Below are 72,089 nucleotides of genomic sequence, written 5' to 3'. Positions count from 1 at the left end.
TAAGATCATAAGAAGTCAGGTTAAAGTAGCCATCTTTAGGACGAGGGATTTTTAGCTGTGGACAGGCGTTACTCTCGCTTTTTTTAGAATATCTGGGAAGGTTTGGAGTTCAAGTGACTTGTTGAAGAGCAAAGCAATAGCAGGGGCTAAAGATCTGGAGGCTTTTTTGTAAATTAAAGTTGGTATCTCCTCAAGGGCACCAGACTTGGTTTTAAGGGAAAGGATTATCTCATTGACGTCAGTGGAATTAATAGGCTTTAGGTACAGAGACTGTGGATAGTTACCTGAAAGATAGTCATTAATGTCTGTACTGGAAGATGGAATATCATTTGCAAGGGATGAACCAATGGAAGAGAAGAACCTATTGAACTCAATAGCAGAATCAGAGGCTGAAGGCTGACCATCGTTATTAGACAGGAGAGTCGGTTTGTTATTTAAAGACTTCTTTGATCCCAATATTTGAGAAATTGTTCTCCAAGTTTGTTTAATGTTGCTCTTTATTTGGGTAAATTTATCTTCGTAGTATTTAGTTTTGGCTCGTCTAATTATCTTAGACAGCAATAATGAGTAATTCTTTGAGAATTCTTTGGAGACAATTCCTAACCTATACTTCTTCTCAAGGTCATGTTTTTTATTAATAGATTTAAGTATTCCCTTTGTAAGCCAGGGATTGTTAAGCCTTTTGGTTGTGACTTGTTTTGTAAGCATAGGACAGTGGGTATTATAAAGGCTAAGAGTTTTTTGAAGAAAAGATTGCACTGCTAGGTTGATGTCCACTATGTTACCTAACTCGGACTCCCAGTTGACATTATCAGCAGCAGTTATAAAATTGTCTATAGCAGTTTCATTGTGTAGTCTAAAACGGATCACTCTTGACTCAAGAGGTGGTTTGCTAATATTAGTTAAGAGAAATGTGGGGTAATGATCTGTAGTGCTATCGGTGATTATACCTGAAGTAAGCGGAGAGGTTATGTTTGTCCAGATGTGATCGAGCATAATAACATAAATATTAATTTATTTGGTTTAAATATAACCAAATAAGTAACGTGAATAAACTGCAAGAGCCAAGCGTAAATACTGTAACCACTGAGGAAACTAGGCAAAAATGCAGGGCCAGGGAACGTAAAGCAAAATAAGGGCCCGCGAATACTGCAAATAGCACCTCCTGGCTGACTTTACTTAATAAATTACTTTTAACTCTGCAAATAGAACATCCTGGCTGACTTTACTTAATGACGTAAGACAAGGAAAAGTGAACAAACACACTGTAGCACAGCGAACGCAAAAATTGAACATGCGACATGCGCGAGGCAACGAATGAAGGAGTAAATTAAGTTAGGCTGTTGGCAAAAGGAATCCGTGGTGACCTGAAAGCAGAGGCATGTCAGGGCTGAAATGTCGCAGCCCTTTAGTCTTTAAATGCCTTTAATTTAGTCGCAGTCTCCGTGGTGTAGTGGTAAGACACTCGCCTGGCGTTCCGCGAGCGCTATGTCATGGGTTCGTATCCTGGCCGGGGAGGATTTACTGGGCGCAATTCCTTAACTGTAGCCTCTGTTTAACGCAACAGTAAAATGTGTACTTGGATGAAAAAACGATTCTTCGCGGCAGGGGATCATATTCCAGGGACCATAGGATTAAGGACTTGCCCGAAACGCTACGCGTACTAGTGGCTGTACAAGAATGTAACAACTCTTGTATATATCTCAAAAAAAAAAAAAAAAAAAAAAAAAATGTAGAACATGATTATGAATAAGGGCAAGGCATGTCGCGAGATGTCTGCAAGTACAAAATAAGAAACCTTCCATATAAAGTGTGAAAATCTTAGTTTACAAGTCTTAGAAAGGCAAAGAATGGGATATCATTAAATATACGACGTTCCCGACGACGCTTCGACGCCGCCATCTGCTGGAGGGTACCGTGCCCCAGGCAACATGGGGGCTACCCCCCTGTCCAGGGCACTGCCCCTGGAACTGTACGCCGAGGACTTAACGAACACCGAGGGAGACGAGTCATCCTGGATTGCCGGCGGCAACGCCAAACCCAGGGCCTGTGGTGCGTACCGTTAGACGTAAACCTGCAGACGTCGTCGTGCTGATCTCGGGTCCGTGCTTACAACGCCAGCGTCTCCCTCCGACGTTGAAGAACAACCGACGACACAAGGCGGACGGGCAGGCGGACGAACGCTGAACTTGCAACGTAGAAGGAATCCCTGCTACAACGGACGGGCAGGGCGCTTAAGACAAACACACCGGGCTACACCGGCCAGGCGGGAGCGCCTGGGAACCAACCTGCCGGTCGACACCGGCCAGACGGAGTACATGGAGTAACGGTCCTGGCTACCCCCCAGGCAAGCAGGACACGTGCCTGAGGGCCTGGGCGACGGAAAGCTTTAAATAACACACCGGGCTACACCGGCCAGACGAACGTCTGGGTACAACATGCCGGTCTTACACCAGGCAGACGGACGTCTGGGGACAACTTGTTCGGTGACAACTCCGGGGAAGACGTACCTGGGGACTCCGGGACTCCAAAGGGGCCTGGGACTAACTCCCCGGGCAACACGGCCGGGCGAGACGTGCCTAGCTGAGAACACACCACACACGCCAAGGACCCCGTGGCCTACCAGCCAAGCGCTGCCACAAGGCGCTGGGAACCAACCTGCCGGGCAACACCGGCCAGACAGAGGACAAGGAGTAACGGTCCTGGCAACCCCCCAGGCAAGCAGGACACGTGCCTGAGGGCCTGGACGACGGAAAGCTTGAAATAACACACCGGGCTACACCGGCCAGACGTACGTCTGGGGACTACATGCCGGTCTTACACCGGGCAGACGGACGACTGGGGACAACTTGTTCGGCGACAACTCCGGGGGAGACGTACCTGGGGACTCCGGGACTCCAAAGGGCTTGGGACTACCTCCCCGGGCAACACGGCCGGGCGAGACGTCCGAGGGCGACGTGCCTAGCTGAGAACACACCACACACGCCAAGGACCCCACGGCCTACCAACCACGCGCTGCCACATGGCATGCTCAGGGCCTAGACGAAAGGGAGGGGGGGGGGTGGGCCGCACACAGGCGCGCCTGTACGGGCGCAAGGCAGCCCGAGCCCCGACGTGGGGAAACCGTGGCGCAAAGCCACGTGGATTAGCACCCAAATAAGGGAAAAGGAAGGGCAGAACACAGCCCAGCCGTGCGCTCCATGGAGCGCCGTGCCAAGTGGCAGCACGACCAGGCGTGTGCCCCATAGCAGGCCCGGGCGAAGGGCCGGAACCTGGCCACGAGTCGTCGCCAGAGCGACGCTTGACCGCACAGGGAGACCCGACCCCTGGGGACAGCCCAGGGAAACCGGCAGACCGGCAACAGGGAACACCCGAGGGAAAACAGGAAAGTCGCAGAAGCACGCCCTGCCGGCCAGGCACGTGACGCCCCGGCAAGGCATGGGCCCCAAGGCGGGGCCCGCCAGAGGGCCACCCACGCCTGGCCACGTGTCGCCGCCGCCAAGAACATGCGCCCCGGGCGTAGGACCGAACCTGGCCACAAGCCGTCGCCGACGGCGACACATGTCCTCGGACAAGGAGAAAACCTAGCCCCCTGGGCCGGCCCAGGGAACCCGGCGGGCCGGCAGCGGGGAGCCCCAAAGGAAAGGCGGGAAGGACGCCGACGCACACCCAAACGACCAGACACGTGGTCGATGGCGGCAAGGCATGGGCCCCAAGGCAGAGCACGAAGGGCGAAGGGCCCTTCACGCCTGGCCACGTGGCGACGCCGGCAAGGGCACGCCTGGCCGCCGACGGGGCCCCGGGCAGGGCGCGCGCCTGGGCACGCCACGCTGCGGGGCCCCCTGGACACGACGGGCGCGGCTGGACGGTGCCCCACCTGAGAGGAGACCGAACGCAGGCCCCTAGGGATGCGGCCCGGCGCACGCCGACCCTAAGCCAGCCACGCGACCTGCACGGCACAGGGGCGCCAGACACGGGGCCAAGAAGGGCGCCCCAGCTCTCCCGGGAACTAGCAGCAGAGAGCCCAAAGGACTAACTAAGTCGGCACACACGTACCGCGAGGGGATGGCGCTTGGCACACGCCGCACTGGGGAGGTCCTGACTAGAATTGAACAGAAAACCTTACCTTGGGGTTAAAAGTGTAGGGCAGGAGGCCCCTGCCGGATCGGTCTGGGGTGTCGAGGGCCCCATGATGTCCGTGAGAGAGAGGCCAGGTACCGAGGCAGCTGGCGTGATGTCCATCTCGTGCGTAAGTCGGGCGGCCGGGGAGTGGTTGCGAGGGCAGCGGCGGGGGCAGGCGGAGTGAGGGCAGAGCCCCTCTGTGCCCCCGTATTTATACTGCCCCAGACTGCCCGCGCAACGCCGCGGGACGCGCTGCGCAAATGTTTCTTTCTCCCCCATCAGAAACATCCCCGCTTGCGAAGCAGTGGCCATTTTCTGACCAGGGGGAAAAAGACACAGGCCGAATGGGCTTAAATTTTTTATTAGTAAATCAAATTCTGCAGAACATGTAAATAATATAAGTAGGAATTAACAAATGTAACATGTCCATGTCTGAGGACTAATTAACTTAAAATAAACCCCCGTAGTAGTAAGCATAGCCTAGACATGGCAAACACGTTCTGCAGAAACCTAATGGCAGATGAAATATAATTAGAACTAGGTATAACAGTCAGAACACAAAGGGGGAATAAAGTGTATAGACACAACACTTAACGGAGCCCTACCAAGACATAATGGGGAATCCTAGAATTAACAGGCGGGCAGAAAATACCTAGTGACTGGGGAAAACTGATATGACAAATGGGAGAAGTTTTTCCCAGGGCGTGAGGCCGGCCGCCAAGGAATAAGAAGTGTTTCCTGACTCTTACTAGCACCTAGACTGGGCAAAGGATTAGCTGCGGACAGCGGGACACTTGGGGACCGGCGCTGCACCCCCACCGCAGGCCAGCTGGCCGGACCCCAACCCCCCCAAGGGCGAGGCCCGCTGGTCGCAAGGAGGCCTCAGAGTGGCAGAGCAACAACGTCCCGGACGTAGTCAGCTGGGGGTTCCAGCTGGTTGCTGGACCCGCCATTATCTCCGATGGCGAGCCCGTCAAGAGAGCCGAGTGGCCCTGCCAATTCTAAAGGTAAGAGGGCGTGGTCGGCTGAAGGCGAGCCTAGCTCTGCGAGGGCGGCGCGAATTAATCGCCCTGAAGAAGTGTTGCCTGTTCACTGGGGCACGGGCTGGGTGGAACTTGCCGGGGGGCGCTCGCTGGGCTAGTGTATGCGTGCGTTCTGCACTGTGCTTGTAGGATCCGAAGTGTGTTGATTCCTGACCATGTAAGCAATACCTGGTCCAGTCGGAGCGTGCGTCGATTTTTTGTCGCGTAGATCACCTCCCCCGGGCTGAAAGATATAAGGCAGTAAGGGTGGGCAGAAGCGGCATGCAGTGTTATCGTGACAAGCAAGAACACAGACGAGAGGTAAACCCTAGCTGAATCAATTCGGAGACGAAAAAACGGGGGGAGGGAGCCCGGCAGCAGGAATTAAGAGATTCCTTAATTAACAATCCTGGATGAATAAGAGTTTTCCGAATAACTATACTGTAGCAATGAAGGGGGGCTAACAATTCTAAGAATCTTCCAGCAAACGGAAGGGGGGAAGTACCTTTGCTATGAGCAAAGGTAGGAGAAAGCCAGTAGGAGAACAGCAAGGAAGCACAAAGCAACTATAAACAGGGATAATACGAAACACTGTAAATCTTGAATATAAACAATACATATACCAAAAACGGGTATATACAACAAAGCAATATATACATAAACAATAAAATGGAATAAGAACCAATTCTTAAAGCCAAATCTATAACATGCTTGTGTCCTAAGCGGATGTAGAATGTGAGTGGGGAACATTACCCTTGGTCTCCATCCCATCTCTGCCTCCAGACGGATGATAGGGCTGAATAGAAGCCAAGGAGTCTGCCTTAAGTGGCCGCTGAGTGTAGTCTTGTGTTGTCAATGAGCGTCTGCAAGCCGCAGCTAGTACGCCGTGAACTTCGGCTACATCTTTTAGAACAGAAGCAAAGTGAAATCGACGGCAGGGAACTGGCATCCAGTAACTGTAATAAGGATAATATTAAGAATACAATGTCGTAAATAATCGTACAATGTAAGAATACAATGTAATATCGTAAATAACCGATGACGGCAAGTGCCGCAGAATGGAAGAAATTAAGAAAGCAACGCCAAACCATAATAACAATTTATATTTTTAATAAAATAATACTGGAATGACAGTAACGATACGTAATAATATTAATACTACCATATAGCCCAGCAAATAAGGGAAGATAATAGTATTAACGTAGGCCCTGGACCTAGATTCAGGAAGCTCTGTGTATTTCTTCGTAAGTGGGTTTGCTACGAAGGTTCCTAAGTGCGCCCTAAGAAGATGCTTAGGTGCGATTCAATAAGGTATACTTAGGAAGAAAATTGTTGGTTCACCTGCGTGCCGATAGAGGTCACTACTGTGTTTCGTTTGGCCAATCAGAGAGCAGCAACATTCTTCATATTGAAGATTTAGCGCTGGCTTATGGGAGCTCTACTGCCTCCTATTTACATCGAATTTTCTTATAAAATTCGTATATTTCGAAGTAAAACAATGTTTTTTCAACTTCTACAGCCAGCACCGACATTGTAGTAAACAAATATGTTACATTTGTTGTTTACCTACGTAATTCTAAGAGATACTGTGTAGCTGTCCTTGTTGCTCGGAAGATGCGCTGACAATTATTGTATATATCTACTGAACTTACCCAAGGGCCACTAACTATCTAGTGACCTCGAAGAGGACAGAAAGCCGGCGGCTTGTTAAAGGGCCCGCCAATTGTCTTAATGATATTTTTTAGCTGGAATTTGGCATTTACGGCTTCAGCGGGTAGGCGGTTCCATGGGTTTATAGCCCTCTTGGTGGAAAAAAAAAACATCTGTTTTCAGTCCTACTTGAGAGGACATACTCTCCAACACTATATCTGTGATTGTCCTGTTATCAGTGACTTCATACCAAATGGTATGAGGTACTTTGAGCTCTGTAATTACTTCATACACTCAGGAATATTGGAAGATATTCTTGTGCTGCACCCAGATTTTGCCAGTGGAGGCTAATAGATCAGCATTAAGTATTTTGTTCTCTCCTAATTCCATGTATGACTGGCCATCCTGTGAGGTGAGGATGTTGGGTGAGCTTGTAGCTGGTTTTTGATCTACACTGTGTGGTCCTTTATACAGAATAGGGAAGCAGCACATTGCTGTGTATACCTAAACATGTTTAAAAATACATTGTTTGAGAGGAGTTTTGTAGAAACTGGTAAGAGTAATTATAATATAATGTTTCCATGATTCAGTGCTTACCTCTTGTGAAAATTGCTTAGAGTTGTTTAGTCAGAGTTGATTTGTGTTTTGTATTGAGGCTGGTATTTTCTAAATTGATTCCATGAACAGTATGTCTAACCATCCTGTGAGATGGGAGTATTAGATAAACTTATAGCTAGTTTTTTATCTACACTGTGTAATATTCCATATAGAATAGGGTAGCAGCACATTGCTGTGTATACCTAATCTTCTTAATAAAAAAAATCAGTAATAAAGATTTTAAATTATAGTTTGTATTATTACAAATACAGTACTGTATTATCCTTATTAAATCATGTTGACCATGGATCATTAAGATCTCATTTTGATATGTAATACAAGTCATATTTCTTTTGAACTGCTAATCCATGCTAATCATTCATTAAATTGTGCATTATGTCTTAATTTTTCACTTCCTTGGATATACTGTACAGTACAAAAAGATAGGATAAAAATAAACCAGTAATATTTCTTTCATTATATTCAACATACTCGACATACTCAGCCCCTGCCAGTTTGGCTTCCGGTCCCAAAAGAGTACCAATGATGCAATCATTAGTCTCCTTGACATTATCTACTCAGCCCTTGACAAAAATGAGTTTCCGATTGGACTCTTCATTGACCTAAGAAAAGCCTTTGATACTGTTAATCACAACTACCTCTTACTTAAACTCCAGCATTATGGAATCCGAGGCCTTGCCCTTGACTACATCCGATCCTATCTTAGTGACAGACACCAATATGTAACCATCAATGATACAACTTCTTCCACTCTACCAATTACCGTTGGAGTGCCACAGGGCAGCATCTTAGGACCTCTTCTATTTCTTATATATATAAACGATCTGCCTAATGTCTCTAATATTCTCAAACCTATATTGTTTGCTGACGATACTACCCTTATCTACTCAAACCTCAACCCACATACACTAAATAATGTTGTGAATAATGAATTAAAAAAAGTCCACTTATGGATGTCAACGAACAAACTAACATTAAACATCGAAAAGACTTACTACATCTTATTTGGAAGCAAATCATCAAATGCAATTCAGCTACAGATAGACAACATTAACATCAGTAATAAAAATGATGGCAAGTTTCTTGGCCTATTCCTAGACAAGAGACTCAACTTCAGCACCCACATTCAACACATAACTAAGAAAGTCTCTAAGACAGTTGGTATACTCTCCAAAATCAGATATTATGTTCCTAACTCTGCTCTCCTCTCACTATATTATGCACTAATCTACCCCTATCTTAATTATGGTATCTGTGCATGGGGGTCTACCACTGCAAACCACCTTAAGCCCATCATCACACAGCAAAAATCTGCTATCAGAATAATAACTAACTCTGCTTTCAGACAACACTCAGCTCCCTTGTTTAAATCTCTAAACTTGCTAAATATTAACTCCCTCCACACATTCTCTTGTGTCAACTACATTTACAAAACCCTGTTCTTAAATGCAAACCATGCTCTGAAACTCTCCCTGGACAGATGTAATAGGACCCATTATCACCACACCAGAAATAAATATCTCTTTGATATCCCCAGGGTCAAACTTAATCTGTGTAAACACTCTATGCAAATTAAGGGACCTAGTCTATGGAACTCACTCCCTAGTGAATTGAAAAACTGTAAAACTTTTGCCTTATTTAAAAGTTATTTATTGCAGTCTCCGTGGTGTAGTGGTAAGACACTCGCCTGGCGTTCCGCGAGCGCTATGTCATGGGTTCGTATCCTGGCCGGGGAGGATTTACTGGGCGCAATTCCTTAACTGTAGCCTCTGTTTAACGCAACAGTAAAATGTGTACTTGGATGAAAAAACGATTCTTCGCGGCAGGGGATCGTATTCCAGGGACCATAGGATTAAGGACTTGCCCGAAACGCTACGCGTACTAGTGGCTGTACAAGAATGTAACAACTCTTGTATATATCTCAAAAAAAAAAAAAAAAAAAAAAAAAAAAAAAAAAAAAAAGCAAAACCAAAAAGTACCTAACTTCATCTATTTAGTTTCCTACACTGAGCTTTAAATTTGCTCTGTACCTAGTGGTACCCAATCTCCTAATTTTTATGTAATATCAAACAACCTTATCATTGTGTTCATTGCTGTGTTCTTTTATGTGCTATCCATATGCTGTATTGTGACTACCAATTTTTGTCAACTACTATTCAAGCTGTCATTGCAATCAATCTTACATTGTTTCTGCTGTATTGTGCCTACCAATTTGTTGTCAACTACCATTTTAAGCTGTCATTGCAATCAATCATAGCTACCTATGTGCTTTAATATACTGTACCTATAATTTTCTCTCATCTTTTTTTTTTTTTTTCATTCCATGTAATCTGTTATCATTTTTTGTCTATAAATTTTGCAAGTATTTACCTCCTTAAAATTTTCTTAGATTAAGGACCTGCCCGAAACGCTGCGCATGCTAGTGGCTTTACAAGACTGTAATTACCATAATTGTATCCTCACATTCCTTATGTACATTCTTGTATATGCATAAATAAATAAATAAATAAATAAATATTTTTCATTTAAATAACTGCATCAATATTTTTACAGCTGACAGGATTTGTTTTCCCATACAGGTGCATTATTTGTTAAAAAATAATTTGGTTTATTGTTACACACAATGGTGCTACATAGCCTTCCCAGCTTGGTGCCTTCTTTTAATACTTACTGATTAAAAAATAAATAATAAATACATTTTAATCAGGAAAAGTACATACAGTTGATTTACAAACATAATGTTGGATTTATAGGCAGAGCTAGTACATACAATACCTAAAGCCCTTGAGGAGATACCAACTGGTGCCCTTGAGGAGATACCAAATTTAATCTACAAAAAAGCCTCCAGATCTTTAGCCCCTGCTATTGCTTTGCTCTTCAACAAGTCACTTGAACTCCAAACCTTTCCAGATATTCTAAAAAAAAGCGAGAGTAACGCCTGTCCACAAATGTGGTGATCTCACAGATGTTAACAACTACAGACCTATATCAATCCTGCCAAACTTGTCAAAAATTTTGAAAAACTAATCTATAAGCAGCTTTACTCATATCTAGCCAAACTCAATATACTTAGCCCTTGCCAATATGGCTTCAGGCCCAAAAAAAGCACTAACGATGCACTTATTAGTATGCTTAACTCGATTCATACAGCTCTTGATAAAAATGAGTTCCCTGCTAGCTTATTTGTGGACCTGCGTAAAGCTTTCGATACTGTCAACCACCAAAACCTTCTTCTTAAATTACATCATTATGGTGTCAGAGGACACTCCCTACAATACCTCAAATCCTACCTTACTGACAGGCTCCAATGTGTTTCTGTGAATAATACAATTTCTCCCACCCTACCCATCAACATTGGTGTTCCCCAGGGCAGCATACTTGGCCCTCTCCTCTTTCTCATCTACATTAATGACCTTCCAAATGCCTCCCAACACCTCAAACCAATTCTATTTGCTGACGACACAACCTTCATTTACTCCAGTCCTGATCCCCTTGCTCTAAATGCCACAGTAAATACTGAGCTAAATAAAGTCCATCTGTGGCTAACTGCCAACAAACTCACCCTTAACATTGACAAAACTTTCTATATTCTGTTTGGCAATAAATCCTCTAATCAAATAAACCTCAAAATAAACAATACCCAAATTTGTAACAAATTAGATGGCAAATTCCTTGGCATTCTCATTGACCACAAGCTTAATTTCCAGGGACACATTCTAAACATATCAAAAAAAGTTTCAAAAACTGTGGGCATTCTTTCTAAGATCAGATATTATGTACCACGCCCTGCCCTGGTGACTCTCTATTACTCCCTTATCTATCCATATCTCAACTATGGTATTTGTGCTTGGGGCTCTACTACCCAAAATCACTTACGTCCTCTAATTACTCAACACAAAGCTGCTATTAGGACAATATCCAATTCTGGCCCCAGACATCACTCGGTACCCCTACTCAAATCTCTGAATATGTTAGACATTAAGTCACTGCACATTCTCTCATGTGTATTATACATATATAAGACGCTAAGCTATAATGCCAATCCTGATCTCAAAAGCTTCATAGAAGGTTGTAACAGAACCCCATAGCACCACACCAGAAATAAATACAGTTTTGATATTCCTAGAGTACGACTTAATCAAACTAGAAATGCTCTACAAAGCAAGGGGCCCAGAATGTGGAATGACCTTCCCAACCATGTTAAAGACTGTACCTCTCTCAACCAGTTTAAGTTAAAAACGAAGCTATACCTAATAAATTCCCTGTAACCTACCTTACCCCTCTATTGTCAACCCATGTATGTTTTTTGTTTTTTCTTGTTTTTCAAATCAACGCTGTTTGAATGTAATTTTCTGTAATAATTTGTAATTGTATTTGTGCTGCTTTTGTCAACAATGTTCCCCCCTCTTTTACCTCTATTTTTATTTGTACTCAACACATTTTGTTCTTTTTACCCATTAGTTTTAAGCTTTAGTCATTAGTGTTTTTTCCTGCCCGAAACGCTTTGCGTAATAGTGGCTTTAGGCATTGTATGTACTAGCTCTATATATAAAGCCAACTAACTTTGTAAAATCTCTTTATGTATGTACCTTTACCTAAATAAATATTATTATTATTATTATATATATTATTATAAAGCCACTAATACTTATAGCATTTCGGGCAAGGTGTAAGGGGAAAAAAACACAAGACTAAAACTTAATAGCAATCGAGATTAGGTATAAATTGTGTTGAAAGAAGGAATAAAAAATACAAAAAGGGGGTTAACATAGCATAAATCAGCAATTGCACATGTTGGTGAACAGCGTTGTTTAAAAAATAGCAAGACATTTGTTGACATTTAGGAGGTAAGTTAGGTTACATGGAGTTAATTAGGCAGTACTTGGTTTAACTCTTAAACTGGTTGAGAGAGGTACAGCCTTTGACATGATTTGGGAGGTCATTCCACATTCTGGGTCCCTTGATTTGTAGAGCACTTCTAGTTTGGTTACACACAGCCAAATTGAGTAACAGGAAGAGGTCTTGGACACAAATTTGTTCCATGCTAAATGTAGAGGAATCAGCTGAGTATTCCTCAAATAAAATAAGTTGCCTCAGCTTATAAGGTAAATAAAATAAGCATTTCTCAAATAAGTAGCTGCCTCACCTCACTGCCTTACTGCTACATAGCCTTCCCGGCATGGTGCCTTCTTTTGATAATTACTTGTTCCACACCCAAATTGTATAACAGGAAGAGGTCTTGGACCCCTACTTCCCTCTCTCTTTTTTAGTAGTCTATATAGTCATAATTATAGCTTTAAGTATTCAATGAATAAAGTTTTTAACATTTTTACCCTTTTCCTTACCTAACATCATTTGTGCAGCATATTTTTATTTTATGTCTCACCCAGATTTAATTTCAAAATAAAACCAAACTAAATAAATTAGAAATGGGTATGTATAGCTAAGGTACACCCTTACTACTAGGTGAACAGGGGCATTTGGTGATAGTAAATGATCCCATCAGGCAGGGCTCATCACTTTCTCTCATATTTCATGTTCACCAGTGTTTATTTACTTAATAACTACTGGTATACAATACAATACAATACAATTTTATTTAGGTAAGGTACATACATACAATAAATATTTACAAGGATTGTTTAACTTATAGGTATAGCTAGTACATACAATGCCTAAAGCCACTATTACGCAAAGCGTTTCGGGCATGATAAACTTAAATGACAAGCTTAATACTAATTGAGCATAATGAGTAGAATGAAAACAAGAAATGAAAACATAGATGAAAAAGCAGCACAAATACAATTATGTCGACAAACAGCGCTCTTTAAAGAAAAAAACAGACATTGATTGACAATAGAAGGGTAAGGTAGGTTACAGGGAATTTATTAGGTATAGCTTCGCTTTTAACTTAAACTGGTTGAGAGAGGTACAGTCTTTAACATGGTTGGGAAGGTCATTCCACATTCTGGGCCCCTTGATTTGTAGAGCATTTCTAGTTTGATTAAGTCGTACTCTAGGAATATCAAAACTGTATTTATTTCTGGTGTGATGCTCATGGGTTCTGATACAACCTTCTATGAAGCTTTTGAGATCAGGATTGGCATTATAGTTTAGCGTTTTATATATGTATAATACACATGAGAGAATGTGCAGACTTAATGTCTAACATATTCAGAGATTTAAGTAGGGGTACCGAGTGGTGTCTGGGGCCAGAATTGGATATTGTCCTAATAGCAGCTTTGTGTTGAGTAATTAGAGGACGTAAGTGATTTTGGGTAGTAGAGCCCCAAGCACAAATACCATAGTTGAGATATGGATAGATAAGGGAGTAATAGAGAGTCACCAGGGCAGGGCGTGGTACATAATATCTGATCTTAGAAAGAATGCCCACAGTTTTTGAAACTTTTTTTGATATGTTTAGAATGTGTCCCTGGAAATTAAGCTTGTGGTCAATGAGAATGCCAAGGAATTTGCCATCTAATTTGTTACAAATTTGGGTATTGTTTATTTTGAGATTTATTTGATTAGAGGATTTATTGCCAAACAGAATATAAAAGGTTTTGTCAATGTTAAGGGTGAGTTTGTTGGCAGTTAGCCACAGATGGACTTTATTTAGCTCAGTATTTACTGTGGCATTTAGAGCAAGGGGATCAGGACTGGAGTAAATGAAGGTTGTGTCGTCAGCAAATAGAATTGGTTTGAGGTGTTGGGAGGCATTTGGAAGGTCATTAATGTAGATGAGAAAGAGGAGAGGGCCAAGTATGCTGCCCTGGGGAACACCAATGTTGATGGGTAGGGTGGGAGAAATTGTATTATTCACAGAAACATATTGGAGCCTGTCAGTAAGGTAGGATTTGAGGTATTGTAGGGAGTGTCCTCTGACTCCATAATGATGTAATTTAAGAAGAAGGTTTTGGTGGTTGACAGTGTCAAAAGCTTTACGCAGGTCCACAAACAACCCAACAGAGAACTCATTTTTATCAAGAGCTGTATGAATCGAGTTAAGCATACTAATAAGTGCATCGTTAGTGCTTTTTTGGGTCTGAAGCCATATTGGCAAGGGCTAAGTATATTGAGTTTGGCTAGATATGAGTAAAGCTGCTTATAGATTAGTTTTCAAAAATTTTTGACAAGTTTGGCAGGATAGATATAGGTCTGTAGTTGTTAACATCTGTGAGATTACCACATTTGTGGACAGGCGTTACTCTCGCTTTTTTTAGAATATCTGGGAAGGTTTGGAGTTCAAGTGACTTGTTGAAGAGCAAAGCAATAGCAGGGGCTAAAGATCTGGAGGCTTTTTTGTAAATTAAAGTTGGTATCTCCTCAAGGGCACCAGACTTGGTTTTAAGGGAAAGGATTATCTCATTGACGTCAGTGGAATTAATAGGCTTTAGGTACAGAGACTGTGGATAGTTACCTGAAAGATAGTCATTAATGTCTGTACTGGAAGATGGAATATCATTTGCAAGGGATGAACCAATGGAAGAGAAGAACCTATTGAGACATTAATAAAATTATTAGTATATAATAAATAATAATAATAACAAATAGTATAATGATAAGCAATTATTTTTAATGAATCAAATAGCTAATTAGGATGAATGATAAATAATTATTGACTAGTGCATAACAATAAAGTATTAAGGAATAATTATAATGAATAATCCTTAATGATAAAGGAGAGATCAATTACAATTAATAACTACATCCATAGGTAGTAAATGAAAGTTGCATTAATTAGACTAATTACAATTCATGGGAATATTTCTTAGCTATGTGCAGGCTTATCACTTTGGGGGTTCCGGCGGAGCACCCCCAATCCCGCGATGGCCAGCGGGAGAAGGATTAAGGAGAAGGGGGTCCTTACTCTTACTAGCATGTAGACTGGGCAAAGGATTAGCTGCGGACAGCGGGACACTTGGGGACCGGCGCTGCACCCCCACCGCAGGCCAGCTGGCCGGACCCCAACCCCCCCCGAAGGGCGAGGCCCGCTGGTCGCAAGGAGGCCTCAGAGTGGCAGTGCAACAACGTCCCGGACGTAGTCAGCTGGGTGTTCCAGCTGGTTGCTGGACCCGCCGTTAACTCCGATGACTAGCCCGTCAAGAGAGCCGAGTGGCCCTGTCAATTCTAAAGGCAAGAGGGCGTGGTCGGCTGAAGGCGAGCCTAGCTCTGCGAGGGCGGCGCGAATTAATCGCCCTGAAGTGTTGCCTGTTCACTGGGCACGGGCCGGGTAGAACTTGCCGGGGGGCGCTCGTTGGGCTAGGGTATGCGTGCGTCCTGCACTGCGCTTGCAGGATCCGAAGAGTGTTGATTCCTGACCATGTAAGCGATACCTGGTCCAGTCGGAGCGTGCGTCGATTTTTTGTCGCGTAGATCACCTCCCCCGGGCTGAAAGATATAAGGCAGTAAGGGTGGGCAGAAGCGGCATGCAGTGTTATCGTGACAGGCAAGGGCACATACGAGAGGGAAATCCTAGCTGAATCAATACGGAGACGAAAACGGGGGGAGGGAGCCCGGCACAGGAATTAAGAGATTCCTTAATTAACAATCCTGGATGAATAAAGAGTTTTCCGAATAATTATACTGTAGCAATGAAGGGGGCTAACAATTCTAAGAATCTTCCAGCAAACGGAAGGGGGAAGTACCTTTGCTAAGAGCAAAGGTGGGAGAAAGCCAGTAGGAGAGCAGCAAAGAAGCACAAAGCAACTATAAACAGGGATAATACGAAACTATAAATCTTGAATATAACAATACATATACCAAGAACGGGTATATACAAAAAAGCAATATATACATAAACCATAAAATGGAATAAGAACCAATTCTTAAAGCCAAATCTATAACATGCTTGTGTCCTAAGCGGATGTAGAATGTGAGCGGGGAACATTACCCTTGGTCTCCATCCCATCTCTGCCTCCAGACGGGTGATAGGGCTGGATAGAAGCCAAGGAGTCTGCCTTAAGTGGCCGCTGAGTGTAGTCTTGTGTTGTCAATGAGCGTCCGCAAGCCGCAGCTAGTGCGCCGTGAACTTCGGCTACATCTTTTAGAACAGGAGCAAAGTGAAATCGACGGCAGGGTATAATATCTTGCTATTATAAAACTAATTCTACTATCATCAAACACATATTTACTTCAAGTTTCAAGCAGAGAATGCATATATAACTAACACGAAGGATTACTCTTCACTAGATTCACCAGCTATAATATTTTGGTCATGTTCCAATATCATAAATCGATCCCAGTGTTATGTAGTAGAGAAAAAATGACTTATATCCAGTTTACGTAAAGCTACGAGTGGTCGAAACCACACTTAAATCCCGGAATGAACTTACGAAGATTTTTCCACTTAGGGTAGTTAATTGAATACGGACGTAGCCGCCACGAAGGCGCTAAGACGGAAAACGCTCTTAGCTAAGAGGAAAAACCTTCGTAAGTACCTTCCTGAATCCGGCCCCTGGGCGGCTGCATCCCGGCGCCGCTGCGTGCGTTGTAACGGTGATAAGAGGAATATCCGGCTCGCGTTCTCTTCCTCGCCGCAGTGGGGCTAGGAGGGGGGGGGGGGTTCCGGCTTGTCGTGGCTGCGAAAAAAGGGGACAGAAGCCGCCGACGTTGTGCGCCAAGCGGGCAGAGCACAGGGGAAGGAATAGCAGTTGGAGGTAAGGGCCCCTAACCTAATGATAGATGAGGTTAATTTAAATAGAATACTATTACGTAGTAGAAACAACAATGGCGAAGGAACAAGAAGAGTAAATTAGCCCAGAAGGCCGGATGGCCAAAGAACGTTAGCGACCGTATGGCCAACAACATGCTGGCTGACTGCTGGCCAACAACATGCTGGCCGACATCATGCTAACTGACTGGCTTATGCTTGCCGTATGGAAGGCCGAATGGCCAGTCTTTGCATGACACCGTGCGCGAGGCCATGCTAAACTTCTCTGTAGCATTCCAAATGTATCTTAATGTACTGTCGAAACGATGAAGAATGGGTGGTCAAATATAATGCACAATATTTAGAATATATAATGAGGGAAACGAGTGTAATAGGACGGAATAATGGGGGGGGGGACCCAACCCGAATGCACTGCAACTAGCGTACCCTAGCTAAAATTAACTTAATGGCGCAGAGGCAAAGCAATAGATTAATACAAATCCTAATTGAAAGTCCCTTAATATAAATAATTGAACGTGAAACTTAAGCAAAGTGTAAATTGCGGGAAAAATTTGCCGTATTAAATACGAATCATAATTGCGAGTCCAACAATAACAAATTTTTAGGCATGAGGCGAAAGCAATGCTATAAATTGCGGAAGTAATACAACTCATAACTGAAAGTCTAGCAATCGTAAGATATATTTTAAAATTTGTTCACAAATAATGTAAATTATACAATACAATACAATACAATTTTATTTAGGTACAATACAATACAATACAATTTTATTTAGGTACAATACAATACAATACAATTTTATTTAGGTAAGGTACATACATACAATAAATATTTACAAGGATTGTTTAACTTATAGGTATAGCTAGTACATACAATGCCTAAAGCCACTATTACGCAAAGCGTTTCGGGCATGATAAACTTAAATGACAAGCTTAATACTAATTGAGCATAATGAGTAGAATGAAAACAAGAAATGAAAACATAGATGAAAAAGCAGCACAAATACAATTATGTCGACAAACAGCGCTCTTTAAAGAAAAAAACAGACATTGGTTGACAATAGAAGGGTAAGGTAGGTTACAGGGAATTTATTAGGTATAGCTTCGCTTTTAACTTAAACTGGTTGAGAGAGGTACAGTCTTTAACATGGTTGGGAAGGTCATTCCACATTCTGGGCCCCTTGATTTGTAGAGCATTTCTAGTTTGATTAAGTCGTACTCTAGGAATATCAAAACTGTATTTATTTCTGGTGTGATGCTCATGGGTTCTGATACAACCTTCTATGAAGCTTTTGAGATCAGGATTGGCATTATAGTTTAGCGTTTTATATATGTATAATACACACGAGAGAATGTGCAGTGACTTAATGTCTAACATATTCAGAGATTTAAGTAGGGGTACCGAGTGATGTCTGGGGCCAGAATTGGATATTGTCCTAATAGCAGCTTTGTGTTGAGTAATTAGAGGACGTAAGTGATTTTGGGTAGTAGAGCCCCAAGCACAAATACCATAGTTGAGATATGGATAGATAAGGGAGTAATAGAGAGTCACCAGGGCAGGGCGTGGTACATAATATCTGATCTTAGAAAGAATGCCCACAGTTTTTGAAACTTTTTTTGATATGTTTAGAATGTGTCCCTGGAAATTAAGCTTGTGGTCAATGAGAATGCCAAGGAATTTGCCATCTAATTTGTTACAAATTTGGGTATTGTTTATTTTGAGATTTATTTGATTAGAGGATTTATTGCCAAACAGAATATAAAAGGTTTTGTCAATGTTAAGGGTGAGTTTGTTGGCAGTTAGCCAAAGATGGACTTTATTTAGCTCAGTATTTACTGTGGCATTTAGAGCAAGGGGATCAGGACTGGAGTAAATGAAGGTTGTGTCGTCAGCAAATAGAATTGGTTTGAGGTGTTGGGAGGCATTTGGAAGGTCATTAATGTAGATGAGAAAGAGGAGAGGGCCAAGTATGCTGCCCTGGGGAACACCAATGTTGATGGGTAGGGTGGGAGAAATTGTATTATTCACAGAAACATATTGGAGCCTGTCAGTAAGGTAGGATTTGAGGTATTGTAGGGAGTGTCCTCTGACTCCATAATGATGTAATTTAAGAAGAAGGTTTTGGTGGTTGACAGTGTCAAAAGCTTTACGCAGGTCCACAAACAACCCAACAGAGAACTCATTTTTATCAAGAGCTGTATGAATCGAGTTAAGCATACTAATAAGTGCATCGTTAGTGCTTTTTTTGGGTCTGAAGCCATATTGGCAAGGGCTAAGTATATTGAGTTTGGCTAGATATGAGTAAAGCTGCTTATAGATTAGTTTTTCAAAAATTTTTGACAAGTTTGGCAGGATAGATATAGGTCTGTAGTTGTTAACATCTGTTAACATCTGTTAACATCTGTTTATAAATCACCAAAACGGCGTACCGCACGACGCCAAGGCGTCAAAGCTTAAGGTAGAGATAACCGAGGCGGCGAGTAGCCACTCGCTCAGCCTAACTGGCCTTACCTAACAAGTTAAACAAAGTCGAGCGAACAAGCATAAAATTCCACCGGGAAGTAAAACCTGCAGCTGGTGTTGGGAGGGCATCAATTTAATTAAACTGGGATAGGGTAAATGTAAACATTTAGGCCGTAAATGATAAACCACATAACGTAACCAGGAGAAACAACAAATATGCCGCAAGGCTATCCGTAATAACAGTAATAATTTACAGAGGAAACTAAACATAAATGCAGGGCCAGAAACTTAAAGCAGGAGACAAGGGCCCGTAACACCGCGACTAGCACATCCTAACTGACTTTAACTTTTGCTTTGCCTTAAGTTATTAAGTAAACAAACATACTGTGAACACAGTAAAAGACGCATGCAACAAGACAAAGCATCCTGAGCGGGAAGAAAGTGAGTAGGCTAGTGGAAAATGCGAAGCCTGGGAAACTGAAGCAAGAGGCTTTAGGCTAGTTGCCTGTGACACGGCAACTAACACAACCTAGCTGGCTTAACTCAAATACAATAAGCACAGGTTTTATAAGTTAAAGAATTATGCACGTGGGTAGTACCTGGACCTTAAACCAACATTAACGTAGCGTGTATAACACAAACACCAATAGTCAAAATTGTGCAAAATAATGGATTAACTTAACGACCGTTGCCGAATGTTGAACTGCAAAATCCTGCCGTCAGCGGCTGGAGCATCGGAGCTGGGCACCTGCAGCTGGACATCGACAGCTGGAGCATCAACATCTGATAAAGGGAGGAAAATAGCGGCAACTGTCCACCAGGGAAGACCTTAGTGGTAAGTAGAGGGCCAGCTGCAAGACAATTTAGGCTAAAGACTGGAATATAACTGTCCTAGAAAATAACGGGAACAATTCATGAAGCTGGGAAAGCGAGAATTACAAAACTGAAAAGAGTGATAAATTGATGGGCGCAACGTCGGTTGGGACGCTTCAGCTGGAGGTTCATGACTGAAGCATCGGCTGCCGGGAAGCCTAAGATGGAACTGGGGCGTTAGCAGCTGTAACATCGTCTGCTGAAACTAGCCGAGTCTGTGAGGGCGCCCGCTGCAACAGCTACGGCCGAGCCACCAGCTGGCCCATCCTCTGCAGGAACAATACCGGCTGGGACTTCATATCAGCTTCCTGCAATGGTCCGAAGGCAGCAAGAACACTTAAAACAAGAGAGGATGACAGTCATTCATGAGGGCATAGCTATAAATGACGAATGTGACTGTCCCTTCACCGAACAGGAACTAAGCAGAGCCAAAAAAGGTGGTAAGGACACTGCTCCAGGTGCTGATAACATTACATACTCAATGATCGCACATGCAGGTCCTGCTGGAGACCGAGGGATGTTGGACGTCATCAATGCGTCTTGGCAGCAAGGCAAACTACCGCCCTCTTGGAAGAAAGCAGACATCATACCGATTCCTAAGCCGAATGAACCTGGCAATTACAGACCCATTTCCTTAACATCATGCGTTAGTAAAACTGCAGAACGGATGGTCTTAAATAGGCTACTGTGGAAGACTGGAGACCTTCATAAACACATATTTGGCTTCACTAGAGGTGTAGGTACTGCCAACTGCATAGCAACATTACTAGGAACAGTTAACTCGGGTCCAGCTATAGTGGTCTTCCTTGATCTGGAAAAAGCATTTGAACTTGCAAGCCCGCCAGCAATACTACACACCTTAGTTAAAAAAGGTGTGAGGGGGAAAATGCTAGCATGGATTCAAGATTACCTAAGTCACAGGTATGCCAGAGTAAAGTTGCAAGGACAAGTGTCGGACTACCACTTGCACGAGAATGGGACTCCACAAGGAGGAGTCCTCAGTCCTAGTCTTTTTAACATCCTTATGGAAAACCTTGTTACCATGTCCTTTACAGAAGGGGTTACATTGCTAAGCTATGCTGATGATCTAGCATTAGTCGTTACGGGTCCTTCACTTCTAAATAAAGCTCAAGGTGCTTTAGATCAAGTGACATCTGAATGCAGTGTTTTAGGGCTAAAAATATCTGCACAGAAGTCTAAGGCGATGAGACTCGGTGGCAAGGCTCCAGACAGGCACCTACGCATTCAGGACATTAACCTTCAGTGGGTTCCACAATATCGATATCTCGGAGTGTGGATTGATTTTAAGATGACATTCAATAAGCAAATTCAATATCTAAAGGAGAAAGCAAAGTCACGAATAAATATAATGAGAGCAATCACAGGGCCCCGTCTAGGAGCGGGACACAGAGTGTTGAGAATGTTTTACATACACGCCGTTCGTTCCCTGGTTGATTATGCAGCACCTGCCTTACTCACTCTTTCTCCTGGTCAGTGGGCAAACGTTGAGGTTCTTCAAAATGATGCATTGCGAGTCATAACAGGTGCTCCCAGATGGACTAAAATCCTGAACCTAAGACTAGAGACAAAGCTAACGTCGATTGAAATAAGGGTAAAGGGGATTGCTGCGTGCATGCTGACCAAGATATTGACTAGACCTAGAATCAGTTCACTTAAAGATTTGATCACTGGAGCACTAACTCTGGACAGAAGAGCCTCCAATAGCAACAGGTGGACCCATTGTGCGATAAACGCCATCGATACGTTCGATATGGCAAACACAGTCACTGAGAGGGGTGTCGACGACATACATGCAGACTTTGTTATGCAAGCCCCTTGGGAATCTCTGCCAGCAGACTTTCAGATTATGGCTCTTGACGGAAAGAAGACCCAGACACATCCTCATCTGCTACGTCACATTGCACAGATGCATATAGAAGCAAACATGGCATCCGACACCTTCACTTACTTCACGGATGGGTCAGTAGACCAGCAGGGACAGGAAACCGGAGCTGCAGTTAAAGCAGGAAACTCTGTATATAGTTGGAGGCTCTCAAATGGGTGTTCGACTTTACAGACTGAGATGCTAGCCATTCAAAAGGCTTTGGAACATGCTCTTGCTGAACACCGCCAACATGTTATCGTCCATACAGATTCGAGAACCGCCATTGAAACCTTGCAACAGGAACACATATGTGATAACATCCATCTGATCACCAATGTCTTATCATTCATGCACACACTCCACCGACAAGGCCGACGGGTGCTTATCAACTGGGTGCCAAGTCATGTGGGACTATTAGGTAAATGACATTGCAGACGAAGCTGCAAAACTTGCTACTAAGAGGAGGAATGTAGACATTTCCATACCACCGAGTCTCTCCCAGATGAAGAAAGTGATTCGAAACAGAGCAATGCGAAGGCTGTACAGTGACCACGACGCAGCAGTTGCAACATCAGGATCTGCGGGTTGGTACAAGAATTCCACCAACTACGAACCACTTAGTTTGATGAAAGGGGGCGGTAGAACAACAGAAGTGCACTTACATCGCATCAGGCTTGGATACCCATGTGCATGGGAAATAGGCTTACGGGTTCCGGAAGGTGAGAGGAAATGTCAACACTGTGGAGAAATGCCCGACAGACCACTGGAACATTATCTAACACAGTGCACAGTTACAAACCCGTTAAGATTTCACCTTCGATTCGACAGAGCAGAGGAAGTTGTTAAACACATATGGCAAAATCTTACTGAAGCGACCATACGGGTCATACATACTCATCCTCCGCCCAGGTAAACCAGAAACGAGCATCACTTAGTGGGCCAGCCAGAGGCTTAGGGCCCGCGCAGGATTATCCCTGCTAAAAAGAAAAAAAAAAAAAAAAAAAAAAAAACCGGCTGGGACGACGTCGTTGGAAAAGCCTAAGAATGTAATAAATTATATTATATGAATAATCGTAAATAAATGGTGCAAATAATAAAATTATAAACCAATTATAACTATAATTAATTATAAATTGCAAAACAAAGTATGCTCAAAATAAAGCTGGACTATAACTCTTTAGAGAAACGGGATTAACACTTTGAGCCGAGGTAAATACAACCAAATACCGTAACGAAAAGGAGTGAAAAAAAGACACGTCAGCCGGAACTTCGCGACCAGCGGCCTAGGAGGCCGCTGTGACATCCGGGCTACACCGGGCAGACAACACGTCTGGATAAACCAGCGGCCTGGGAGGCCGCCTATTTATATTTATTTATTTATTTATTTATTTATGCATATACAAGAATGTGCATAAGGAATGTGAGGATACAAATATGGTAATTACAGTCTTGTAAAGCCACTAGCACGCGCAGCGTTTCGGGCAGGTCCTTAATCTAAGAAAATTTTAAGGAGGTAAATACTTGCAAAATTTATAGACAAAAAAATGATAACAGATTACATGGAATGAAAAAAAAGAAGATGAGAGAAAATTATAGGTACAGTATATTAAAGCACATAGGTAGCTATGATTGATTGCAATGACAGCTTAAAATGGTAGTTGACAACAAATTGGTAGGCACAATACAGCAGAAACAATATAAGATTGATTGCAATGACAGCTTGAATGGTAGTTGACAAAAATTGATAGTCACAATACAGCATATGGCTAGCACATAAAAGAAGACAGCAATGAGCACAATGATAAGGTTGTTTGATATTACATAAAAATTAGGAGATTGGGTAACACTAGGTACAGAGCAAATTTAAAGCTCAGTGTAGGAAACTAAATAGATGAAGTTAGGTACTTTTTGGTTTTGCTTTTAAATAAGGCAAAAGTTTTACAGTTTTTCAATTCACTAGGGAGTGAGTTCCATAGACTAGGTCCCTTAATTTGCATAGAGTGTTTACACAGATTAAGTTTGACCCTGGGGATATCAAAGAGATATTTATTTCTGGTGTGGTGATAATGGGTCCTATTACATATGTCCAGGGAGAGTTTCAGAGCATGGTTTGCATTTAAGAACAGGGTCTTGTAAATGTAGTTGACACAAGAGAATGTGTGGAGGGAGTTAATATTTAGCAAGTTTAGGGATTTAAACAAGGGAGCTGAGTGTTGTCTGAAAGCAGAGTTAGTTATTATTCTGATAGCAGATTTTTGCTGTGTGATGATGGGCTTAAGGTGGTTTGCAGTGGTAGACCCCCATGCACAGATACCATAATTAAGGTAGGGGTAGATTAGTGCATAATATAGTGAGAGGAGAGCAGAGTTAGGAACATAATATCTGATTTTGGAGAGTATACCAACTGTCTTAGAGACTTTCTTAGTTATGTGTTGAATGTGGGTGCTGAAGTTGAGTCTCTTGTCTAGGAATAGGCCAAGAAACTTGCCATCATTTTTATTACTGATGTTAATGTTGTCTATCTGTAGCTGAATTGCATTTGATGATTTGCTTCCAAATAAGATGTAGTAAGTCTTTTCGATGTTTAATGTTAGTTTGTTCGTTGACATCCATAAGTGGACTTTTTTTAATTCATTATTCACAACATTATTTAGTGTATGTGGGTTGAGGTTTGAGTAGATAAGGGTAGTATCGTCAGCAAACAATATAGGTTTGAGAATATTAGAGACATTAGGCAGATCGTTTATATATATAAGAAATAGAAGAGGTCCTAAGATGCTGCCCTGTGGCACTCCAACGGTAATTGGTAGAGTGGAAGAAGTTGTATCATTGATGGTTACATATTGGTGTCTGTCACTAAGATAGGATCGGATGTAGTCAAGGGCAAGGCCTCGGATTCCATAATGCTGGAGTTTAAGTAAGAGGTAGTTGTGATTAACAGTATCAAAGGCTTTTCTTAGGTCAATGAAGAGTCCAATCGGAAACTCATTTTTGTCAAGGGCTGAGTAGATAATGTCAAGGAGACTAATGATTGCATCATTGGTGCTCTTTTGGGACCGGAAGCCAAACTGGCAGGGGCTGAGTATGTCGAATTTTACGAGGTAGGAATAGAGCTGTTTGTAAATAATTTTTTCAAAAATTTTTGATAGAATGGGTAGATTTGATATTGGTCTATAATTGTTTATGTCCGCCGGATTGCCTCCTTTATGGACTGGCGTTACTCTTGCTTTTTTGAGGATATCAGGGAAGGTGTGATACTCTATAGATTTGTTGAACAGTAGTGCTATGGGTGGGGCAAGGGTATGGGAGGCTCTCTTGTACACAATGGACGGAATTTCACTGGTGTTCCCTGCCTTGGTTTTTAGAGAATGTATGATGGACACAACATCTGCCGGGCTGATTGGTGAAAGGAGAAGAGAGTTTGGATAGCTGCCTGAGAGATATGTGTAATATGTGTCTGAGTCTGTGGGATTTTACTGGCAAGATTAGCACCAACCGATGAAAAGAAACTATCAAATTCATTTGCCATTTCTAAGTCAGTTGACGGTATACCCCCATCCTTGTAGAGTTTTATTTGGTTATGTGAGTGTTGTTTAGTTCCTAGGATACCTGAGATAGTTTTCCAAGTGCTTTTCATGTTGCCTTTTGCTTCATTGAATCTATTCACATAATATGCAAGTTTTGCCTTTCTTATGATACTGGTAAGCATTGACGAGTACCTTTTAGCTACTTCCTTTGAAACTAGGCCAATCCTAACTTTCTTTTCATATTCATGTTTCTTGTTTATTGAGTTGAGAATGCCACTTGTGAGCCATGGATTGTTTAATCTTTTGTCAGTTACTTGCTTGGTAAGAAGGGGACAATGAATGTTGTAGAGGCTTAGAGTTTTGGAGATGAAGAGGTTAGCTTATGAATTTATATCATGGGTATTATTGAATTCAGAATCCCAGTTAATATTGTAAAGTGCCTCTGTAAGATTGTCTAAAGCTGATTCACTGTGTAGCCTAAATGAAAGTTTCTTACTTTTTGGTGGTGTTATGTCCATGTTCGCTATGAGAAAGGTAGGATAGTGGTCAGTTGTTCTGTCGTAGATTATACCAGATACAAGGGGAGCTGTTATGTTTGTCCATATGTGGTCCAAGGTAGTGGCTGATGTTTGAGTGACTCGGGTAGGTTTGGTGATTGTGGGGATTAGCATACAGGAGTTCATGCTGTTAAGGAAATAGTCAACTTGAGAGCAATTTTGTTGACCCAGGTCAATATTAAAATCTCCTCCCAGAATGAAGTGGTTTTTGTTGAGATTGTTGTTTATAATAAGATTCCTTAGGTTGTCTGAGAAAGAAGCTATGTTAGTATTGGGAAATCTATAGATGGCTCCAATAGTCAAAGAAGATTTAAGGGATTTAATTGTAAACTGAGCAAAAGTATATTCACAGTTAGTCATCTCTGTCACTAATAACACTGTTGCAGATAAATGTATCTCGGTAATATATAGCTGTGCCACCACCTTTTTTATTAGGCCTACAGTTATGAATGGCTTTATAACCAGCTAAGTTGTAGAGTTGGGTATAGTCTTTATTAAGCCAAGTTTCTGTTAAAATAATGAACGATAGGTTAGTACCTAGTGCTGTGAGTAATGCATTTAAATCGTCAAAATGTTTACCAAGTGATCTAACATTTTGGTTATAAACTGATAGACAGGTGCTATTTTGAAGTTTGTTTTTAGCCTGGTGTGCTGTGAAATACTTGCAATAATGATGATCAATGTGCTGGTTGGTGTAGATATGAGACAGAAGATTTTGATCAGGATCAATATCAGTGTGCATAGAGATGCAGAGGGATCACGATACAAGATACACGATAAAGCAAAACACAAGAATAAAAGCAAATACAATAAAATAGTAACAATTTAGAAGTAAAATAAAGATCCAATAGATAGCCAGGGAGGACACAGAAGTTACATAAAATAAAAAAAACAAAAAATCAGTAGAGACTGACAATATAAATGTAAAATAAAAAATAATAAGAAAAATGATAATCATAAAAAAAAATGATCTTGAAGATAATTAGCTTAGTAATGGTTAATTAACAGGGTAATAAAAAGCCCTAGGTTTAGTGACAAGGGGATTAACTAAGAACAAATAATTAAGAGTATAAAACAGGCAAAGATGACAAACAAAAAAAAATAAAAAAATAAAAATAAACACCTTTGGAAAGGAAAGGCAGAGCTTAAGTACACTTTGGTTGTATGTGAGACTACAAATTATGTTCTGGTTATTCAGCTGATATCCCACAGTCATCCAGGAAAGAAGTGAGGTGTGCTTCAGTGGTTATGACATAAGTTTTTCCAGAGTCAGTCTTCCTAGCTATTATTTTACCATCGCGCACAAAACAATGTTTAATAGCAGTGGATCTATTACAAATTCCACGTAGTTTAAATAAGAGATTTTGTCTGAATCTGGTAAGACATTCGTTCATTATAAACCTTGGATTTCATAGCGACTGCAGTAGTGATAAGGTCTGACTTGCGGGAGCAGCTATCTAACTTTACCCTTATCTTTCTGTTGTTTGTACCAGATGATTTGGCACCCACTCTATAAGCAGACTTAATGTCTCTTGCTTCGATTGAATAATTCAACTTAGTACGCAATTCCTGGATCACGATGGCAGTACAGTCTTCTCTGTCAGTTTCATGGGGAAAATCCTGTGATGAGATGATGACAGAATCATGACCAAATAAATATAAAACTGAAAACATCGCCGGCTTAACTCGTCACAGGAAGGACGTCGGCTGGGAAGCCGCAGTACCTTCCGACTAAATTGAGGAATAAACTGAAAGTTTTTAATACACGTCGTGACTGAAAGACACCATAGTATAACCCAACTAGCTCATCCTAGCTGACTTAACTTAAACTCAATGACAAAAGCGGCAGTTACACAAACATAATTGCGGCAGAAAAGTTCCCACTATCTAATCCCCACTATCACCAAACCTACCCGAGTCACTCAAACATCAGCCACTACCTTGGACCACATATGGACAAACATAACAGCTCCCCTTGTATCTGGTATAATCTACGACAGAACAACTGACCACTATCCTACCTTTCTCATAGCGAACATGGACATAACACCACCAAAAAGCAAGAAACTTTCATTTAGGCTACACAGTGAATCAGCTTTAGACAATCTTACAGAGGCACTTCACAATATTAACTGGGATTCTGAATTCAATAATACCCATGATATAAATTCATTAGCTAATCTCTTCCTCTCCAAAACTCTAAGCCTCTACAACCTTCATTGTCCCCTTCTTACAAAGCAAGTAACTGACAAAAGATTAAACAATCCATGGCTCACAAGTGGCATTCTCAACTCAATCAACAAGAAACATGAATATGAAAAGAAAGTTAGGATTGGCCTAGTTTCAAAGGAAGTAGCTAAAAGGTACTCATCAATGCTTACCAGTATCATAAGAAAGGCAAAACTTGCATATTATGTGAATAGATTCAATGAAGCAAAAGGCAACATGAAAAACACTTGGAAAACTATCTCTAGTATCCTAGGAACTAAACAACACTCACATAACCAAATAAAACTCTACAAGGATGGGGATATACCGTCAACTGATTTAGAAATGGCAAATGAATTTAATAGTTTCTTTTCATCGATTGGTGCTAATCTTGCCAGTAAAATCCCACAGACCCAGACACATATTAACACATATCTCTCAGGCAGCTATCCAAACTCTCTTCTCCTTTCACCAATCAGCCCGGCAGATGTTGTGTCCATCATACACTCTCTAAAAACCAAGGCAGGGAACACCAGTGAAATTCCGTCCATTGTGTACAAGAGAGCCTCCCATGCCCTTGCCCCACCCATAGCACTACTGTTCAACAAATCTATAGAGTGTCACACCTTCCCTGATATCCTCAAAAAAGCAAGAGTAACGCCTGTCCATAAAGGAGGCAATCCGGCGGACATAAACAATTATAGACCAATATCAAATCTACCCATTCTATCAAAAATATTTGAAAAAATTATTTACAAACAGCTCTATTCCTACCTCGTAAAATTCGACATACTCAGCCCCTGCCAGTTTGGCTTCCGGTCCCAAAAGAGTACCAATGATGCAATCATTAGTCTCCTTGACATTATCTACTCAGCCCTTGACAAAAATGAGTTTCCGATTGGACTCTTCATTGACCTAAGAAAAGCCTTTGATACTGTTAATCACAACTACCTCTTACTTAAACTCCAGCATTATGGAATCCGAGGCCTTGCCCTTGACTACATCCGATCCTATCTTAGTGACAGACACCAATATGTAACCATCAATGATACAACTTCTTCCACTCTACCAATTACCGTTGGAGTGCCACAGGGCAGCATCTTAGGACCTCTTCTATTTCTTATATATATAAACGATCTGCCTAATGTCTCTAATATTCTCAAACCTATATTGTTTGCTGACGATACTACCCTTATCTACTCAAACCTCAACCCACATACACTAAATAATGTTGTGAATAATGAATTAAAAAAAGTCCACTTATGGATGTCAACGAACAAACTAACATTAAACATCGAAAAGACTTACTACATCTTATCTGGAAGCAAATCATCAAATGCAATTCAGCTACAGATAGACAACATTAACATCAGTAATAAAAATGATGGCAAGTTTCTTGGCCTATTCCTAGACAAGAGACTCAACTTCAGCACCCACATTCAACACATAACTAAGAAAGTCTCTAAGACAGTTGGTATACTCTCCAAAATCAGATATTATGTTCCTAACTCTGCTCTCCTCTCACTATATTATGCACTAATCTACCCCTATCTTAATTATGGTATCTGTGCATGGGGGTCTACCACTGCAAACCACCTTAAGCCCATCATCACACAGCAAAAATCTGCTATCAGAATAATAACTAACTCTGCTTTCAGACAACACTCAGCTCCCTTGTTTAAATCTCTAAACTTGCTAAATATTAACTCCCTCCACACATTCTCTTGTGTCAACTACATTTACAAAACCCTGTTCTTAAATGCAAACCATGCTCTGAAACTCTCCCTGGACAGATGTAATAGGACCCATTATCACCACACCAGAAATAAATATCTCTTTGATATCCCCAGGGTCAAACTTAATCTGTGTAAACACTCTATGCAAATTAAGGGACCTAGTCTATGGAACTCACTCCCTAGTGAATTGAAAAACTGTAAAACTTTTGCCTTATTTAAAAGCAAAACCAAAAAGTACCTAACTTCATCTATTTAGATTCCTACACTGAGCTTTAAATTTGCTCTGTACCTAGTGTTACCCAATCTCCTAATTTTTATGTAATATCAAACAACCTTATCATTGTGTTCATTGCTGTCTTCTTTTATGTGCTAGCCATATGCTGTATTGTGACTACCAATTTTTTGTCAACTACCATTCAAGCTGTCATTGCAATCAATCTTATATTGTTTCTGCTGTATTGTGCCTACCAATTTGTTGTCAACTACCATTTTAAGCTGTCATTGCAATCAATCATAGCTACCTATGTGCTTTAATATACTGTACCTATAATTTTCTCTCATCTTTTTTTTTTCATTCCATGTAATCTGTTATCATTTTTTGTCTATAAATTTTGCAAGTATTTACCTCCCTAAAATTTTCTTAGATTAAGGACCTGCCCGAAACGCTGTGCGTGCTAGTGGCTTTACAAGACTGTAATTACCATATTTGTATCCTCACATTCCTTATGTACATTCTTGTATATGCATAAATAAATAAATAAATAAATAAATAAATAAAACGTAGCGCAAACGCAATGCATAAATTGCAGTAACAAATTGCTGAGGGAATTGACTCATAAAACAAGTGCAGGAATAATCTAAAGTCAGAGGCTTGCTCAATGCTAAATTGAGGAATAACTTTAGTCTTAATACACGTCATGACTGAAAAACTAAGGATATAACAAGTTATTTAAGTAAGCGTTTAGTTAATGATGGAGGAACGTAAATCACCAAAACAGGAGCGGGCTCCCGTTCACTAAATTGACATGAAAATACGAATTCTTTTACGAAAATAGAATTAAGGCAAGAGGTGTAAGCAATGCTATAAATTTCCTAAATTTGCCGCATAATGAAACTAATCAAGCTGAAAGTCTAAATAAAGGAATGTAATAAAATTGAACAGAATTAAGTAATAAATGACCGCAATAATTAGAATTAAATCCATCACTCGTTGTAAAATCTCTTGTATGTATGTACCTTACCTAAATAAGCATTTGATTTGATTTGAAGTCGCTCAAGCGGCAGACCGCACGGCCAGGCATTAAGCTGGACGCTGAAAACTTGTGATGGGGAAGGGGCTGCATAACCGGGCACTCCAGGCAGACCAACATCTTTTTTTTTTTTTTTTTTTTTTTTTTTTTGTGATATATACAAGAGTTGTTACATTCTTGTACAGCCACTAGTACGCGTAGCGTTTCGGGCAAGTCCTTAATCCTATGGTCCCTGGAATACGATCCCCTGCCGCGAAGAATCGTTTTTTCATCCAAGTACACATTTTACTGTTGCGTTAAACAGAGGCTACAGTTAAGGAATTGTGCCCAGTAAATCCTCCCCGGCCAGGATACGAACCCATGACATAGCGCTCGCGGAACGCCAGGCGAGTGTCTTACCACTACACCACGGAGACTGCTAATGGTACACGCGACCAAGGAAAAACGCGGGAGTACTGAGCTACAGCGTTCGAACGAAACGTGGTGGAATTGACGTACCGGGCTACACCGGCCAGACGAAAAACGTCTGGGTACGAACGTGCCGGCTATACCAGCCGGACGAAACGTCTGGGAACAAATGTACCGGGCTGCACCGGCCAGACGAAAACGTCTGGGTACAAACGTGCCGGCTATACCAGCCGGACGAAACGTCTGGGAACAAATGTACCGGGCTACACCGGCCAGACGAAAACGTCTGGGTACGAACGTGCCGGCTATACCAGCCGGACGAAACGTCTGGGAACAAATGTACCGGCCAGACGAAAACGTCTGGGTACGAACGTGCCGGCTATACCAGCCGGACGAAACGTCTGGGAACAAATGTACCGGGCTACACTGGCCAGACGAAAACGTCTGGGTACGAACGTGCTGGCTGCAGATTCTTCTGGGCTACACCGGGCAGACAAAACGACTGGAAAACGTTTACTGGTACTGGTAAACGAAACTTTTACTGTCTAGCTGTCGGTACTTAATAACTTTGACAAAGTCAAGAAAACAAGTATAAAGGTAAAACAGTAAGTAGAATGACATGCACTTAGGCAATGCATAATTAGTAATAAATTGCTGATGGAACTAATCATAATACGAGGCCAAGATAAACTTAAAGGGAGAGGCATGAGGCCCGAAGACAGCGTCTAGGACATCCTAGCTGACTTTACTTAACTTAAAGGTGAAGCATAAGTTAACCAAACAATTGTAAACCAGTAAAGTAAAACATGTAGCAAGGGCGAAGTAAAATGCGGGAAATTTGCTGAGGAAACTAAACGTAAATGCAGGGCCAGAATAAACTTAAAGCAAGAGGCAAGGGCCCGATCCCTACAACTATCACATCCTAGCTGACTTTACATAATAACTTAAAGGCAATAGCAAAAGTTAAACAAACATAAATGTAAAACCAGCTAAAGAAAACATGCAGCTTGATACTGCATAAAATTCATTAATAAATTAAGGAAAGTTATGGAAAACAAGTCCATGAAAACAAAGCTAGGGGCCAGAGGCCTGTGACACTGCAGCTAGCCTAACCTAGCTGACTTTACCTAATAACTTAAAGGCAATAAGCAAAAGTTAAACAAACCTAAATGTAAAACCTGCAGCTTGACACTGCATTAAATTCATTAATAAGTTAAGGAAACTTATGGAAAATACTAGTCCATTAAAACTTAAAGCTAGGGGCCAGAGGCTTGTGACTCAGCAGCTAGCCTAACCTAGCTGACTTTACCTAATAACTTATAGGCAATAAGCAAAAGTTAAAACAAACCTAAATGTAAAACCTGCAAAAGGAAACATGCAGCTTGACACCATTAAATTCATTAATAAGTTAAGGAAACTTAAGAAAAATACAAGTCCACGAAAAATTAAAGCTAGGGGCGAAAGCAAAGGTAAAATTACAGTAAGTATTGTAGCGTGAGGAAACACGCCATGACTAACAGTCAGACTGTAAAGAAGGACTTATATAAAGAACGTAAATAATAAATAACGGCATAACAGAAGTCGCCCAACAGCATACCTCACGTCGACTGGGTGAGGGAGCTTAAGGTACAGGGCTCAGCAGATGGGGAAGGTGGTTACAGGCCTCCTCCCGAGTGTGCTTCAAATAACAGCCACCTACTGGAGAAAAACCAGTGCCCCATAACACCGAGGGTCACCTCCCCCTCTAGGTCCATGCACCTGCATTTGGTCACCAAGGCTGAACCAACAGGCGTGCTGCAGGGGCGCGCGTGCCAACACAGAGACAAACACTGGTCCGGCGCGCCAACAACACAAACACGGTCCGGCGCGCCAACAACACAAACACTGGACGGGCGCGCCAACAACACAAACACGGTCCGGCGCGCCAACAACACAAACACTGGACGGGCGCGCCAACAACACAAACACGGTCCGGCGCGCCAACAATACAAACACTGGACGGGCGCGCCAACAACACAAACACTGGATGGGCGCGCCAACAACACAAACACTACCTTAAATGTTGAGAAGGGCATGACGTCCCTGACGGGTCGCTCCGAGTCGTTGTCGATAAGAACTGGTGTAGGGTCCATGCTGGGGGGACAGTTGAGCGAGTTTCGAGTACTGTGGCGGTCGGGAGGAAGTGAGGGTGAGCCCCGATTGATTGATTGATTGATGAAGATTAAGCCATCCAAAAGGTGGCACGGGCATGAATAGCCCGTAAGTGGTGGCCCTTTTGAGCCATTACCAGTATCGAGAGCTGATACTGGAGATCTGTGGAGGTGCGAATGCACCCTGCATGACGGGAGATGTCTCCTTTGTGAATGTGTTAAGATGAAGATGAAGCCACCCAAAAGGTGGCACGGGCATGAATAGCCCGTAAGTGGTGGCCCTTTTGAGCCATCACCAGTATCAATAAATGATACTGGAGATCTGTGGAGGTGCGACTGCACCCTACGTGACGGGAGATGTCTCCCGTGGGTGAGCCCCTCTCTGCCTCAGAATTTATATGGCCCCAGACTTCCCGCGCAGATGCGCGGGGCGCACTGCGCAACTGTCTTTGTCCCCCTCTTCAGAAACATCTCCGCTTTGTATTTCAAAGCAGAGGCCATATGGCGAGCACATAAAAGAAGACAGCAATGAACACAATGATAAAATTGTTTGGGTTAAGTACATAAAGATTTGAGAGATTGGGTAACGCTAGATATCAGTACCTACACCACATGGAGTGTGGTGTAGGTACTACACCCGTCCTACTACCAAAACTGGACGAATCACTTCCAAACCAACACACCCTGGACCGGGGTAGAGTGGGGGGAGAACTACCAAAGCCCACCAAAAGTGACACGCAATGTGGGAAATCATTCATATTTGCAAACATACAAGGCTTGAAACCAAAATCAAGAAATAAAGTTAAGTTCATAAATGGCCTCCAAATAGAATCGAACTCAATATTTGGTGCATTTAAAGAAACCCACACAAAAGACCACATGGATAGTGAAATCTGGATTCCGAATTATAATCTATATAGATGTGACAGAGTAATTAGGTCAAGCGGAGGAGTAGGTCTGTATATTAAAGAGGAGCTGGCATGCACAGAGCTCCTGGACTCGTCCAGTGAGGTGGTAGAGGTACTTGGAATCAAGGTAGAAAATATGAATCTACTTATTATTTTAATATACAAACCGCCAGATGCAACAGTTGAGGAATTCACTGAACAGGTCCACAAAATAGAGAATGTCCTTGATAACCTAGCAAACCCAGTACCAGATATCATCTTCCTTGGAGACTTCAATCTACCCAGTTTAAAATGGAGAATAGTAAACAATAACATCATAGCTGGAAGTCAACCTGGAAATAACCAACCACAGTTTAGAGAACTACTGAGATTCTGTGACAAATTCTCGCTCAGTCAGCAGATTACAGAATCAACTAGGAACGAAAACACGCTGGACCTGATATTCACGAACAATGAGGAGCTAATCAGAGACATTACTGTCTCAGACACTACGTACTCGGACCACAAGCTCATTGAAGTGCAAACTAACATTAATAACGGTAGTAGGCCCAAGAGAAACAACAAGTGAGAAGGGTTATTCAATAAATTCAGTTTTAATAATAAGAGGATAGACTGGGAGAAAATAAACAGGGAACTTACAAACATTCAATGGGAAAATGTTCTAAGAAATAAAAATCCTACACAGGGAATAGAAAAACTGACTTCTGAAGCATATGAAGTCTGTCTGAAACATGTTCCTTTGAGGAAAGCCAGAAAGAGGTCCAATGTAGAAAGAGAACGCAGACGACATTACAAAAGGAGGAAGAAATTAACGGAAATGCTTAAGCAGACACGACTCTCCATACAGAGAAGAAATAATTTAAACAGGGAGATTGAAGAAATCGAACAGAGACTGAAGCATTCCTATCAGACTGAAGAAAGGCAACTAGATCAGAAAGCAATTCAAAAAATATAGAAAAACCCAAAATATTTCTTCACATATGCTAAATCAAAAGCGAAAACCACCGCCAGTATTGGACCTATTCGTATTAGTGAAGGTTCATACAGTGAGGATGACAAAGAAATTAGTGAAATCCTAAAAAAAGCAGTATGAAGACATGTTTAGCACTCCGATACTCAGCATGAAAGTGGAAGATTCGGACAATTTCTTTATGAATGATACTCAAACACCTGTAAATATAATTGATATCAACACGAGCGTGGCAGATTTTGAAAGAGAAATTGACAATATGCCCATGCACTCAGCCCCGGGTCCAGACTCATGGAATTCAATATTTATAAAGAAATGCAAAGTGCCAGTAGCACAGGCACTCAGTATAGTGTGGAGGAAGAGCTTGGACACAGGGGAGATACCAGATGCGCTTAAAGCAGCAGACATATTGCCCCTCTACACAAGGGTGGTAGCAAAGCATTGGCAAAGAATTATAGACCAGTTGCACTAACGTCCCACATAATAAAAGTATTTCAAAGAGTGATCAGGAGTCAGGTCACTAGATTCATGGAAACTAATAACCTCCACAATCCAGGCCAACATGGATTTAGAGCAGGAAGATCATGCCTCTCACAGCTACTTGACCACTATGGCAAAATCACTAAGGCATTAGAGGAAAATATAATGCAGATGTCATATACACAGATTTTGCAAAGGCATTTGACAAATGTGGCCATGGAGTGATTGCACACAAAATGAGGTCAATGGGTATAACTGGTAAAGTAGGACGCTGATACTCAATTTTCTGACCAGGGGGAAAAAGACACAGGCCGATTGGGGCTTAAATTTTATTAGTAAATTAAATTCTGCAGAACATGTAAATAATATAAGTAGGAATTAACAAATGTAACATGTCCATGTCTGAGGACTAATAATTAACTTAAAATGTACCCCCGTAGTAGTAAGCATAGCCGAGTGACATGGCAAACACGTTCTGCAGAAACCTAATGGCAGATGAAATGTAATTAGAACTAGGTATAACAGTCAGAACACAAAGGGGAAATAAAGTGTATAGACACAACACTTAACGGAGCCCGACCAAGACATAATGGGAAATCCTAGAATTAACAGGCGGGCAGAAAATACCTAGTGATTGGGGAAAACTGATATGACAAATGGGAGAAGTTTTTCCCAGGGCGTGAGGCCGGCCGCCAAGGAATAAGAAGGGTTTCCTGACTCTTACTAGCACCTAGACTGGGCAAAGTATTAGCTGCGGACAGCGGGACACTTGGGGACCGGCGCTGCACCCCCACCGCAGGCCAGCTGGCCGGACCCCTCCCCCCCCCCGAAGGGAGAGGCCCGCTGGCCGCAAGGAGGCCTCAGAGTGGCAGAGCAACAACGTCCCGGACGTAGTCAGCTGGGGGTTCCAGCTGGTTGCTGGACCCGCCATTATCTCCGTTGGCGAGCCTGTCAAGAGAGCTGAGTGGCCCTGCCAATTCTAAAGGTAAGAGGGCGTGGTCGGCTGGAGGCGAGCCTAGCTCTGCGAGGGCGGCGCGAATTAAGCGCCCTGGAGAAGTCTTGCCTGTTCACTGGGGCACAGGCCTGGTAGAACTTGTCGGGGGGGGGGGGGGGCGCTCGCTGGGCTAGGGTATGCGTGCGTCCTGCGCTGTGGTTGTAGGATCCGAAGAGTGTTGATTCCTGACCATGTAAACGATACCTGGTCCAGTCGGAGTGTGCGTCGACTTTTTGTCGTGTAGATCACCTTCCCCGGGCTGAAAGATATAAGGCAGTAAGGGTGGGCAGAAGCGGCATGCAATGTTATCGTGACAGGCAAGAGCACAGACGAGAGGTAAACCCTAGCTGAATCAATACGGAGGAGACGAAAAAACGGGGGGAGGGTTACCTTACCTTGAGGTGCTTCCGGGGCTTAGCGTCCCCGCGGCCCGGTCGTCGACCAGGCCTCCTGGTTGTCGGACTGATCAACCAGGCTGTTGGACGCGGCTGCTCGCAGCCTGACGTATGAGTCACAGCCTGGTTGATCAGGTATCCTTTGGAGGTGCTTATCCAGTTCTCTCTTGAACACTGTGAGGGGTCGGCCAGTTATGCCCCTTATGTGTAGTGGAAGCGTGTTGAACAGTCTCGGGCCTCTGATGTTGATAGAGTTCTCTCTCAGAGTACCTGTTGCACCTCTGTTTTTCAACGGGGGTATTCTGCACATCCTGCCATGTCTTCTGGTCTCATGTGATATTTCTGTGTGCAGGTTTGGGACCAGCTCCTCTAATATTTTCCACGTGTAAATTATTATGTACCTCTACCGCCTGCGCTCAAGGGAGTACAGTTTTAGGCTCTTTAGTCGGTCCCAATAGTTTAGATGTTTTACTGAGTGGATTCTAGCAGTAAAGGACCTCTGCACGCTCTCCAGGTCAGCAATTTCTCCAGCTTTGAAAGGTGCTGTCATTGTGCAGCAGTACTCCACTCTAGAGAGCACAAGCGTTTTGAAAAGTATCATCATCGGTATAGCATCTCTAGTGTGAAAAGTTCTTGTTATCCAACCTGTCATTTTTCTTGCAGTTGTGACGGCTACTTTATTGTGTTCTTTAAAGGTAAGGTCTTCCGACATGAGTACACCCAGATCCTTTACATTGCCTTTTCGTTCTATGTTATGATTTGCCTGAGTTTTGTACGTGGTTTCCGTTTTTATATTTTCATTTTTTCCATAGCGCATGAGCTGGAACTTATCTTCGTTAAACACCATATTATTTTCTGTAGCCCATAGAAAGACCTGATCTACATCTGACTGGAGGTTCGCCGTGTCCTCTATGTTGCCTACTCTCATGAAGATCCTAGTGTCATCTGCAAAGGATGATACAGTGCTATAGGTTGTGTTCTTGTCTATGTCCGATACGAGGATGAGAAAAGTACTGGAGCAAGCACAGTACCCTGGGGGACTGAGCTCTTCACGGTTGATGGGCTGGATTTTATTTTGTTGACTATTACACATTGGGTCAGGAAATTGTAGGTCCATCTGCCTATTTTTCCGATAATTCCTTTTGAACGCATTTTATGTGCAATAACACCATGGTCACATTTATCAAAAGCTTTTGCGAAATCTGTGTAAATTACATCAGCGTTTTTTTTGTCTTCCATAGCATCTAATGCCATATCATAGTGGTCCAGCAACTGCGACAGGCAAGAGCGCCCTGTTCTGAAACCATGTTGTCCGGGGTTATGGAGATGCTGTGATTCCATGTATTTTGTGATCTTACTTCTTAGCACTCTCTCAAAAATTTTTATGATGTGCGATGTTGTGTACAAGAGAGCCTCCCATGCCCTTGCCCCACCCATAGCACTACTGTTCAACAAATCTATAGAGTGTCACACCTTCCCTGATATCCTCAAAAAAGCAAGAGTAACGCCAGTCCATAAAGGAGGCAATCCGGCGGACATAAACAATTATAGACCAATATCAAATCTACCCATTCTATCAAAAATATTTGAAAAAATTATTTACAAACAGCTCTATTCCTACCTCGTAAAATTCGACATACTCAGCCCCTGCCAGTTTGGCTTCCGGTCCCAAAAGAGCACCAACGATGCAATCATTAGTCTCCTTGACGTAACCTACTCAGCCCTTGACAAAAATGAGTTTCCGATTGGACTCTTCATTGACCTAAGAAAAGCCTTTGATACTGTTAATCAAAACTACCTCTTACTTAAACTCCAGCATTATGGAATCCGAGGCCTTGCCCTTGACTACATCCGATCCTATCTTAGTGACAGACACCAATATGTAACCATCAATGATACTTCTTCCACTCTACCAATTACCGTTGGAGTGCCACAGGGCAGCATCTTAGGACCTCTTCTATTTCTTATATATATAAACGATCTGCCTAATGTCTCTAATATTCTCAAACCTATATTGTTTGCTGACGATACTACCCTTATCTATTCAAACCTCAACCCACATACACTAAATAATGTTGTGAATAATGAATTAAAAAAAGTCCACTTATGGATGTCAACGAACAAACTAACATTAAACATCGAAAAGACTTACTACATCTTATTTGGAAGCAAATCATCAAATGCAATTCAGCTACAGATAGACAACATTAACATCAGTAATAAAAATGATGGCAAGTTTCTTGGCCTATTCCTAGACAAGAGACTCAACTTCAGCACCCACATTCAACACATAACTAAGAAAGTCTCTAAGACAGTTGGTATACTCTCCAAAATCAGATATTATGTTCCTAACTCTGCTCTCCTCTCACTATATTATGCACTAATCTACCCCTACCTTAATTATGGTATCTGTGCATGGGGGTCTACCACTGCAAACCACCTTAAGCCCATCATCACACAGCAAAAATCTGCTATCAGAATAATAACTAACTCTGCTTTCAGACAACACTCAGCTCCCTTGTTTAAATCCCTAAACTTGCTAAATATTAACTCCCTCCACACATTCTCTTGTGTCAACTACATTTACAAGACCCTGTTCTTAAATGCAAACCATGCTCTGAAACTCTCCCTGGACAGATGTAATAGGACCCATTATCACCACACCAGAAATAAATATCTCTTTGATATCCCCAGGGTCAAACTTAATCTGTGTAAACACTCTATGCAAATTAAGGGACCTAGTCTATGGAACTCACTCCCAAGTGAATTGAAAAACTGTAAAACTTTTGCCTTATTTAAAAGCAAAACCAAAAAGTACCTAACTTCATCTTCTTAGTTTCCTACACTGAGCTTTAAATTTGCTCTGCACCTAGTGTTACCTAATCTCCTATTTTTTATGTAATATCAAACAACCTTATCATTGTGTTCATTGCTGTCTTCTTTTATGTGCTAGCCATATACTGTATTGTGACTATCAATTTTGTCAACTACCATTCAAGCTGTCATTGCAATCAATCTTATATTGTTTCTGCTGTATTGTGCCTACCAATTTTTGTCAACTACCATTCAAGCTGTCATTGCAATCAATCTTAGCTATCTATGTGCTTTAATATACTGTACCTACAATTTTCTCTCATCTTCTTTTTTTCATTTCATGTAACTGTTATCATTTTTTGTCCATAAATTTTGCAAGTATTTACCTCCTTAAAATTTTCTTAGATTAAGGACCTGCCCGAAACGCTGCGCGTGCTAGTGGCTTTACAAGACTGTAATTACCATATTTGTATCCTCACATTCCTTATGTACATTCTTGTATATGCATAAATAAGTAAATAAATAAATAAATAAATAAATGTTAGTGCTATCGGTCTGTAATTTTTTGCCTCTGCCTTATTTCCTCCTTTATGAAGTGGTGCTATCTCTGCTGATTTTAGTATATCAGGAATAACGCCACTATCTAGGCTTTGTCACAGAATGTGGAGGGCCTGCGATAGTGTTTTTTTACAGTTCTTTATGAATATGGAGTTCCAAGAATCCGGGCCTGGTGCAGAGTGCATAGGCATACTGTTTATGGCTTCTTCAAATTCCAGTGGGGATAGGGTGACGTCTGATATATGATTTGATGTTGGTATCGTATCCATGAAAAATTCATTTGGGTTATCAATCTTTAGTGTGTTTAATGGCTCACTGAAAACAGAGTCGTACTGCTTCTTCAGTAGCTCGCTCATTTCTTTGTTGTCATCGGTGAAAGTTCCATCTCCCTTTCGCAGGGGCCCGACACTAGATGTGGTTTTTTATCTTGATTTTGCATAGGAGAAAAAATATTTCGGATTTCTCTCTATTTCACTGATAGCCTTTTGCTCTCTTTGCCTCTCCTGGGTTTTGTATGATTCTTGTAGCTTCCGTTCAATAGTTTCTATTTCTCTACCTAACCTTCTTCGCCGTTCTTGAGATAGGGTGCGACTCTCCCGCGATTCGTTTTCTTCGCTTATATAGGGAACGACGTTCCCGTTCCAATCTGCATCTCTTCCTCTTTTTTCTTAGAGGTATGCGGTTTGAACATATTTCTAATGCTACTGAGCTTATTTTTTCCAGGCACTGGTTCAGGTTTGCATTTTCTAGCTGTTCTTCCCAGTTTATTTCTGTGAAGTCCTGGTTTATTTGCTCCCAGTTTATCTGTTTATTATTGAAGTTGAATTTGCTGAAATCTCCTCCACCGAGAATCTGGACTGGTTTTGAAGGTCTACTCCCCATGGTTATCATAACTTCAATTAAGTTGTGATCTGAGTAACAGGTATTTGTAATCATTATGTTTCTGATCAATTCATCATTATTAGTAAAAATTAGTTCTCCTTCCTAGTTGGTTCTACTATTTGCTGGTTTAAGGCAAACCTGTCGCACATCCGTAGTAGGTCATTTGCATGTGCCTGTTCATTTAGGCTACTTCCTGGTATTCTTTCTGATATTACTGTATTAGCCAGGTGCTTCCATTTCAGGTGCCGTAGGTTGAAGTCCCCAAGCAGGATGATGTTCGGAGCTGGATTTGTGAGGTTTTCCAAGCAGTGTTCTATTTTCATTAGTTGGTCTTTAAACTGCTGAGGGTTTGCCTCCGGTGACTTATATACAAGGACAATAACTACATTTAAAATCTCTATTTTGATTATCAGCACTTCCACCATATCATTTGAGGTGTTTAGCAGCTCAGTACAGATGAGTGTGTCTTTGATGTAGAGGCTGACCCCACCCTGAAGCCGGTGTTTCCTATCACATCTGAAAAGATTGTACTCTGAGATCCATATTTCACCATCATGGTAGTCCTTTGTGTGGGTTTCTGTTAGGGCTGCAAACACTGCATTTGCCTCATGAAGGAGACCATCTATAAAGTGAACTTTGTTGGATTTGCGTGTTTTTATACCCTGGATGTTGGCATATATAAATGATGTTATCGTGTTAGTGGAAGTGCTGGAAGCCTTACTTGGTGTTAATATCTGAGGCTCTGGTAAGAAGGCCACTGTGTTTGCGTCCAGGGTGTGTCGTTTTGGAAGTGATTCGTCCAGTTTTGGTAGTAGGACGGGTGTTGTCTGGTGTAGTACTTGTGTGCTTGTTGATAATTTGAATTCCAGTCCTGTGGGTATCTCCGTTCCCCTCTGTAATCCTGTAGTGGTTCCATCTGACTGTTCCTCTCTCTTATATTTACTACTCTGTTTCTGCCTTCCTCTAAAAAATTTCCAGTAGTGTCATATTGATCTTCCCGTCTATAACGCTCTGTACCTCTCACATGGAATTCCGGACACTGAAGATTGTAGCATTTTTTGTCCCTAATTGAAAATTGACATAATTTAGGGTGGAAGTATCTACACCCTGTTCCAAAACGGCATGTACCCCTCGCCAACATGTTCCTGCATTTTCGAAGATGCAGAAAATGGCATTTTGCTCCTAATTTTCCATATTTGCATATTCCTTTAGCGTAGAATTTGCAAATGTGTTTCGGTTTTGCGTTTTTCAAGGTATTTATATCTGTGACTGTCTTGTCTACCTCTTTATTGGAGCCATCTCCGTTTTTCGTCCCAATTCCTTCATCTATGCACTCTGTCTGACTGTTGCTCTCATCGTTTATATTATCTGGCTCTGCAATATTGCTGTTATTTTGTACCACAATAGTCTCCTCCTCCACACTACTGCTGCGGTTCTCTAAACTATCTGTTCCTGAGTTTTGGTCGTTATCCAATGTTGACTTTTCCCAGTCCCAGGGGGCCCAGCAGCAGGAATTAACAGATTCCTTAATTAAACAATCCTGGATGAATAAGAGTTTTCCGAATAACTATACTGTAGCAATGAAGGGGGCTAACAATTCTAAGAATCTTCCAGCAAACGGAAGGGCGAAGTACCTTTGCTAGGAGCAAAGGTGGGAGCAAGCCAGTAGGAGAACAGCAAGGAAGCACAAAGCAACTATATAAACAGGGATAATACGAAACACTATAAATCTTGATAATATAAACAATACATATACCAAGAACGGGTATATACAACAAAGCAATATATACATAAACAATAAAATGGAATTAGAACCAATTCTTAAAGTCAAATCTGTAACATGCTTGTGTCCTAAGTGGATGAAGAATGTGAGCGGGGAACATTATTGTTATGTAAAATGGTGGGCTTGCTATGGGGAAACTGGTACTATTAAGGGGTAAGGGTAGTTAGAAGACAGAGTTATCAAATATGGGAGAGCTAAAAGGCCCGGCCCCCAAAATAAACTATCCACAGTAATAATAACTTGCTACTAGACCATGTCAGTCTAAGGGTTGATTAATGCACTCCCACACAGGAAGAAGGGATACTCTGTTCTAATTTACTATTATGGAACTATTGGCAAGTGATACACCTTTATGCCAGCCTAGCCAAGCAGAAAGTGCAACTCATAGGGATAGAGAATTAGCTTTAGAGTTAGCAAAAATATAATTAGAGGAAGGGTAGAGGTAAATTCTAAAATAGGGGATTTGGCCAAGTTGGCAGAAAACTACCAATTGGCGGGCAAAAGGCCCAATAAAAATAATTATACCCCACAGAGTAGCAAAACTTATACCCACAGCCAGTCCAGACCAGCTCATTCTAACCCTTTAACTAATGCACCTTCTGTTTCAGACATAACTAACCCTGTTAAAGTGTCTAGCCCCACGGCACCTAAGGGTGAACCGAAGGGTAATTCTGTTAGTAATGTCTCTTCTCCCCGACGTTTTTGTGGTCACTGTAATCGTCCAAACCACACTATTAGCCGTTGTTGGCAACTGTACCCGGGAAAAAAGACCCAATGCTCTAGTTGTGACAGGGCTTGAGGCCTTCGGAAGGGTTAGGGAGTAAGACCTCCAACCCACAGTGGTTGGACTTGCTTACCCCATTCTTATCGAAAGGGAGACTACTTTTGTCTGAGGGTTCTTCCTGGAAGGACGTGGTGATCTTCCGAGACACCGGTGCCATCCAGACTTTAATTTTAGAGAGTGCATTGCAAGGTGCCAACACTCTCGACACTGGAGAGGTGGTACTGGTCGAGGGTGTCACTAGTGATACTCGAGCAGTACCCCTCCATAAGGTTACCCTGGAATCTGATTTCCACAAGGGTGTTTGTACAGTTGGAGTCACTTCATACCTACCTTTCCCTAATGTTGATGTAATAGTTGGTAATGATTTAGCAGGGGATAAGGTAGGGGACTCCAGACTGCCTATTATGTTGCCTACCCCTAAGGTTTGCCTGGATCCACCTGCCGCAGAGGATAATGTTGTGTACCCTGCGTGCGCAGTGACCAGGTCTATGGGACTTAAATGTAAGGGCAGCCCTGTGCTTGCCAAGGTGGTAAATCCCGAGGACACGAGGAACTTTCCGAGTGGTGAAAGCCAAGTGGACCTCGCGGACACATTCATGGCCCGACTCGATGACGTGGCCGAGGACATTGTGGAGAGCCTGCCACTGCCATCTACCGAGAGTAGTGGGGAGGTGGAGGAGAACACTGTTGAGCCTCGGCCAATGGCATCTGACCAAGGCCTAGATGTCTCCTTGAGTGAGTTACAGAAAGCTGACCCCACTCTTGCAGATTGTCATGAGACAGCCGTCTCTATGGAGGAAATTGTAGACGCAGCAACTGGGTACTACTACAATGATCGGATTTTGATGAGAAAATGGAGACCACAGAGTGCTCCCTTGTCAAATGAGTGGGAGGTAGTCCACCAGGTTATGTTGCCGACCTGCTATAGAGAAAGAGTTTTGGCAGCTGCTCATGATGATCCTATGGGGGGACATCAAGGTATAAATATTACGTATCACAAACTTTTAAAGTATTTTTTCTGGCCCAAGCTGAAAAGCGATGTGGCAAAATTTTGTAATGCGTGTATTGTTTGTCAACTGGTTGGGAAACCAAACCAGACTACACCTAAAGCTCCTCTAAGGCCTATTGTCGTGCCAGAGGAACCATTTTCTCATGTGGTAATGGACTGTGTTGGACCATTACCTAGAACTAAGTCTGGTAATATTTACCTAATCACGATGATGTGTATCACTACTCGTTACCCAGAGGCTTTTGCTGTAAGGAACATCCGAGCAAAAACTGTCGTTGCTCGTATGTTGCAATTTTTTTCCACTTTTGGACTGCCTCGGGTCATGTAAACTGACAATGGTACTAATTTTAAGTCTGATATTTTTGAGCAATTTTGTAAGGAACATGGAATAACTCATAAGGTTTCCAGCCCATACCATCCACAGAGTCAGGGGGTAATTGAACGTTTCCATCTTTCTCTGAAGCAGATGTTGAAGACATCATGCGAGAGTTCCCACCCCTTCTGGGATGAGAATTTACCGTATGTTTTGTTTGCGGCTAGAGAGGGATTACAAAGTTCACTGGGTTGTTCTCCTTTTGAGTTAGTCTTTGGCCATAAAGTTCGTGGACCCTTGCAAATGTTACAGGAGAATCTGTTAGGGAACGTAACGTTAACCGAAGGTTCGGCTTTCTTTGCGCAACACCACCAGAGACTCAAGGACTGCAAGGCGGCTGCATTAAAGTATCTTGGCAAGGCCCAAGAAAAGATGAAAGAACGTAACGATGCTAAATCTAAGTTACGGGTATTTCAGCCTGGCGACCCTGTCCTGGTATTAAAGCCTCAACTAGGGAACACTATGTCCCACAAGTACGAAGGCCCCTACATTGTGACAGAAAAGACTGGGGACCTCACGTACAAAGTGAGGCACTCTGACAAACGTAACCAGGTAATGCTCGTACATGTAAATCGGCTGAAGAAGTTCCAGGGCCCCAGGCCCATTGCACTAACCAATGTTTCCATTTCCAGTGAGAGAGGGGATGATTGTTCTGGGGACACAACTAATCTCATTTTCAATAATTCTAGTTCTGTGAATGCTGTGGAGGAAGGACTGTCCCATTTGCAGATGGCCCAACGTGAAGAGGTGCAGTCGTTGCTTGATGAATTCTCCAATCCGTTCGGGGAGGTCCCGACCCAGACTGATGCCATTTGCCATGATGTCGAGTTGACGGACTACACCCCCATTCGCCTTCAACCCTATCGGATGAGTCCAGAAAAGAAGGCCATCATACGGAAGGAGGTCGACTTCTTGCTCCAGCACGGCCTCATCCGGCCGAGCCAAGGCTCTTGGTGCTCGCCCTGCCTTTTGGTCCCCAAACCAGACGGCTCCTGGCGATTATGCACCGAATATCGGCAGCTCAACAAGGTGACCATTGTGGATGCCTATCCGCTACCCCTCCTCGAGGACTGCATCGACGAGCTGGGAAATGCCAAGTACGTCTCGAAATTCGACCTCTCGAGGGGGTATTATCAAATCCCACTCACTGAACGTGCTAAACAACTAACTGCGTTCGTGACACCCGAGGGTGTTTTTGAGTATCAAGTATTACCGTTCGGCTTGTGTAATGCCCCTGCCACGTTCCAGAGACTCATGAACTCTCTGCTCGCTAAGGTGCCAAATTGTCGGGCGTATTTAGATGATATCGTGCTCTTTGACAGTAATTGGGCTGACCACATAGCTAGGTTATGCCAGTTGCTTGCAATCTTGAAAAGGGCAAATCTTACCTTAAATGCTAAAAAGTGTCATTTTGGCCAAGGCACAGTGACGTACCTCGGTTATGAAGTGGGCCAAGGAAAAGTGTTACCTCAGCAAGATAAAATCAGTGCCATTCTGGAGTATCCAGTACTAAAGTCTAAAAAGGACGTTCAAAGATTTATCGGTATGTGTGCGTACTATCGACGTTTTTGTCAGAACTTTTCCAGTGTTGCCACTCCTCTCACAGACTTGTTGCGGAAAGCCGTTAAATTTAAGTGGTCATCAGACTGTGCAGAGGCATTTAAAAATTTGAAATTGATCTTAGCTTCCGCCCCAGTGCTTGCTAGTCCAAGGTTTGACCGACCGTTTAAAATTCATGTTGACGCGTCTGACTCGGGTGCGGGTGCAGTGTTGTTGCAAACTGGGGATGATCAGGTGGAACACCCAGTATATTATTACTCTGTGAAATTCGACAAGGCGCAACGCAATTATTCAGTGGTAGAAAAAGAGGCGTTGGCGCTAGTGTTAACATGTAAAAACCCTCTCTTAAAACCCTAAAATAACCCTCTCCTCTTTCTCATCTACATTAATGACCTTCCAAATGCCTCCCAACACCTCAAACCAATTCTATTTGCTGACGACACAACCTTCATTTACTCCAGTCCTGACCCCCTTGCTCTAAATGCCACAGTAAATACTGAGCTAGAGAAAGTCCATCTTTGGCTATAACCGCCAACAAACTCACCCTTAACATTGACAAAACGTTTTATATTCTGTTTGGCAATAAATCCTCTAATCAGATAAATCTCAAAATAAACAATACCCAAATTTGTAACAAATTAGATGGCAAATTCCTTGGCGTTCTCATCGACCACAAGCTGAATTTCCAGAGTCACATTCTAAATATATCAAAAAAAGTTTCAAAAACTGTTGGCATTCTTTCTAAGATCAGATATTATGTACCCCGCCCTGCCCTGGTTACTCTCTATTACTCCCTCATCTATCCATACCTCAACTGTGGTATTTGTGCTTGGGGTTCTACTACCCAAAATAATTTACGTCCTCTTATTACCCAACACAAAGCTGCTATTAGGACAATATCCAACTCTGGCCCCATACATCACTCGGTACCCTTACTCAAATCTCTGAATATGTTAGATATTAAGTCACTGCACATTCTCTCTTGTGTATTATACATATATAAAACGCTGAACTGTAATGCCAATCCTGACCTCAAAAGCTTCATTGAAGGTTGTAATAGAACCCATGAGCACCACACCAGAAATAAATACAGTTTTGATATTCCTAGAGTACGACTTAATCAAACTAGAAATGCTCTACAAATCAAGGGACCCAGAATGTGGAATGACCTTCCCAACCATGTTAAAGACTGTACCTCTCTCAACCAGTTTAAGATAAAAACTAAACACTACCTAATAAATTCCCTGTAACCTACCTCACTCCTCTATTGTCAACCCATGTCTGTAATTTTTTTTTGTTTAATCAACACTGTTTGTCAACCTATTGTATTTGTGCTGCTTTTTCAGTCATGTTCCCCCTTTTTTTTTTTTCTTTAATTGTATTTGTTCTCAACACTTTTTATTCTTTATGCTCAATTAGTATTAAGTTCTAGATATTAATGTTTTTCTTGCCCGAAACGCATTGCGTAATAGTGGCTTTAGGCATTGTATGTACTAGCTCTATCTATATATCAATCCATTAATGTAACATCACTTGTATGTATGTACCTTACCTGAATAAACATATTTATTTATTTATTTATTTAAAAAGTTCGAAGTTTACCTCACAGGTAATATAGTGGAAGTGTACACGGACCATAACCCACTAGTCTTCCTGACTCAGATGAAGAGTAAGAATAAACGCATCCTCAGGTGGGCGTTGTACCTACAGGACTTCAATCTTTCCATTACCCGCCTACCGGGCCGACTCAACGTGATGGCCGACGCTTTGTCCAGGTTGCCGGAATAACATTCATCTAGGCCACAGGAAGCCATTTACCAACTGTCATGCTTTAGTTATTTTTTTTAGGTTCTCCTGTGACATTAAATATTCCGAGTCCAATTTATTTGCTTCCCTGTTTTTTTTGTTTTTTTGTTTTTTTTTCTTTCAGAGAACTCCTTTGTATTTTTCTTGCAGAGAAATTGTTGTTTTTGATTGATTTTTTGTTTTTGTCATATGTTTTTCTTTTTATTCTCTGTATACTCTTACAAAAAAATATGACTACTATTCTAGTAGTCACTTTTTTTTTTCTCTGAAGGAGGGACCCGCCAAACACACACCGAAACTACAACGTTGGTACAACGTTCGAACAAGTTTTAACACCTCCTAACCAGTTATAACAACCAATATAGCAAGTTGTAACAACGTTCTAATACGTCATAAACACGTTAAGCCAAGATGTAACAACTTTATTACAAGTTGTAACAAGCGGAAAATAGAGACAGTTTCGGTTTGTGTTTGCAGGGGAGGAGTGTTACGACCCTGGGTTCTCCAGTGGAAACCAGAGGTCAAAATTGAGCTATTAAACTTTCTGGTAGTACAGTTGAGTGCATCACGAGCGGCAATTGTTTGTATCTTCCCTGCCAGACGTAAGACTATTCTTGTTTCTCAAAGAGCATTTAAAGACTGAGCTGGGGGGTTGATTATTAAATAATAACATAGGCACCAACTTTGCTTACTAATACTTTCTAATCATTTGTAAAGTAACAATACGTTGCATAGGGGAAGATCTTTAATGTGCTTAGCTGCACGATCAATTAGGCTCCTTCCGGCACCACGACATGCGGGAGGCCTAGCTGGTCGCTAGGAGAATTCTTCTCTGGCTGGCATTCGTGGGCACGAGACTTACTCTGTGGCTGCACCCCTACTCTCCTCCCTTCTCCTCTTACTTATTTCCCTTACCTGAAGTTCCTGTACCATTAAGTTAAGTACGGGGCATTTTTAAGTGTACCTACTCTGGTGGTAACGATTGGTGAGACCTGGGGGTAGTGTTTGCCAGTGTTTTGGGTACCCCTAATGTTGTGTTTTGTATTAGGGTACCACGTGGTCTCACTACCCTAAGCTGCATCCAGCTTCAGTGCTTATCCAGTAGTACTTTACCCTAGCTTGTTCTCAGTGTAAACCTTGTATCCTGTCTATGTGGACCAAGGCTTTTAACGTAAGATAGGGTGGTAAAGTTATTATTATTATTGTTATTGGTGTGAGTGTATATGGGGGGTTGTTAAGGGGTTAATAAATAAGTACATGAATTATAGAGTATCCCTTCTTCCTGTGTGGGAGTGCATTGATCAACCCTTAGACTGACATATATGGTCTAGTAGCAAGGTATTAGTACTGTGGATAGTTTATTTTGGGGGCCGGGCCATTTAGCTCTCCCATATTTGATACTCTGTCTTCTAACTACTCTTACCCCTTAATAATACCAAGTCCCCCATAGCAAGCCCACACACAACACTATTATTTATAACACATGTGAATGTGTTAAAATGAAGATGAAGCCACCCAAAAGGTGGCACGGGCATGAATAGCTCATAAGTGGTGGCCCTTTTGAGCCATCACCAGTATCAATAGATGATGATGGAGATCTGTGGAGGTGCAACTGCACTCTGCGTGACGGGAGATGTCTCCCATGAATGTGTCCAAGATGACGATTAAGCTATCCAAAAGATGGCACGGGCATGAATAGCCCGTAAGTGGTGGCCCTTTTGAGCCATTATCAGTATCAAGAGCTGATGCTGGAGATCTGTGGAGGTGCAACTGCACCCTGCGTGATGGGAGATGTCTCCCGTGTTACTGGTGGTCGCTGGGTCCGCGGCTCGCATTTAAGTACCCCGCTCGGTGCGCGCGCCCGCTACTTAGTCGTTTAGTCTCCAACTCATGGTAATACATTTTCTTCATTCGCAGAATTTCACCCCTTTTGCTGAGAAAAGCAGTGATTATTTTCTGCTGCCCAGTCGAAAACTTTGTTAATATTTGTTTGTAGTTTATCAATGTCTTCAGCAGAGGTAATTTTCATGCTGATTTTTGTATTCAGATTCAGATTCAGATGTTTATTCAGGTAAGGTATATACATACAAGTGATGTTACATTAATGGATCGATATATAGATAGAGCTAGTACATACAATGCCTAAAGCCACTATTACGCAATGCGTTTCGGGCAAGAAAAACATTAATATCAAGAACTTAATACTAATTGAGCATAAAGAATAAAAAGTGTTGAGAACAAATACAAATAAAGATAAAAAAAAAGGGGGAACATGACTGAAAAAGCAGCACAAATACAATAGGTTGACAAACAGTGTGATTAAAAAAAAAGAAAATAACAGACATGGGTTGACAATAGAGGAGTGAGGTAGATTACAGGGAATTTATTAGGTAGTGTTTAGTTTTTATCTTAAACTGGTTGAGAGAGGTACAGTCTTTAACATGGTTGGGAAGGTCATTCCACATTCTGGGCCCCTTGATTTGCAGAGCATTTCTAGTTTGATTAAGTCGTACTCTAGGAATATCAAAACTGTATTTATTTCTGGTGTGGTGCTCATGGGTTCTGTTACAACCTTCTATGAAGCTTTTGAGATCAGGATTGGCATTATAGTTTAGCGTTTTATATATGTATAATACACATGAGAGAATGTGCAGTGACTTAATATCTAACATATTCAGAGATTTGAGTAGGGGTACCGAGTGATGTCTGGGGCCAGAGTTGGATATTGTTCTAATAGCAGCTTTGTGTTGGGTAATTAGAGGACGTAAGTGATTTTGGGTAGTAGAACCCCAAGCACAAATACCATAGTTGAGATAAGGATAGATAAGGGAGTAATAGAGAGTCACCAGGGCAGGGCGTGGTACATAATATCTGATCTTAGAAAGAATGCCCACAGTTTTTGAAACTTTTTTTGATATATTTAGAATGTGTCCCTGGAAATTCAGCTTGTGGTCAATGAGAATGCCAAGGAATTTGCCATCTAATTTGTTACAAATTTGGGTATTGTTTATTTTGAGATTTATTTGACTAGAGGATTTATTGCCAAACAGAATATAGAAAGTTTTGTCAATGTTAAGGGTGAGTTTGTTGGCAGTTAGCCAAAGATGGACTTTATTTAGCTCAATATTTACTGTGGCATTTAGAGCAAGAGGGTCAGGACTGGAGTAAATGAAGGTTGTGTCGTCAGCAAATAGAATTGGTTTGAGGTGTTGGGAGGCATTTGGAAGGTCATTAATGTAGATAAGAAAGAGGAGAGGGCCAAGTATGCTGCCCTGAGGAACACCAATGTTGATGGGTAGGGTGGGAGAAATTGTATTATTCACAGAAACATATTGGAGCCTGTCAGTAAGGTAGGACTCGAGGTATTGTAGGGAGTGTCCTCTGACTCCATAATGATGTAATTTAAGAAGAAGGTTATGGTGGTTGACAGTATCAAAAGCTTTACGCAGGTCCACAAATAACCCAACAGGGAACTCATTTCTATCAAGAGCTGTATGAATCGAGTTAAGCATACTAATAAGTGCATCGTTAGTGCTTTTTTTGGGTCTGAAGCCATATTGGCAAGGGCTAAGTATATTGAGTTTGGCTAGATATGAGTAAAGCTGCTTATATATTAGTTTTTCAAAATTTTTGACAAGTTTGGCAGGATTGATATAGGTCTGTAGTTGTTAACATCTGTGGGGTCACCACATTTGTGGACAGGCGTTACTCTCGCTTTTTTAGAATATCTGGAAAGGTTTGGAGTTCAAGTGACTTGTTGAAGAGCAAAGGAATAGCAGGGGCTAAAGATCTGGAGGCTTTTTTGTAAATTAAAGTTGGTATCTCCTCAAGGGCACTAGACTTGGTTTTTAGGGAAAGGATTATCTCATTGACGTCAGTGGAGTTAATAGGCTTTAGGTACAGAGACTGTGGATAGTTACCTGTAAGATAGTCCTTAATGTCAGTACTGGAAGATGGAATATCATTTGCAAGGGATGAACCAATGGAAGAGAAGAACCTATTGAACTCAATAGCAGAATCAGAGGCTGAAAGCTGACCATCGTTATTAGACAGGAGAGTCGGTTTGTTATTTAAAGATTTCTTTGATCCCAATATTTGTGAAATTGTGCTCCAAGTTTGTTTAATGTTGCTCTTTATTTGAGTAAATTTATCTTCGTAGTATTTAGTTTTGGCTCGTCTAATTATCTTAGATAGCAATAATGAGTAATTCTTTGAGAATTCTTTGGAGACAATTCCTAACCTATACTTCTTCTCAAGGTCGTGTTTTTTGTTAATGGATTTCAGTATTCCCTTTGTAAGCCAAGGATTGTTAAGTCCTTTTGCTTGTGACTTGTTTTGTAAGCCTAGGACAGTGGGTGTTATAAAGGCTAAGAGTTGTTTGTAGAAAAGATTGCACTGCTAGGTTGATGTCCCCTATGTTACCTAACTCGGACTCCCAGTTGACATTATCAGCAGCAGTTATAAAATTGTTTATAGCAGTTTCATTGTGCAGCCTAAAGCTTAACTCCCTTGTTTCTAGAGGTGGTTTGCTAATGTTAGTTAAGAGAAATGTGGGGTAATGGTCTGTAGTGCTATCGGTGATTATACCTGAAGTAAGCGGAGAGGTTATGTTGGTCCAGATGTGATCTAGAGTCGTGGCAGTGCTATCAGTGATTCTAGTAGGTCTAGTGATTAAGGGTATGAGGAAGCAGGAATTCATACAGTTGAGGAAGCTAACAGCAGTAGGGTGTTCTGGCTCGCAGAGGTCAATATTAAAGTCCCCTGCGATAATTAGGTGGTTTTTGTTAAGTCTGTTATCAAGTATTAGATTTCTAAGGTTTGAGTTGAATTCAGACACATCAGTGTTGGGAATTCTATAGACTGCACCCACAGACAGGACAGACTCGGCACCCTTGACTCTGAAGCTGGCGAAGATATACTCCCCATAGCAGTCTCTAGTTCTAATTTCTTTTAAGCATGTTAGTTCTTGGTGGTAGTAAAGAGCAGTGCCACCACCTCTCTGAAGTTGACGACAGTTGTGAATTGCTGAGTAGTTAGGCATGTTAAAGAGTTGAGTAGTATCCTCTTTCAACCATGTTTCAGTAAGTATAATAAAAGAGAATTTGTTGCCAATAGTTTCAATCAAGGCACTAACATCATCGAAGTGTTTACCTAGGGATCTAACGTTCAAATTGATTACAGAGATATTGTGATTATGAGGTAATACATTGTTTACATCATGTGCTGCAAAATATCTGCAATTTAGATCATTAAAGTGATTATTGTCATAGATAGTGGATAAGAGGTTAAGTTCTGGGTCTATACTTGTCTGCATAAAAAAAGCTGATTGCAGAATCAGAAATAAGTAGAAATAAGCTATAAAATAGGGAAAAATATATACACAATACTGTACAAAACAAACACAAAAGGGGCTTACAGGGGTACAATGGAGTAAGGGAGTATGGCTAGGCTAGGCAACCTAGGCAATAAATGAGATTAAAGAAAAAACATATAAACATGGACTATACCAAACACAAGATATAGAAATACAAAACAAAAAATATAAGCAAGACTAAGCAATACAAAAAACAAATTGAGCAAAAATTAAAAAAAAAAAAAAAAAAAAATGAGGTAGATTGCTTACGAGTACTCTCAGGTACACTGTAAGTAACAATTTGCAATTTGAGATGCAGGCAAAGCCAGGGGTACAATGGAGTAAGGGAGCATGGCGAGGCTAGGCAACCTAGGTAATAAATGAAATCAAAGAAAAGTTGAATAATAAACATAGGCAAATTTAAGCTAATGATTAATAACTATAGATAGTTCAGTAATGACTGTATAATTAAAAGGACCTGAAGAACTACTTAGTACACTCAATTAAATAATTTCGGTAAATGACTAGGTAAGAGTAAGTTAAAAATTAAGTCAGAAAATGAACCAAGGAGACTTAGGATACCTAGCCCCACTAGTTGACAGGGGGTTAATTAAGTTAATTCATTGGGAGTGATAAGGTGAGACAAACCACATTGGGAGAGGAAAGTGTTGAGGTTTTCTTCTTTAGTAATTGTGAACATTTTGCCCTCTGCGGTTTTTCTCACCTTTATCAGACCATCTCTAACGAAGCACTGATGAATCGCATCTGGGTTTTGTTGACGGATTTGACGCAGGCGGTAGAGGATTTGCTGTCTGTTCCTGGTCAAGCACTCGTTGATGTATAATCCCTTCCGTTGGGATGCAGCTGTCCGGACTAGATGGGATTTCGTGAACTGGGAAGACAGCTTCAGGCGAATTTTCCGTTGGTTTAGACCTGATGGATTCTTTTTGCCTACTCTGTAGGCAACAATAACGTCAGTTTTGTTTAGACTGAGCTGCAATTTGTTTTTAAGAGATCCTGAGCTATTTCGACACAATTTTCACCTTCATGTTCCACAGGTATATCTTGGGACGACACGATAACAGAGTCTAGCAGCTTTTGCTGGTCTTGTTCCTCCTGGGAGACGGAACGTTGGGCTGAAAATGTACTGATACATGCAGTCATTTTGCTGAGAGCTTCCTCCTGTTTTTTTATGGCTTCATCAGTTTTCCGAAGGTTGTTTTCCTCACGGAGATCATTCAAATCATGCTGTAGTTGGTCTTGGCTAGCCTTGCAGTTTCTAATATCCTCGCGGAGGAGGGTTATTTCTTGTTGTTGTTGTTGGAGATTAGCGCGGTTCGCTAGATTCTCGTTGAGAAGACTCAAGATGATAGTATTTTGTGACTCGAGGACTAGGCACAACTTTTTGAACCACTGATTCTCGGTCCAGTTAGTGAATTCCGGTGAGGGACCGGAAGCTCGCTTGAGTTGCTTATACTGGGATGCTAGCATGTTCATAGGAGAGGGTTGAGAGGACTCTGCTCCCTTGCTCAATGGGGTGGAGGGGAGGGCAGCCCCGCCACCCCGGACCCCAGAGCTTCCAGACGGAGAAACACGGATATTGTTAGAGTTGGCCGGGATGGATGCCTTGTTAAGGGGTTTGTTGCCCTTATTTTCCTGCACAGTCACATTTTAAGGAGACATGATTGGTTAGAATGGACTGGGGGGTATATGTTGTGAAGAAACTTGCGTCAGGCAGCGCGGTGGCGGCAGCATGCACTGGTACTCACAGCCGTAGAGGATTGTTTTGAAACTTATTTGAGATGGAATGAGTTGATTTTGGTCGGTTACTTTGGTTTTGCTATAACATGCTAGGACTCCATGTACTTAGCTGCCTGTGGGTGGTGGTCTACATCATCTGGCGTAAGTTTAAGGGCTGATATACAGCTTAGAGTGAGGAGCGTAGCGTGCACGTATACTACGTATCGTCAGCAAATCCTGATCTGCAGTATCATCTGCAAAGGATGACACGAAGCTGTGACTTGTGTTTTTGTCTATATCTGATACGAGAATAAGGAACAGCAGTGGTGCAAGGACTGTACCTTGAGGTACAGAGCTTTTAACTGCGCTCGGACTCGATTTTACTTGATTGACTGTTACTCTTTGTGTTCTGTTCGACAGGAAATGGCCTCTGATTTGAAATACAAATCGGAGATGTTTCTGAAGAGGGGGACAAAGAAACAGTTGCGCAGTGCGCCCCGCGCAGATGTGCGGGAAGTCTGGGGCCATATAAATTCCGGGGCAGAGAGGGGCTCTCTCTCACTCCACCCGACTATCGCAGTACTCGAAACTGTGGTCCTATGCCAAGGGCCATGGTGCGCGCCACGCCCGGACGTGCGTGCACGGCGGGCTCCCTGTGAGCGGCCTGGCGGCCTCCAAAGGATACCTGATCAACCAGGCTGTGACTCATACATCAGGGTGCGAGCAGCCGCGCCCAACAGCCTGGTTGATCAGTCTGGCTACCAGGAGGCTTGGTCGACGACCGGGCCGCGGGAACGCTAAGCCCCGGAAGCACCTCAAGATAGGCCCTTGGCGGGGGCGCCATAAAGCCAGGTTGCAGTAGTCCTATGCTCCTTGGGCCCGACCTTTGGGGCTCATGCCCGGTCGGTGTCGCCCTCGTGCCATGGCGCTCAGTGGAGCGCTTGCCCTGGGTTGTGTCTCGCTTCCTTCCTGTCCCTCTTGGGTGCTAAGCCACGCAGATTAGCGGTATGGCCTTCCCCGGGGCGGGGGTCTGTCTGCATTCATGTCGTACCCGGGCATGCCCGCTTGTGGGGGGCCTGACTCACGCCCACGGGCTGGAGACGCATACGCCTGGCGGCGGTGTCCCGGTCGGCAGGCCCTGAGGCTTCTTCAGCCCCTAGGGGCTGCCTCGACGTCAGGTTGGGCTTAGCCGCATGCCTCCCTGTCCCCTGCTGTTTTGGCCCAGGCTATCCACCGTTCTATGGTCCGTTCTGTTCTATGGTCCCCTGTTCTGTTTGGGGGTGTCTTGGTGAGCCAGGGTGCGCTCAGGCGTGTTTTGCGTTCATCAGGTATGCAGGTTGTTTGTATGGTAGGTATGGTAACATACCTACAGGTATGTTTGTCTCCAGACGTCTCGTCGCCGGTTTAGCCCGGCACGTTCATACCCATATGTTTTCGCCTGACCGGGTTAGCCAGCACGTTCGTACCCAGACGTTGTCGTCTGTCCAGTGCAGCCCGGTACATTTGTTCCCAGATGTTTCGTCCGGCTGGTATAGCCGGCACGTTCGTACCCAGATGTTTTCGTCTGGCCGGTGTAGCCCAGTACGTCAATTCCACCACGTTTCGTTCGAACGCTGTAGCACAGTACTCCCGTTGTTTTCCTCGGTTGCGTGTACCAGATGTTGGTCTGCCTGGAGTGCCCGGTTATGCAGCCCCTTCCCCATCACAAGTTTTCAGCGTCCAGCCCAACGCCTGGCCGTGCGGTCTGCCGCTTGAGCGACTTCAAATAAAATCAAATCAAATGTTTATTTAGGTAAGGTACATACATACAAGAGATTTTACAAAGAGTGATGGATTTAATTCTAATTATTGCGGTCATTTATTATTTAATTCTGTTCAATTTTAATACATTCCTTTATTTAGACTTTCAACTTGATTAGTTTCATTACGCGGCAAATTTAGGAAATTTATTGCATTGCTACACCTCTTGCCTTAAACAAAATTCTATTTGCGTAAAAGAATTCGTATTTTCATGTCAATTTAGTGAACGGGAGCCCGCTCCTGTTATGGTGATTTATGTTCCTCCATCATTAACTAAACGCTTACTTAAATAACTTGTTATATCCTTAGTTTTTCAGTCATGACGCGTATTAAGACTTGCCTCATTTATTCCTCAAGTTATTCCTCAATTTAGCATTGCGCAAGCCTCTGAATTTAGATCCTTTAGTTATAGAGGTAATTAGGTATTCGTTTTTTCTGACCAGGGGGAGAAAGATACTGGCAGTATGGGGCGTTAAAGTTTATTGAAGATTAAATTCTGCAGAACATGTAAATATATAAAGTTCACATAAAGTAAGTAATTATATAAAGTTTATATTAAACACGGTTTATATTATAGACTTAACAAAGTTGATATTATATAAAACTTAATATTGAACATGTAAATATACAAAGTTTCAAATATAATTTAAGGAATATATAACGTTTATATTAAAATATATAAAGTAAATATATAAAGTAAATATATAAAGTAAGAATTAACAGTAACAATTCCAAGGACTAGATTTAACTTAAAAGGTACACCCGTAGTAAGTATGAGACCTTAGCCTATAGTGACATGGAAACTAATTCTGCAGAAACCTAAAGGTTAACTGGTACTAGAATTAAGGCCGAGTGCAAATGTGTAGTAATTATATAACACTAGGATATAACAGGCAGGACACAAAGAATAACTAATAAGTGAGAGACCACATAACACGTAATGTACCCGGCCAAGAGGCCGTAAAAGACCTAATGGATAAGGAGAAGGGGGTGTGACTACAAGTAGGGCTTACTAGCACCTAGACTGGGCAAAGTATTAGCTGCGGACAGCGGGACACTTGGGGACCGGCGCTGCACCCCCCTTCCCACATGCAGTGGGGAGACAATCGGGACAACTGTGCAAAGCATGACGGGGGTACAAAAGCAGCCGCTTGCAAAGGGGGGGAGGGTGGGGTTTTGCGAGGGCAGCGGCGAGGGCAGGCGGAGTGAGGCGGAGCCCTATTGTGCGCCCGTATTTATACGACCCCAAACTGCCCGCGCAACGCCGCGGGACGCGCTGCGCAATTGTTTCTTTCTCCCCCGCCAGAAACATCCCCGCTTGTGATGCAAGCAGTGACCATTTCATGTCAATTTAGTGAACGGGAGCCCGCTCCTGTTTTGGTGATTTACGTTCCTCCATCATTAACTAAACGCTTACTTAAATAACTGGTTATATCCTTAGTCTTTCAGTCATGACGTGTATTAAGATTAAAGTTATTCCTCAATTTTGCATTGAGCAAGCCTCTGGCTTTAGATTATTCCTGCACTTGATTTTATGAGTCAATTACCCTCAGCAATTTGTTACTGCAATTTATGCATTGCGTTTGCTCCACGTTTTATTTAACTTTTTGTGCCGCAATTATGTTTGTGTAACTGTCGCTTTTGTCATTGAGTTTAAGTTAAGTCAACTAGGATGTGCTAGTTAGGTTATACTATGGTGTCTTTCAGTCATGACGTGTATTAAAGACCTTCAGTTTATTCTTCAATTTAGCCGGAAGGTACCGCGGCTTCCCAGCTGACGTCCTTCCTATGACGAGTTAAGCCGGCGATGTATACAGTTTTATATTTATTTGGTCATATAAATATGCGGCCTCCCAGGCCGCTGGTTTATCCAGACGTGTTGTCTGCCCGGTGTAGCCCGGATGTCACTGCAGCCTCCCAGGCCGCTGGTTTATCCAGACGTGTTGTCTGCCCGGTCGTGTAGCCCGGATGTCACAGCGGCCCAGGCCGCTGGTCACGAAGTTCCTGCTGAAGCGTTCCAGCTGACGTTGTGCCTATTTTCACTCCTTTTCGTTATTGTATTTGGTTGTATTTACCTCGGCTCAAAGTGTTAATCCCGTTTCTCTAACGAGTTATAGTCCAGCTTTATTTTGAGCATACTTTGTTTTGCAATTTATAATTATTTATAATTAGTTATAATTAATTAGTTATAATTGGTTTATAATTTTATTATTTACACTATTTATTTACGATTATTCATATTAATATAATTTATTACATTGTTAGGCTTTTTTCCAACGACGTCGTCCCAGCCGTCGACGTTGTCCCAGCCGGTGTTGTTCCTGCAGAGGATGGGCCAGCTGGTGGCTCGGCCGAAGCTGTGGCAGCGGGCGCCCTCACAGACTCAGCTAGTTTCAGCAGACGATGTTACAGCTGCTAACGCCCCAGTTCCATGTTAGGCTTCCCGGCAGCCGATGCTTAAGTCATGAAGCTCCAGCTGAAGCATTCCACCCGACGTTGCGCCCATCAATTTATCACTCTTTTCAGTTTTTGTAATTCTCGCTTTCCCAGCTTCATGAATTGTTCCCGTTATTTTCTATGACAGTTATATTCCAGTCTTTAGCCTAAATTGTCTTGCAGCTGGCCTTCTACTTACCACTAACATCTTCCCTAGTGGCCAGTTGCCGCTATATTTTCCTTCCTTTATCAGATGTTGATGTTCCAGCTGTCGATGTCCAGCTGCAGGTGCCCAGCTCCGATGCTCCAGCCGCTGATGGCAGGATTTTGCAGTTCAACATTCGGCAACGGTCGTTAAGTTAATCCATTATTTTGCACAATTTTGACTATTGGTGTTTGTGTTATACACGCTACGTTAATGTGGGTCTAAGGTCCATGTGTACTGCCGAAACGATGAAGAATGGGTGGTCAAATATAATGCACAATATTTAGAATATATAATGAGGGAAACGAGTGTAATAGGACGAAATAACCAGAGGAAAAAATGGGGGGGGACCCAACCCGAATGCACTGCAACTAGCGTACCCTAGCTGAAATAAACTTAATGGCACAGAGGCAATAGATTAATACAAATCCTAATTGAAAGTCCCTTAATATAACAAATTAAACGTGAAACTTAAGCAAAGTGTAAATTGCGGGAAAAATTTGCCTGTGTTAAATACGAATCATAATTGCGAGTCCAATAATAAAAATTTTAGGCATGAGGCGTAAGCAATGCTATAAATTGCGGAAGTAATACAACTCATAACTGAAAGTCTAGCAATCATAAGATATATTTTAAAAATGTTCACAAATAATATAGATTATAAATCACCAAAACGGCGGACCGCATGACGCCAGGGCATCAAAGCTTAAGTTAGAGATAACTGAGACGGCGAGTAGCAACTCGCTCAGCCTAACTGGCCTTACCTAACAACTTAAACAAAGTCGAGCGAACAAGCATAAATTTCCACCGGGAAGTAAAACCTGCAGCTGGTGTTGGGAGGGCATCAATTGAAGAATTAAATTGTGATAGGCTAAATGTATACATTTAGGCCGTAAATGATAAACCACATAACGTAACCAGGAGAAACAACATTTATTTATTTATTTATTTATTTATTTATTTATTTATTTATTTATTTATTTATTTATTTATGCATATACAAGAATGTACATTGTGAATGTGAGAATACATAATATGGTAATTACAGTCTTGTAAAGCCACTAGTACGCGCAGCGTTTCGGGCAGGTCCTTAATCTAAGAAAATTTTAAGGAGGTAAATACTTGCAAAATTTATAGACAAGAATATGATAACAGCTACATGGAATGAAAAAAAGAAGATGAGAGAAAATTGTAGGTACAGTATACTAAAGCACATAGGTAGCTAAGATTGATTGCAATGACAGCTTGAATGGTAGTTGACAAAAATTGGTAGGCACAATACAGCAGAAACAATATAAGATTGATTGCAATGACAGCTAGAATGGTAGTTGACAAAAATTGGTAGTCACAATACAGCATATGGCTAGCACATAAAAGAAGACAGCAATGAACACAATGATAAGGTTGTTTGATACTACATAAAAATTAGGAGATTGGGTAACAGTGTTAGAGATAACTGAGACGGCGAGTAGCAACTCGCTCAGCCTAACTGGCCTTACCTAACAACTTAAGGGTAACAGTGTTACCCAATCTCCTAATTTTTATGTAGTATCAAACAACCTTATCATTGTGTTCATTGCTGTCTTCTTTTATGTGCTAGCCATATGCTGTATTGTGACTACCAATTTTTGTCAACTACCATTCTAGCTGTCATTGCAATCAATCTTATATTGTTTCTGCTGTATTGTGCCTACCAATTTTTGTCAACTACCATTCAAGCTGTCATTGCAATCAATCTTAGCTACCTATGTGCTTTAGTATACTGTACCTACAATTTTCTCTCATCTTCTTTTTTTCATTCCATGTAGCTGTTATCATATTCTTGTCTATAAATTTTGCAAGTATTTACCTCCTTAAAATTTTCTTAGATTAAGGACCTGCCCGAAACGCTGCGCGTACTAGTGGCTTTACAAGACTGTAATTACCATATTATGTATTCTCACATTCACAATGTACATTCTTGTATATGCATAAATAAATAAATAAATAAATAAATAAATAAATAAATAAATAAATGTTGTTTCTCCTGGTTACGTTATGTGGTTTATCATTTACGGCCTAAATGTATACATTTAGCCTATCACAATTTAATTCTTCAATTGATGCCCTCCCAACACCAGCTGCAGGTTTTACTTCCCGGTGGAAATTTATGCTTGTTCGCTCGACTTTGTTTAAGTTGTTAGGTAAGGCCAGTTAGGCTGAGCGAGTTGCTACTCGCCGTCTCAGTTATCTCTAACTTAAGCTTTGATGCCCTGGCGTCATATGCGGTCCGCCGTTTTGGTGATTTATAATCTATATTATTTGTGAACATTTTTAAAATATATCTTATTTTCACTAGAAGCTAGACTTTCAGTTATGAGTTGTATTACTTCCGCAATTTATAGCATTGCTTACGCCTCATGCCTAAAAATTTTTATTATTGGACTCGCAATTATGATTCGTATTTAACACGGCAAATTTTTCCCGCAATTTACACTTTGCTTAAGTTTCACGTTTAATTTGTTATATTAAGGGACTTTCAATTAGGATTTGTATTAATCTATTGCCTCTGCGCCATTAAGTTAATTTCAGCTAGGGTACGCTAGTTGCAGTGCATTCGGGTTGGGTCCTCCCCCATTTTTTCCTCTGGTTATTTCGTCCTATTACACTCGTTTCCCTCATTATATATTCTAAATATTGTGCATTATATTTGACCACCCATTCTTCATCGTTTCGGCAGTACACATGGACCTTAGACCCACATTAACGTAGCGTGTATAACACAAACACCAATAGTCAAAATTGTGCAAAATAATGGATTAACTTAACGACCGTTGCCGAATGTTGAACTGCAAAATCCTGCCATCAGCGGCTGGAGCATCGGAGCTGGGCACCTGCAGCTGGACATCGACAGCTGGAACATCAACATCTGATAAAGGAAGGAAAATAGCGGCAACTGGCCACTAGGGAAGATGTTAGTGGTAAGTAGAAGGCCAGCTGCAAGACAATTTAGGCTAAAGACTGGAATATAACTGTCATAGAAAATAACGGGAACAATTCATGAAGCTGGGAAAGCGAGAATTACAAAAACTGAAAAGAGTGATAAATTGATGGGCGCAACGTCGGTTGGAACGCTTCAGCTGGAGGTTCATGACTGAAGCATCGGCTGCCGGGAAGCCTAACATGGAACTGGGGCGTTAGCAGCTGTAACATCGTCTGCTGAAACTAGCTGAGTCTGTGAGGGCGCCCGCTGCCACAGCTTCGGCCGAGCCACCAGCTGGCCCATCCTCTGCAGGAACAACACCGGCTGGGACAACGACGGCTGGGACGACGTCGTTGGAAAAAAGCCTAACAATGTAATAAATTATATTAATATGAATAATCGTAAATAAATGGTGTAAATAATAAAATTATAAACCAATTATAACTAATTAATTATAACTAATTATAAATAATTATAAATTGCAAAACAAAGTATGCTCAAAATAAAGCTGGACTATAACTCGTTAGAGAAACGGGATTAACACTTTGAGCCGAGGTAAATACAACCAAATACAATAACAAAAAGGAGTGAAAATAGGCACAACGTCAGCTGGAACGCTTCAGCTGGAACTTCGTGACCAGCGGCCTAGGAGGCCGCTGTCTTGGGCCGCTGTGACATCCGGGCTACACCGGGCAGACAACACGTCTGGATAAACCAGCGGCCTGGGAGGCCGCATATTTATATGACCAAATAAATATAAAACTGTATACATCGCCGGCTTAACTCGTCATAGGAAGGACGTCAGCTGGGAAGCCGCGGTACCTTCCGGCTAAATTGAGGAATAAACTGAAGGTCTTTAATACACGTCATGACTGAAAGACACCATAGTATAACCTAACTAGCACATCCTAGTTGACTTAACTTAAACTCAATGACAAAAGCGACAGTTACACAAACATAATTGCGGCACAAAAAGTTAAATAAAACGTGGAGCAAACGCAATGCATAAATTGCAGTAACAAATTACTGAGGGTAATTGACTCATAAAATCAAGTGCAGGAATAATCTAAAGCCAGAGGCTTGCTCAATGCAAAATTGAGGAATAACTTTAATCTTAATACACGTCATGACTGAAAGACTAAGGATATAACCAGTTATTTAAGTAAGCGTTTAGTTAATGATGGAGGAACGTAAATCACCAAAACAGGAGCGGGCTCCCGTTCACTAAATTGACATGAAAAACGAATACCTAATTACCTCTATAACTAAAGGATCTAAATTCAGAGGCTTGCGCAATGCTAAATTGAGGAATAACTTGAGGAATAAATGAGGCAAGTCTTAATACGCGTCATGACTGAAAGACTAAGAATATAAATGGCCACTGCTTGATCGCAAGCGGGGATGTTTCTGATGGGGGAGAAAGAAACATTTGCGCAGTGCGTCCCGCGGCGTTGCGCGGGCAGTCTGGGGCGCGTATAAATACGGGGGCACAAAGGGGCTCTGCCCTCACTCCGCCTGCCCCCGCTGCTGCCCTCGCAACCACTCCCCGGCCGCCCGACTTCGCACGAGATGGACATCACGTCAGCTGCCTCGGTACCTGCCCTCTCTCTCACGGACATCATGGGGCCCTCGACACCCCAGACAGTCCCGGCAGGGGCCTCCTGCCCTACACTTTTAACCCCAAGGTGAGGTTTTCTGTTCAATTCTAGTCAGGACCTCCCCAGTGCGGCGTGTGCCAAGCGCCATCCCCTCGCGGATACGTGTGTGCCGCCTTAGTTAGTCCTTTGGGCTCTCTGCTGTTAGTTCCCGGGAGAGCTGGGGGCGCCCTCCTTGGCCCCGTGTCGGGCGTCCCCGTGCCGTGCAGGTCGCGTGGCTGGCTTAGGGTCGGCGTGCGCCAGCCGTGCCCGTACGTGTCCAGGGGGCCCCGCAGCGTGGCGTGCCCAGGCGCGTGCCCTGCCCGGGGCCCCGTGGGCAGCCAGGCGTGCCCTTGCCGGCGTCGCCATGTGGCCAGGCGTGGTGGGCCCTACGCCCTTTGTGCTCTGCCTTGGGGCCCATGCCTCGCCGCCATCGACCACGTGTCTGGTCGTCTGAGCGTGCTTTGGCGTCCTTCCCGCCTTTCCTTCGGGGCTCCCTGTTGCCGGCCCGCCGGGTTCCCTGGGCTGTCCCAGGGGGCCAGGTTTCTCCTTGTCCGAGGACATGTGTCGCCGTCGGCGACGGCTTGTGGCCAGGTTCGGTCCTACGCCCGGGGCGCATGTTCTCGGCGGCGGCGACACGTGGCCAGGCGTGGGCGGCCCTATGGCGGGCCCCGCCTTGGGGCCCATACCTTGCCGGGTCGTCACGTGCCTGGCCGGCAGGGCGTGCTTCTGCGTCTTTCCTGTTTTTCCCTCGGGTGTTCCCTGTTGCCGGTCTGCCGGGTTCCCTGGGCTGTCCCCAGGGGTCGGGTCTCCCTGAGCGGACAAGCGTCGCCGCTGGCGACGACTCGTGGCCAGGTTCCGGCCCTTCGCCCGAGCCTGCTGCGGGGCACACGCCTGGTCGTGCTGCCACGTGGCACGGCGCTCCGTGGAGCGCACGGCTGGGCTGTGTTCTGCCCTTCCTGTTCCCTTATTTGGGTGCTAATCCACGTGGCTTTGCGCCACGGCTTCCCCACGTCGGGGCTCGGGCTGCCTTGCGCCCGTCCGGGCGCGCATGTGTGCGGCCCCCCCCCCTTCCCTTTCGTCTAGGCCCTGAGCATGCCGTGTGGCAGCACGTGGTTGGTAGGCCACGGGGTCCTTGGCGTGTGTGGTGTGTTCTCAGCTAGGCACGTCGCCCTCGGACGTCTCGCCCGGCCGTGTTGCCCAGGGAGCTAGTCCCAGGCCCTTTGGAGTCCCGGAGTCCCCAGGTACGTCTCCCCCGGAGTTGTCGCCGAACAAGTTGTCCCCAGACGTCCGTCTGCCCGGTGTAAGTCCGGCATGTAATCCCCAGACGTACGTCTGGCCGGTGTAGCCCGGTGTGTTATTTCAAGCTTTCTGTCGTCCAGGCCCTCAGGCACGTGTCCTGCTTGCCTGGGGGGTAGCCAGGACCGTTACTCCATGTCCTCCGTCTGGCCGGTGTTGCCCGGCAGGTTGGTTCCCACGGGGTCCTTGGCGTGTGTGGTGGGTTCTCAACTAGGCACGTCGCCCTCGGACGTCTCGCCCGGCCGTGTTGCCCGGGGTGTTAGTCCCAGGCCCCTTTGGAGTCCCGGAGTCCCCAGGTACGTCTTCCCCGGAGTTGTCGCCGAACAAGTTGTCCCCAGACGTCCGTCCGCCCGGTGTAAGTCCGGCAGGTTGGTTCCCAGGCGTTCCCGCCTGGCCGGTGTAGCCCGGTGTGTTGTCCCTTAAGCGCCCTGCCTGTCCGTTGTAGCAGGGATTCCTCCTACGTTGCAAGTTCAGCGTTCGTCCGCCTGCCCGTCCGCCTTGTGTCGTCGGTTGTTCTTCAACGTCGGAGGGAGAAGCTGGCGTTGTAAGCATGGACCCGAGATCAGCACGACGACGTCTGCAGGTTTACGTCTAACGGTACGCACCACAGGCCCTGGGTTCGGCGTTGCCGCCGGCAATCCAGGATGTCTCGTCTCCCTCGGTGTTCGTTAAGTCCTCGGCGTACAGTCCCAGGGGCAGTGCCCTGGACAGGGGGATGGCCCCCATGTTGCCTGGGGCTCGGTACCCTCCAGCAGATGGCGGCGTCGAAGCGTCGTCGGGAACGTCGTATATTTAATGATATCCCATTCTTTGCCTTTCTAAGACAATGTAAATATAGATTTTCACACACTTTATATGTAAGGTTTCTTATTTTGTACTTGTAGACATCTCGCGACATGCCTTGCCCTTATTCATAATTATGTTCTACATTTCAGCACTGACATGCCTCTGCTTTCAGGTCACCACGGATTCCTTTTGCCAACAGCCTATCTTAATTTACTCCTTCATTTGTTGCCTCGCGCACTGTCGCATGTTCATTTTTGCGTTCGCTGTGCTACAGTGTGTTTATTCACTTTTCCTTGTCTTACGTCATTAAGTAAAGTCAGCCAGGATGTCCTATTTGCAGAGTGATAAGTAATTTATTAAGTAAAGTCAGCCAGGAGGTGCTATTTGCAGTATCCGCGGGCCCTTATTTTTGCTTTACGTTCCCTGGCCCTGCATTTTGGCCTAGTTTCCTCAGTGGTTACAGTATTTACGCTTGGCTCTTGCAGTTTATTCACGTTACTTATTTGGTTATATTTATGTTTGCATCACCCCCGTTCTCTTAATGTAAAAATGGTTATATATGCACGCCGATTGTATCCCCTTATTTTGTACTTGCAGATATCACGTGCCATGCCTTGCCCTATTCAGGTGCCCTGGACAGGGGGGTGGCCCCCACGTTGCCTGGGGCACGGTACCCTCCAGCAGATGGCGGCGTCGAAGCGTCGTCGGGAACGTCGTATATTTAATGATATCCCGTTCTTTGCCTTCCTAAGACAATGTAAATTAAGATTTTTCACACACTTTATATGGAAGGTTTCTTATTTTGTACTTGCAGACATCTCGCGACATGCCTTGCCCTTACTCTTAATTACGTTCTACATTTCAGCACTAACATGCCTCCTGCTTTCAGATTACCACGGATTCTTTTTCCCAAACAGCCTACCTTAATTTACTCCGACAGTTGATGCTTTGCTCATGTCGCATGTTTAATTTTGCGTTGCTGTGTTCAGTATGTTTGCTCATTTTTCCTTGCCTTACGTCATTAAGTAAAGTCAGCCAGGATGTGCTATTTGCAGAGTCACTAAGTAAATTATTAAGTAAAGTCAGCCAGGATGTGCTATTTGCAGAATTACTAAGTAAATTATTAAGTAAAGTCAGCCAGGATGTGCTATTCGCAGAGTTCCTAAGTAAATTATTAAGTAAAGTCAGCCAGGATGTGCCATTTTGCAGAGTTACTAAGTAAATTATTAAGTAAAGTCAGCCAGGATGTGCTAGTTGCAGAGTTACTAAGTAAATTATTAAGTAAAGTCAGCCAGGATGTGCTATTTGCAGAGTTCCTAAGAATTATTAAGTAAAGTCAGCCAGGATGTGCTATTGGCAGTATTCGCGGGCCCTTATTTTAGCTTCACGTCTCCGGGCCCTGCACGTTTGCCTAGTTTCCTCGGTAGTTACAGTAGTTTATGCTTAGCTCTTGCAGTTTATTCACGTTACTTATATGGTTATATTTATGTTATGCTTCTCCACCGTTTCTTAATGTAAAAATGGTTTTATTTATTCTAGGGCGAAATGTTCCATTTAGCCTACCACAATTTTATACAGCTTCTTATTTGGTAACATTTGTGCTGTGCATCATTTTATGTTTGTCATTAAATTTGTTATCTATTTATTATAGGGCGAAATGCTCCATTCGCCTACCTCTTTTTAATTCCTGTTACTTAATTGGTTACATTCGTGTCGTGCATCATTTCTGTTAAAAATATTTTTTACTTAGGGCGAAAGGTTACATTTAGCTTACGTTATCTTTGTCTCTGCCTCTTTTGTTTATTTCCTTGACAGTGTCTACAGTTAGTAGTCCCCTTTCCTTCGCCGTTGTTTTCAAGGCAGCCAGGATGCGCGAGGTGCAGTTGTGGGCCCTCGCCGCTTGCTTTATGCTTCTGGCCCTGCAGTTGTTGGGTTCCTTTCTTTTTCTCCTCGTTTGCGCCTAGCTCTCGCTGTTAGTTATGTTCTTCCCCCGGTTCCTCTGTCGTTCAACTACGCTTGTTGCTACTACATCTGTAAGGTTGCTAGCTCGACTTGCTATCGGTGTCGCGGGCCTCTTGCTTCTTGCTTGTTTATTCAGGCTACTTTTCCCCCCCCTTCTCTGGGGTTTTTACTTTGGGTTGGTTAACTTTCTTTCTGTTGCTTCGATATTTTATTGGTCTCCTCCGGGTGTTTACTGAGCTTTGCCTTTATGATTTGGGTAAATTCAGACGCGTCGAGCTCGTTGCTGTGTCCCGGGCCTCTTGCCCTTGCTTTAAGTTATTCGGGCCTGTTCGCCACCCTTCCCCAGCTCATTCGCCTCCTGCAGGCTATGCTTTGGCAGCTGCTTGTCTCTTTTGCTGGGTTACTTTTATGCTTGTCCCCTTCCTGTCTAGGTATGTTTGGGTATAGCCAGCGGTGCGCGAGCCGCGGTTTATCAGTTGCCCTCCCCCCCCCTGGTTCCCTGTTTACTCGGTCTCGCCCTCTTACTTCCGCATTCTTCCTTCCCATTCTACGTTATCGCCTCTCGCTTTTGGGCCTATGTCCTTTCTCAGCCCGGGTTGTGTGCCGTCCAGCGCGCCTCGGCGACGTTATCTTCTCTTCGGCCCTCTGTCATTTCCGCCCCCCCCCCCCCCAGCCGTGCGGGCTTGCCTGTGGGAAACGTCCCCTTGGTTCCTCCTACGTCTGCTTATCTGTTAAATTTGTTAGTGTTGGACTCACAATTATGATTTGTATTTATTACGGCAAATTTTTCCCGCAATTTACACTTTGCTTAAGTTTCACGTTCAATTTGTTATATTAAGGGACTTTCAATTAGGATTTGTATTAATCTATTGCTTTGCCTCTGTGCCATTAAGTTAATTTCAGCTAGGGTACGCTAGTTGCAGTGCCTTCGGGTGGGGTCCCCCCCCCCCCACTTTTTTCCTCCGGTTATTGCGTCCTATTACACTCGTTTCCCTCATTATATATTCTAAATATTGCGCATTATATTTGACCACCCATTCTTCATCGTATCGACAGTACATTAAGATACATTTGGAATGCTACCGAGTTTAGCATGGCCTCGCGCACGGTGTCATGCAAAAACTGGTCATTCGGCCTTCCTTTCGGCAAGCTCAAGCCAGTCAGTTAGCATGATTACTTTCAGAAAGTAAAGGAAGTACCTAAGCAAACATTAGTTGTGGGAGATTCCCAGATAAGGTATTTGGATAGAACGTTTTGTGCTAGAGATAGGGGGAACAGGTTAAGGGTTTGCTATCCCGGAGCTGGCATTGGTGATATTATAAACAACATGAATGATATTATGGCTGGTAATGGGAACAATCCCATTATTTGCATTAGCGTGGGAGGAAATGATGTTGGTCGAGTTAGGAGTGAGGAACTGATTCAGAGGTATAAAACAGCCATAGAGTTAGTTAGGAGCAAGGGAGGAATCCCGATCATATGTGGCATTCTTCCAAGAAAGGGAGTGGGAAATGAATGGATATCGAGGGCACTTGGTGTCAATTGCCGGCTGGAAAGATATTGCAAATCAAATGCAATATCTTTCATAGACAACTGGGAACACTTCTGTGGAAGAAATGAAATGTATGCTCGTGATGGGGTGCATCTATCGAGAGCTGGGGTTGTTGCTGTTGCGAACTCGTTAGAAGAAGTGGTTAGAGGTGTTTGTTTGGGTTTAAACTGTTAGTAGATAGAGGTATGGGAATTGATTTGGAGGAAGGAGGTAATAAAAGTATGTGTTTGTGGGAGAAAGGAATTGGCAAAACGATCAGGGAAAGAGAAGGTCCGCAAAATAACAATTCACTTAGGGTATATTACACTAACAGTAGAAGTCTAAGAAATAAAATTAACGAATTAAATGCTCTTGTCTGCACAGAAAAAATAGATATTATTGCACTTACCGAAACGTGGATGAATGTAGAAAATAGAGAACTATTAGCTGAATATCAAATATATGGATTTAAACTATTTCACACAGATAGATATATTAGACGAGGAGGTGGAGTAGCCATATATGTTAGGGACAATTTGAAATGTAGTCTCAAAGAGGGAATCAAAACAGAGCCACACACAGAAACTATTTGGGTTGAATTAAACGAAAAAGCTAATAATATTATAATAGGAGTAATATATAGGCCACCAAATTTAGACAGAATGGAAGCAAAGCATCTATGGGATGAAATATCTAGAGCATCTAGATCTAACAGTATTTATGTCATGGGTGACTTTAATTTTAGCGGAATAAACTGGTTGAACAAAACAGGGAATAGTGAAGCAGAAGATTTTCTAGAATTAATTGACGATTGCTTTCTTACGCAACACATTAAGGAACCAACACGGGAAAATAATATTTTAGATTTAGTGTTAACTAACAGGGAAACGCAAATTAATGACATCGAAATAGGGAGTGAGCTA

General features: G+C 42.8%; 1 protein-coding gene across 1 annotated transcript; it reads right to left on the bottom strand.

The window, feature by feature from the left end:
* Positions 1 to 36,814: 36,814 nt before the first annotated feature.
* LOC138368239 (uncharacterized) lies at positions 36,815 to 56,473 on the bottom strand. The gene is made up of 2 exons (XM_069330780.1): positions 55,536 to 56,473; positions 36,815 to 37,753 (listed from the first exon to the last, which is right to left on the bottom strand). The coding sequence occupies exon 1, from the start codon at positions 56,306 to 56,308 to the stop codon at positions 55,796 to 55,798; it is 513 nt and encodes a 170-aa protein (XP_069186881.1). The 5' UTR covers positions 56,309 to 56,473; the 3' UTR covers positions 36,815 to 37,753; positions 55,536 to 55,795.
* Between the last annotated feature and the right edge of the window lie 15,616 nt (positions 56,474 to 72,089).

This window comes from Procambarus clarkii, chromosome 24 (assembly GCF_040958095.1).
Source record: "Procambarus clarkii isolate CNS0578487 chromosome 24, FALCON_Pclarkii_2.0, whole genome shotgun sequence".
Classification (NCBI taxonomy): Eukaryota; Metazoa; Arthropoda; class Malacostraca; order Decapoda; family Cambaridae; genus Procambarus; species Procambarus clarkii.
This window is presented reverse-complemented; position numbering and strand designations above follow the sequence as displayed.

What these genes read in the sequence shown, in the direction of transcription:
- LOC138368239 (XM_069330780.1), bottom strand. Translation starts at nt 56,308, where the DNA reads ATGAACATGCTAGCATCCCAGTATAAGCAACTCAAGCGAGCTTCCGGT.